General features: G+C 37.4%; 1 protein-coding gene and 2 pseudogenes across 2 annotated transcripts; all 3 read left to right on the plus strand.

The window, feature by feature from the left end:
* Positions 1 to 495: 495 nt before the first annotated feature.
* Positions 496 to 22813, plus strand: LOC122009889. Of its 2 annotated transcripts, XM_042566203.1 has the most exons (3): positions 496 to 823; positions 15590 to 15595; positions 22763 to 22813. In XM_042566203.1, the coding sequence occupies exons 1-3, from the start codon at positions 574 to 576 to the stop codon at positions 22786 to 22788; spliced, it is 282 nt and encodes a 93-aa protein (XP_042422137.1). In that variant the 5' UTR covers positions 496 to 573; the 3' UTR covers positions 22789 to 22813. The 2 variants fall into 2 exon arrangements, with proteins under 2 accessions (XP_042422137.1, XP_042422136.1); XM_042566202.1 differs by lacking the exons at positions 15590 to 15595; positions 22763 to 22813 and adding an exon at positions 4664 to 4862.
* A 41353-nt stretch (positions 22814 to 64166) lies between these two features.
* Positions 64167 to 64311, plus strand: LOC122013059 (annotated as a pseudogene).
* Position 64312: 1 nt separating this feature from the next.
* LOC122013074 lies at positions 64313 to 64489 on the plus strand (annotated as a pseudogene).
* Positions 64490 to 72089: the final 7600 nt, after the last annotated feature.

A 72089-nucleotide genomic window follows, 5' to 3' on the forward strand; every position in this document is an offset into this window, starting at 1 on the left:
ACCCCTCTCTGTGAACCTCCCCTCTGAACTCCTCTCCGTCAAGACCGTGGGAAAAATTTCCTCACCTTATTCCTTCACTTCTTCGTCAAATAGCAAATGTCCTAATCACCCCATTTTCTTTCTTAAACCCAGACACTTTAAAACCGCGACGGGCGACGACAGCAGCAGAGAGATGATTCCCATCCTCTCCTCTCTCTTCCGATTGCATTCTCTGGTTTAATTTGTCTCTCGCCCCCACGGGCGGGATCAACCGGTTATGACATGGTATTCTTGCAACATGGGTCGAGAGGTCGAAGGTCTGCGGCAGCAATTGCGATAACATCAATATCTGTCCGTGCTAAACACCTTCGACCGCCATGTCATCGCCGGGCCCGTATTCACCGTGATTTACTCCCTCTCATACTCGTGGGGCAGGGGTGAGGGGGCCGCTGGGCGGCGGGACCCGCCTTTTGCAACATGGTTTAATTTGTCTCTCTCATTCCACAAATCGATTACCAGATTTTTATTTTATTTTTTCCTTTGGGTCTTTGATTCTGAGTTAGGGTTTCCTACTCCTGCTAAGATTTGTTGTCTATGGCGGCTTCCAGTGGCGTTTCGACAACCCTTGTAGGGACGGGGCCTTTCCTTCGAAGCAGCTCTTCCACCAGGTCATTCTCCTTTCTGAGGAGTTCCAGTGCCTTTTATTGCATTGGCACGAGAGGACCTTGGCGGAAGCTGGCTCTCCAGATGAGCCCTCGTTCTGATGCCTTGGTGGATCTCATGGAGAAGCAATCCGTGGGAGCTAGTGCCTCGGTGCTCGAGCAGTTCAAGATCTCCGCCAATCGTAAGTAGCAATTCACTTCCCTTTGTCCTTTTTTATTCCCCCCATTTTTCACGTTAGAAATCTATGACTTAATTCTTCGAATGAAGATCTATCTGTCAAAGCTAGAAGTTTACTGGTAGGAAAACATTCTTTTGCCCCTTTGTCGTGGGTTGAACTTTATGCTGCTAGATGTGTGTAAACGATCTGGGTTTATCAGTTTTGGTAGTTGAGGAGTTTAGTCTGTTTGGATTTGTGAGATTAACAAATTTGTTTAAAAATGAAAGTAATACTTCCGAAGTTCCTAGTTTAGTCGCAATTCCTATCTACATTAACCCTATTCAGGAGTTAAAATAGGGATTTTGATGTTGATCTATTTTCAGTTCTTTATCTTCCTTTCTTAAGTTTAGTCTTCCCTACTTTCTAGAAATGCTGTCTGTTCCAATAGTATTATGGTTAATTACCTTAACCCCAAACAACCCTTAAGATAGAAATCCAAAACCTAAATCCATATAACCTAATTAACCTACACAACCTAATGATGAATAAATTATCAATAGGTATCAAGATCATACCTAATCATCTAACACATGATCATAAAAAAATATATCCAAATTCGAAACATGATCTAGAACATGTTCCAACCAAAATTCAATTCAAACCTAACCCTAATTCAATACATAGAGAACAACTCTTTCGCCTTACCTTAATTCTAATTGTTGTTGCTGTTGGATGGTTTACTGCCGAAACCAGAACGTTCACAAATAGAACGGAGCAGATCAAGCCTACTGTTGATGCTGGATTAAGGTGATTGTTACTGACGGGACTGAGGGATTCACCTCATGATCACAGAACCTATCTCACTCGATCAATCAGCTCAATCAATGAATCAAGCAGTGAATTTGTGACAGCTGCCAGTGATCGACGTCGCCTGATCAACAAACCACAGAGATGGAAATCAGATATTCGGTTTCGCTCCCAATGAGCACTTGGTGATCACGGCCAAGAATTTGTAGCCGGTGGCCAAGATTTCTCTCCGATGATGGCTCTAGAGCACAGATTAGAGAGGGTGAGGGCAAATGTAGAGAAGAACCCTAATCTAGCCAATACACAGATCCAGCGACACCTTACCTCCAAGATCACTTCTCGGTGGCATCGCCCGATCCAATCCGAGATGGATCGCACTGTGAACAGCACGATGAGAGCTAAGGGGAGGTCGATCGGTTGGGAGACGACGCGAATCAAGCCTTTGTCGTGCCCTAGGTACCATGCCGTCGACGTCCGTCGCCGAATCCACCGAACAACAACCCCTCAGCCGAAGATGACCTGAAGCCCGTTGGTTCCCGTCGAGCTCCGGTGACGTGCTCCTCCAACCTTGCCGTCGAGTCTTCCGCAAGAGAGAACGAGAGGAAGGGATCGGGATCGGGCAGAGGGAAACAGAGAAGAAGAAGAGTCTAGGAAGGGGATCGGGATCGGTTTTTGGGGATCACCGTTTGGGAAAAATAAATAAAAAGAAAACAAATTTATATAATAAAACATTTCCTCGCTTAACCGGGTATCCTAAACAGGCGTTAACCGAACCCGTTAATTTGTCCCCTCAAAACCCGTCGTACGATCTCCGAAAAATTCTCAAAAAAATTCTTAAAAATTTCGAAAAATTTTATATGGCTATTTCTCAAATAACCCTATTTATTTAAATTTTCTGATATCTCACACAGTTACTCATGCTTGGACTTTAGGAATACTTTTTGAAAATGACCTTAGTTAAAATTTTACAAGTTTTTCAAGTTAAGCATTTTTCAAAATAAGTTTAAGATTTAGTTAAGTATTATTCTCAAAAAAGAAAAACAAAACTTTTTTTCCCAAATTTTGACTAAGTCTCTATATTTCAAACTCTGCGTCTAAAGCAATTTTAAATATTTTTATGCTAAGTGTCTTTCAAATGCTTATTAAGTTTAGCTAAGTATTTTTTCAATTTTAACTAAGTTACTTTTCAAAGTCAAAAACTTCACTTAGCTAAAAGTTTTACAAAAAAATTAAGTGTTTAATCCTCTACTTAAAAGCTTTTATATTTCTTAAATTTTTTTCATTCTCTCTTTAAAAGCTAAGTGTTTATCTAACACCCTAGTTTTGAAAAAATAAGATTACTCTCAAAACTAACTAAGAAAATTCAAATTGTTTTGATATATGGCAAAGGGGGAGAGTATAGATCAATTCAAATTCAATTCAAAGAAAATTAAAGAAAAGAAAGTTTGAAATTTTTAAGATTTAAAGGGGAGTCCATTAAGGGGGAGCTGTATTTGTGCTTATCATATTTATGCTTGTGCTAAACTTTTGCTTATGCTAGTAACATCTTTATTATCTTTTTGCTTAATTTTGAATTTCAGTTGTCATAATAAAAAATGGGGAGATTGTTGGTGCGGGAAGCATCCGACGATCAAACCTTAGTTTTGATAATGGCAAAAGGGATTCAAAGTTAAGTTTAATTGTTATCTAATGTGCTTGAATGAGTTTGCAGGAAAGTCCTAACTACGGTTAGGCAGGTGGAAAATCCTAAGGGCGGTAATCTTAGGTCTTAGGGGGAGATAATCCTAGGTGGAGGAAAAACCCTAGGGGGTGGTAACCCTAGGTCCTAGGGGGTGGTAACCCTAGGTGGAGGAGAACTCCTAAGGGGAGTAACCTTAGGTCCTAAGGGGAGGTAACCCTGGTGGAGAAAACCCCTAGGGGTGGTAACCCTAGGTCCTAGGGGGTTGTAACCCTAGGCGAAAAGTCCAGTCGGTCTGGAGGATCATTCTAGCATCATGTATGCTCTCCTGAGTGGAGTAGGTGAGGACACGTTCCCCACGGAGGGACTCTAGGCGTCGGTTCGACCTAGGATTTTTGGTAGGAAATCCGAAGTCAGAACCAGACAGTCCGGAGACTGTCAAAGTATTTTGTTTATCATAATTATATGTGTTAACTTTGTTTTGCAGGATATGTTTATGTTTTTTGGACTAACATGTCTTGCAGGTATGAGAGAATAAGGTTTTCCCTTGGATGAACAGTGCTCGAGGCACCTCCATAGAGTTTGGAGGCGCCTCGGGTGCAAAGGAGTTGAAGTCTGTGCACAACAGAGCTGGAGGCGCCTCAAAGGATATGGAAGCACCTTGGACTGGCAATGGAGGCGCCTTCAAGTGGATCAGAGACGAAGAATTCAGCATTCATCCACGCGACTGACTTGGTAGGTTTGAGGCACCTTGGAAGGGCTTTGAGGCGCCTCAAGCAGGCTTTAAGGAGGGTTCGAGTAGTAGTTGTTTTCATCTATTAACAAGCAACATTTCTGCATCCAGCTGCTAACGAGAAAGTTCCAACAAAGCTACAGCAAGTTCACGACGACCCGACACTCCGATTTTGTCAATTTTCTTGTCGTCGGTATATTTTATTACTGTTAATTGTGCACTTAATTGTAATCCATTATTGTATCAAATTTGTGATATTATAGTTGTTGCCCACCGAAAGTGATCAACGATCGCGAGCCTTGGAGTAGGAGTCGCCCTAGGCTCCGAACCAAGTAACTCCTTGTGTCTTTCTGTATTGCATTTATTTTTTTGCTGTGTTACTCATTGTTTTGTGAATCCGAAATGCATGAAAGCCATGAGCACTATTCACCCCCCCTCTAGCGCGATCTCGATCCAACATATGGTACAACATATGAATATGGAAGCACATAAATGAACTAAACGGAGTATATTTTGGGATTTACCATATTGAATAGTAATTTAATTCATCATAATCTGGACGTAATGCATATTGAAATTTTCATTTTGTTTATAAGATGTGTTGGTTTATAAGATTTTCTTTTTGTTTGCTTATTTTTTGATATAGGTAGAAGAAGGAATTGGATTGAGAAGGATCTCCATGAGATTATCTTCTACTTTATCTTTTTCATGTTTTTGTATGAGATTGGAATTTGGATACTATGACATGTTTGTTGTAACTTTGTTGTAGTGTTTGGTTTAGGGTGTTAGTTGTAGTTGTATATTGTTGTAATTTGTATTGTTGGATGATGATGTTTGTTGTATTGTTAGTTTTATGTTCTTAGTTTAAGTTGTATATGGAACATGTTTTGATGATGTGCGTGTTGGTGCAATATCCTTTAGGTCAAGGTTGACATGGTTGACCAAGCTTGAGTCTTGGTTTGAGTTTCGATGTTTGACAATATATTGAGTTTAGATGATATGGACAATGCAGGTGCAATTGTTCATTTGGGGAGATTGTTGATACAATTCTCGCTTGGTCGAGGTTGACCAGTTGAGATGTGAAGGAAAGTCAAGTAGGTCAAGGTTGACCGGATACCTGACTGGGAAGTCCTTGTGAGTGAAGCCAGGCAGAAGAAAGTCCTAGTGAGTGAAGCTAGGCAGTGAAAGTCCTGGTGAGTGAAGCCAGGCAGTTGGGAAAGTCCTAGTGAGTGAAGTTAGGTAGAAGGAAAGTCCTGGTGAGTGAAGCCAGGTAGAAGAAAGTCCTGGTGAGTGAAGCCAGGTGAAAATCCTAGTGAGTGAAGCTAGGTGAAAGTCCTGGTGAGTGAAGCCAGGTGAAAATCCTAGTGAGTGAAGATAGGCAGAAGGAAAGTCCTGGTGAGTGAAGCCAGGCAGAAGAAAGTCCTGGTGAGTGAAGCCAGGTGAAAATCCTAGTGAGTGAAGCTAGGTGAAAGTCCTGATGAGTGAAGCCAGGCAGTTTGAAAGTCCTGGTGAGTGAAGCCAGGCAGTTGAAAAGTCCTAATGAGTGGAGCTAGGTGAAAGTCCTGGTAAGTAAAGCCAGGCAAGGGAAATTCAGATGGGTCAAGGTTGACCAGACATCTGATGAAAGTCCAAGTAGGTCAAAGGCATTGACCGGATACTTGGCAAGAGGAGAAAAGTCCAAGTGGGTCAAAGGGATTGACCAGACACTTGGTGAGAGAGTCCTAGCTGGTCAAGGGTAACCAGATGCTAGGTTTTATGTACCAACAAGTCATGGTTGACTGGATGTTGATTTAGGGGGCTTTGGACTTGGTTTGGGCGAAAACCAAGATCTGGATCGATCAGCCGATCGATTGGATATGCCCAATCGATCGGGTGAGTCCCCGCGACAAAGCTCCTCCCAATCGATCAGTGGATCGATTGGGGAGAAGCATCGCACGAACAGAACACCTCTGGATCGATCGGTCGATCGATCCAGAGCCCCCAAATCGATCAGTGGATCGATTGGGAGGCGCAACTTCGCGCGATAAGCCCTGGATCGATCAGCCGATCGATCCAAGCATTTTTCCAGAGCACAGAGGCGCTCTAGATCGATCAGCCGATCGATCCAAAGCCTCCCCGATCGATTGAGAGCAATCCAATCGATCGGGATTCGACCGTTGGCGTTGTTTATAGCTGCAGGCGTTCGAGCACTTCGGTAGAACTTCACCGATTCATCTCCAATCTTCACCAACGACTCCACAACATCTCTTGAGGTTTAGATCGCCAGTTCTTGAGGGATCTTGGAGAGACATCCAAGTCAAGAGGCGAGAATACAACAAGAAGGAGAAGCTAGGGTTATGGTTTTCAGTTGTAAAACCTGTAAGATTTCTTGTATTTGTTTTTCCCTTTGCTTTCTTCTTGTATTGAGAGATTGTAGGGCTTCTCCGCCTTTGGTAGTTACCATAAAGGAGTGTTATTCATAGTGGAGGGTGTGTGAGTGTGTGGATCCTTGGACTAGTCACCTCCAAAACCTCCTTTGGAGGTGGATACCAAGTAAATCTACTTGTTAGCGTTGTGTGTGTTGTTTCTTGTTTATTTCCGCTGCACATCTTTGAAGAAATAAGCAACGTCGACCACGAGAACGCGACGAGCTATTCACCCCCCCTCTAGCTACATTTTGGTCCAAACAGTACGTGTTTGAGTTATATTATTGATGTTTGTATTCATTTTGTTGTACACTAATATGTTAGTTGATTTTTGTTTTATATTTGTGTTTAGTTGTGTATTATATATATATATTGAATCTATTTGAAAAAAATTGTAATAGGAAAAATTATTGAAATTAGATGGGTCTAGATGTTTTTGTTTAATTTTGGGACGAATTTTTCAATGAAATTAGATTCGTCGGAAATATCGTATTTTATCGAAATACTGCAACGAATTTATATTTTTGTTGGAAAATTCCCACGAAAATATAAATTTATTGGAAATTTCCAACGAATCATTTTTTCGTTGGATATTTCCAACAAAACGAAGAATTCGTTGGAAATTTCCAACAAAAATATAAATTCGTTGGAAATTTCCAACGAATCATTTTTTCGTTGGAAATTTCCAACAACAGGAAGAATTCGTTGGAAATTTCCAACGAAATTACATATTCGTTGGAAATTTCCAACGAAAAAAATGATTCGTTGGAAATTTCCAACAAATTTTGATCTTCGTTGAAAATTTCCAACGAAAAAAATGATTCGTTGGAAATTTCCAACAAATTTTGATCTTTGTTAGAAATTTCCAACGAATCACTATTTCCAATGAAAATAATGATTTGTTGGAAATTTCCAACGAAGATCAAAATTTGTTGGAAATTTCCAACGAATAATGTTTTCATTGGAAATTCCCAATGAATATATATTTTCGTTGCGGAATTTGTATTTTGTAATTTTTACAATAAATAATCATCCATCGCAAATATGTTTGCAACGAATACATTTTTTCGTTGCTAATTTACGACAAATTTAGGTTTCGTCGTAGATTTTTTCTGCTGAGATTTACAACGAATATTTATTTTTGTTGCAAAATTTCCAACGAATTTTGCAACGGATATTGATTTCGTTGTAAAATTTCCAACGAATTTACAATTTTTCGTCGCAAATTTTTGGGACGATGTATTTGCAACGAATTTTTTTCGTCGCAATTTTCGTCTCAAATACAATTTCCAACAAATCTTTTTCTAAAATTTGTTGCAAAATTCGTCCCTAAGTGACAGTATTTTTGTGGTGTTGTCTTCCCTTGAAACTCTAGTACCGGTGGAGAAACAAAAGATGGGGAAAGTGTTCTTAGGTTCGGCGGTAATGAATATCACACATTGGGTTCTAGGTGAGTGTTTTTATATAAAGTGAAGGCGTTAATTTTGTTTAAATTCTATCAACTATGCCATATAAATCTTATTATATATATATACCAAGTCGTCAATTTGATATTGGATAAAATTTCCTATATATATCCATATCTATATCATATATACATAGTAATATTTAATTCACATATTAACATTTATTATACATAAGTTTTTTATATAATTTATATTACATATTACATATACATATTTATAAAATATATGTATGATACTATAGTTTACACTTTCCAACTATATAATTATTTTATATCATATAAATATTTTATTTCTATATTAATTAGATATCCATCTATGATACGTAATATTTTTAATTCATATTAGAATTTATTAATACTAAGTCATTAATTTTATATATATATATATATATATATATATATTTGATTCAATATTAAATTAATGACTAATATAAATGATATATGATATATATAAAGTAAATGTAATGGACGTGCACTTTTTAGAAAACTATAAAATATATATATATATATATATATAATACGACGGATTCAGAAATTCATGCATGAAGGACGATCGTCGAACCCCTCTCTGAATCTATATATATATAATATAATTCTCATATTAAATGTTTTAGTTATTATCTATAAGTTTCTTATATACATATTATATTACATAATACATTAAACGTTTATAATTTCTATATACATATATTATAATTCCTTATATACACGTTTTATATTATATATTTTATATTATACATAATATATTATTTATATTTTATTTTTACTACATGTTACATACATAATATTATATATATATATATATATATATATATATATATATATATATATATATATATATATATATATATATTCCTATTTATATTATATATAATTGATTAATCCATAATTATATGTTAACTTAATTAATTTAAATCTATCTATATTAATAAATTCTTAATTCAATTGAACGAACACTCTTAATTAATCATTGGTATGCGGATATTACATTCTTGGAGGCCACGGGTGCATCTACGAGGGCATCGACGGCATCTTCCGGCTTGAAGAGTTCCCATGGCTGGAGGACCTTGTCGACCACTTATACTGTTGGAGATCGGTGGCCAGGTAGAAAGGGGATTTGATAGATGATGCTCCCAAAATGATTACTTCACTACAAGTCTTAGTTGCGCAAGTAGAAATACAAATACTAAGACAATGAAAGTAATAAGAATACAAACACTAACACATTTCCTTTTACATGGTTCAGAGATTGTTTGCTCCTACTCCACAACTTATCTTTGAGGTGGGTAAACCTTCAATCCTTCGATGGATTAGTAACCGACAATCTCCAGCTAAAGTTTTCTCCTTCTCGGTGGAGCAAACCACTCACAAGGCTCTCTTCCTCTTTTATAAGATGAGACTTATGTTTAGGAGGAAGAGAATTAGCTTGGAAGCTTGAGGGAATTACTTGGAGCATTCTAGCAAGAATCAATAGCCTCCTCCATCCCTCAAAGCATCCTTAAATAAAGTGGAAAGAGTTGATCACAATACAACTAATTTCCTGCACACTAGTCGACTATCACTTCCATTAGTCAATTGGTGCTACGGTTGGATGTAGCCAACTGCTACTCTATAGAATATGGGATTCTACCAACGGTTGCCAAGGGTCACTTACTAGTCGACTGGTGAAAGTATCAATTAATTGGTAACTGTTGGTTGAGCAAACAGAATGCTTCTGTTCGCTCCTAGTTGACTGCTCAGTCGACTGCAACTTCCATCAATCGATTGGTCCCGATTACACACTCACACTCATTCTCTACGGAGTCACCCTTTGAAGCCCTCTTCCTCGGCCTTTGTCACTCAGATGCACTTGAGCTCGCGGCTCCTCTTCGTGTCATCCTTTGCATTGCCTTGAAGTCCGCTTCCTTCGGCTCCACTCCATTGCTCCTCGTCCGGCGGCCCCTCGGATGCCTTCCACATCATCCTTCACCATCTCAAGGACTCGAGCCCTAGGATGAACTTCCCAAACTTGGTCGCACTAAGCACCTCCTACATGACTCAAGCACATATCAAACCAATATGAAAGCCTAACTTAAACTCTTTGACACATATACATCAAAATCATGATCGTACCCAATCAAAATTAGGTCGATTGCTCCCACAATCTCTTTCTTTTTTATGTGTAAAAATATGTTTAAGTTAAGCATAAATAATACTTGAAAATTAAAAGCAAAATGTAAACATTGAAGCATAAATCCAAGCTCCCCCTTAACATATACTCTATCAACTTAATTTTTAAGTTTTTACCCAAATTAGAAGAAATACAAATTTCTAACTTAAGTCTTCCCAAATCTCCCCCTTTGACACCATCAAAAAGATTGCCACAAACAATCATACATTCTATGGTATCAATTTTGACTTAAAAATACCCAAAATCAACTTTTGAAAGTGCTGGAAAACAGCTACAGTCAACTGCTAACTATTGTAGTCGACTGGCACAAGGCCAATTTGAATTTTAATATTGTGAAGCTAATTTCATAAATGCAAAAAAATTCAAAAAATTTGAAAAATCATGAAATTTTAAAAAGATATTTCTTTTAACGTCCTCTAACTAGGAAAAATATATTTTCATGAAAATTCAAAATATTTTTGAAGTTTTGATAAAAACTCAAAAACCTTGAAAACATTCAATTTGTATATCAATTTGAAACTTAGTTTTAAATTCATATGTTTCAAATTAACTATACCATTGTAGATAAACATAGAACTATATTGAAAACATTTAAAATGTCCAACTATGATCTATGGACAATATGTCAATTAATTAAATATTTGCTTTCCCCATAGTTGATCTATAATCACTAAAAATTTGATATATTTCATAACCCATCAAAATACCATAAGCATAAGTGAATTATGAGTATCATCCTATCATCTCACATCTATGTTTAGAAATATAATGTAAGTCATTGTGAGATGAAATGAAGGTAACCTCTACTTAGCTTTCTTATCATAAATTTCTATCAAGGCTAAGTGTTTCCCTTTAAGTTTCAAGTCAACCATTTACAAAGGATTTGAATTAAATCTTTTATGGTTGACTATCCCAACAATCCTCTAACCCTTGAGGATTGATTTTGACATCTAATAGAAATTCTTTCTAATTGAGTTGACCAAATACTCCTTGGGAATATATTTTCTATCTATTGTCTTTGTCTTGGGTTGCCCCTAGTAATTAGACAATGATAAGACTTTTCATTATTGGATTCCTTATAACCTAAACCCTTTTTATTGAAACTTGCCCTTTGGCTTCTAATAATCATGCTTAGGGTATTTAAGCCAATTTTAAAATTTTTAAGAGCATTGGTATGGTATTCTACCTTTTCCCTTAAGTTCTTATTTTTTTTTTCTTCTAAACATGATACATTTAAACTAGAAGACGAAGCATTCATGTTATTATCCTTAAGAGTCATGGATTCTAGTCTTTCTTCAAGCATGTAAATATCATATTTCAAAGACTTGTTCTTTATTTTTGCCTTGAATAAATCTATATTTGTACTTGTAATAATTTTAACTAGAGTGCGAGTGGGTAGATTATATACCTCACTGAGAAGTCCGAGTTGGAAGATTGTCCTCTCCCTTCACTTGAGTTCCCTTCTTCTTCTTCACTTGAGCTCTTTCCTTCTTTATTTTTAGATGAAGTGGAGGCTATGTCATCAATTCCCATTAAGGCGAAATGGGAGACATGGTATTCTTCTTCTTCCGATGATAATGGATTATCCCATGTTGTCTTTAGGTTTTTGACCTTCTTCTTTTTTTTCTTTTGTTTTCTTCTTTTCTTCCTTCTTCTTTTCTTCCCTTTTCTTCAAGAGGGGGCATTGATCCCTCATGTGTCCTTCTTCTTGACAATTATAGAAAATGCCCCTTCTTGTCATACTCTTGCCTCTTGAACTTCTACTAATATGAGATTTATTAGTGGAAAAATTCTTAAATGCTCTTCTCATTTTTCTTACCATATACACCTCTTGATCATTATCTATTAAGGTGTTTGATTCTTCGGAGTCAGATGATGGTGAGGATGAAGACTTCTTCTTCTTACCCTTTTCCTTGTTTACCACAAGGGCTACTCCTCTTAATATATATGCTTCTCCATCCAACCCTTCAACTCAAGTTTCATGAAGCTCCATGGTTGAGAAGAATTTATCTAGAGAGAATTTCTCTAGATCCCTTGAGAAGTAGAATGAATCCACAATGGACATCTATGTTGTGGTTCTTGGGAAAGCATTGATGGCTTTCATTATGACATTTCAGTTGGAAAGTTTCTCACCTACACTTGTTAGTCCATTTAAAATTTCTTTAATTCTAGCATGAAGTATAGATACATTTTCTTCTTTTTCGAGTTTGATGTTGTTGAGTTATGTTCGAAAAAGATCTCTTCTTGCTAATTTTACTTCTGAGGTGCCTTCATGAAGATTCACTAGTTTTCCAATAAATCTTTAGCACTCGTGTAGTTTTCAATGCTAGTCACTTCTTGTTGGGGAAGCACATTTAGTAGGTGATGCATTACCTTTGAATTTGCTAAATGCTCTTCCCTTTGCTTCTTGGTCCATCTTGTTATGTCGATTGTCTCATTGTGTTCATCCTTAGGCACTTCAAAACCACTTCTCATGATTAGCATTATATCAGTCCCCAGGGCGTAGCACAGCTGGGAGCGCATGGTTTCGTGGTCGAAAGGTCCAGGGTTCGATCCTCGGGGTGTCATTGTCTGGGGTTAACGTCCCGGCAATGCGCTTTCAACTGTGTACCTACATTTACCTCTTTCCATATCCGTGGGACCGGCTCTGCTGATGTGGCGGTTTCACATGATTAGCATTATATCAAAATCGATATCAAAAAATACCTCCATTTTTTTCTTCCACCAAGAGAAGTCTCCTTCGAATATGGGTGGTTGGATGTGTGAGTCGGTCATTTTGTCAAAAGTGCTCTTCTCGGTGATTAGTCCATTGAAGGGCATTCTCGCTCTGATACCACTTGTTGGAGATCGGTGGTTGGCTAGAAGGGGGGGGGTTAGATAGACGGTGCTCTCAAAATGATTACTTCACTACAAGTCATTAGTTGTGCAAGCAGAAATACAAATACTAAGACAATAAAAGTAATAAGAATACAAACGCTAACTCATTTCATTTTATGTGGTTCAGAGATTGCTTGCTCCTACTCTACAGCTTGTCCTTGAGGTGGACGAACCCTCAATCATTCGGTGGATTAGTCCCCGACAATCTCTGGCTAAACCTTTATCCTTCTCGGTGGAGCAAATCTCTCATAAGGCTTTCTTCCTCTTTTACAAGATGAGACTTAGGTTTAGGAGGAAGCGAATTAGTTTGGAAGCTTGAGGAAATTACTTGGAGTATTCTAGCAAGAATTAATAACCTCCTCCATCCTTCAAAGCATCCTTAAATAAAGTGGAAAGTGTATATCACAATACAACTCATTTGCTACGCGCCAATTAACTGTTACTTCCATCAGTCGACTGGTGCTACCATTGGATGTAGCCAACGACTACTCAACAGAATCTGGGATTCTACCAACGGTCACCAACAATCACTTACAGTCGATTAGTGAAAGTACCAGTTAACTGGTAGCTACTGGCTGAGCGAACATAATGCTTCTGTTCACTTCTAGTCGACTGCTCAGTCGACTGAACCAGTCGATTGCTCAGTCGACTGCAACTTCCATCAGCCAACTGGTTCCAATTACATACTTACACTCATTCTCTCTTGAGTCATCTTTTGAAGCTCTCTTCCTCGGCCTTCGTCCCTCATATGCACTTGAGCTCATGGATCCTCTTTGTGCCATCTTTGCGTTGCTTTGAAGTCTGTTTCTTTCTGCTCCACTCGATTGCTCCCCGTCCGACGGTCCCTTGGATGCCTTCCACATCATCCATCACCGTCTTAAGGACTCAAGCCTTAGGATGAGCTTCCTAAACTTGGCTGCACCAAGCTCCTCTTGCATGACTCAAGCACATATCAAACCAATATAAAAGCCTAACTTAAACTCTTTGACATACATATCAAAATCATGATCATACCCGATCAAAACTAGGTCGATTGCTCCCACATATATGATGACGGGATTCTGATCGATGAGGGTCGAGGTGATGGTGGCGGTCGCGAGGTGGGTCTTGATGGTGATTGTGTCACCAAGTCACTACCCACGTTGTACTTGTACTTCTTGTCGTGGGTGTCAGTGGCGAGCATGGCGAAGGCATCGTTGTAACGCCCGAAAATTCTCAAAATTATTTTAGGAATATTCTATAATTTTTCTGGAATTTTAGAATATTTTTATGAAATTTTTAGAATAGCAGAAGTAGTAAAAATAAATAGAAAACGAAAATAGCTTACGCGGGAATTGAACCCGAGACCTATGGGTCCTATGACTTGTGGTGAACCATGGTAACCAAGTGAACTCAGCAGGGCCGTGCTGAAAGGAAAGGGGATCAATTAAATTTATATTTGAGATGAGCGGAAATACCCACTTAATATAAATAGGGAATTAATGGGTGAAGAGTTATTTTTTCTCTTTTAACGTGACTTGCTCCTCCTCACCCTAGTTTCCGCCGACCCTCTCCCTTCTCTTCCTCTCTCGGCGCCAACCACAAGAACAAGCAAGGGTTTGGTTCCAAGGGCAATTCCGGCGACGACTCCAACACGAGCGGTTCGTCGTGAAGAGCGTTCTTTCGGAAACCTAGCGCTTAGATTTGTAAGAATCTTCGCACAAGAGGTAAAAAACCCTTCACCTGCAGTATAAGTAGCTTTTCGTACGATTCTATGTTTTTAAATTAGTTATATGCAGACTTTTCGACGCATAGGATGTATTTAACCCTTCTCGCAGGTTTAGGGATTTAGTTGAGCACCTCTAGATGGGCCAGACACGTTTTCTCCTTTCAGTTGGAGATTCTAGACGTTGTCGGGTGCCTAGAGGTGGTCTCCCTAATAGAGAGGAGAGTTGGAGCACACTAAGTGTTCGATAAAATGCTTAGCTCAGTAAAATGCTACAGTAGACAATTTTTAATAGCTCAGTAAATGCAATAGAAGAATTTAAATAGTTTAGTTAGTCTTGCTACAGCTTATATGGGACTACGGTCCAATGGGTGGGCACCCACACTCGCCTCTAGGTTCAGATAACCTAGTAAAAGCAAGATAAATTAGTTAGCTATGATTCAGTATTTTATTTTCAGTAGGGGCACTGTACAGGATTAGATATCCATTGGGTTGGGCTCCCATAGTCGGTCCCCAGGTTTAGATAACCTAGTAAACCTTACTAAATTTGGAATTTGCAACCCCGGATTTAGTTAAGGATGCACGCATAGCATGTATAGTTGCCGGGCCCATTAGCAGTATGATTATGTATTTTAATCTATTATATTATAGTTTTTCAAAACTCACAAGGGTTAGTTATGATAGTTGAGTTTGAATTCAGTTCCAGCTTAGCTAAGTTCATGTTCAGTTCAGTTTCCTTTATTGATACTCATGATAGTTTATGATTAGCTTGTATGCCATGCTTTAGTGTTCATGTTCAGTGATTTCAGTATGCCATGTGTTAACAAGTTCATCATATGTTGGATAGCATGTTTTAAAAAGCATAAATGCATCGTATGCATGTTTTAGTGAGGTAGATGGTTTCTTACTAAGCGAAAGCTTATAGATACTTTCTTTTCCTTATACTGCAGATAAAGGTAAAGGAAAGATGGACTAGCGGAGGCTGGAGGACAATGCTACGAAGATGTGTGTGGGCAGGAACTTGGAATAAAAGATCTTAGGGATCTAACAAGCTTTATTTATGCATTAGAACTTTCAGCAAAATTAGTTAACTGTTAGAACCTTATTATTCTACACATAGTACATTTGCATGCCATGAATTAGTGAACCATGCGTGATATCATGTTTAAAATGTTAGCTAATACATGTTAAAAATGTTTCTAGCTGTTATAGACTTGATGTGTATGAGTTGGGCACGAAATAGTGCTGAAATCAGGGGGTCTGATTCGAAATCAGAAACCCAGATCGATCTACAGATCGATCAGAATTGGGTTGTGCCACTGGATCGGTCAGCTGACCGATCCAATCGCGAATAGAGAGTTTATGGATCGGTCAGCCGACCGATCCAGATGCGAACAGAGAAGTACAAAGCTCATTGATCGGTCAGCCGACCGATCAGTGTACTCCTGGATCGGTCGGTAGACCGATCCAGCCGCATACAGAAGCAATATAGCTTATGGATCGGTCAGCCGACCGATCCAGAGTTTTTCTCCGTGCTAGTATCAAGCTGGATCAATCACTGGATCGATCCGACAGCTCAATCGATTCATGGATTGATTGAAATGCCTGGTTACAGCTAGCAGGACATCCGAGAGGCATAGATTATCTTCCCTAGCATGTGTACAACTCCTAGGTACACCTAGAATATTAAGTTCAGATTTTACAGTAATCAGTTTAGTAAAATTTTAATCAATCCAGATTTCCGCAATAGTAATTTAGCATAGCATAATGTAGCGATCGGCCTCACAGCCTAGTCAGTAGAAGGTGGGTCGTTACAGAGTGGTATCAGAGCCAAGTTTCCATACTTCCTACACACACATCAGCATTGAACCTGCAGTATCCAAGTAAGAACATCTCTCACTTTCATTATGTTTCTTGTTTTCATGTTCAGATATAACTAAAGCATGCTTGTTTATGATAGTCGTTAACATGATAACAATAGTTACTCTATTATGCTTGTGTTAGTCATGTATGTCCTCTATGTCTCTAAAATGGCACGAGGACGCCCAGCTAGAAGGGCACCAGCTACTGAGCCCCAGCATAAGGCAAGCAGTTCAGTGCCTCCCCCAGACCTTACAGCACTAGTGGTTCAGTTACAGCAGCAGCTAGCTGAACAGTAATAGGAAATAGCCACCTTAAAGGCTAGTCAGCAGAACACCCCCACTGTCACCCCGGAGCCTAACTTAGCGACACCAGTAGTCTTAGAGGTTCCACCAGTCCAGCCTGTAGCGCCAGTAGCTCCAGCTGCAGGAACACAGAGAGAAGCCTATCTGATCCAGTGGCAGAGAGTCAAGCAGAGAATTTCTCAGGCACTAACGAACCATGGAATGCACAGGCCTGGTTCAAAACACTGGAGAGTACGATGGAGCTTCTGGACTGGCCAGAACATGAGAAGGTGAAGTGCGCCTCCTTCTGTCTGACAGGAGATGCACGTATGTGGTGGGAGAGAATTAGAGCGAAGCGCCCAGTAAACCAGATGACATGGGATGACTTCGAGAAGGAATTCTTTGAGGAATTCTTTCACATGCAGGTTACAAACCGTCACTACGACGAGTTCACTGAGTTTCGTCAGGGCAACCTTTCAGTGGAGGAAGCCGTGAAGAAATTCAACAGATTGGCTCGTCTATGCCCTGAACTAGTCAGCACAGAGAAAGAACGAGTCCGGTTGATGCTCAAGATGCTGAGGCCGGAAATAGCAATGAACGTGGCTGGCGGCGTTCATAGGCCGCAAACCACCGAAGAACTAGTCAGCAGTGCTCTGACCACCGAGCACTACCAGAACAGTATCAAGCAGCAGAAGCAAGTTCTCTCAGAGTCCAAGGGACATGGAGGCTCAGGTACTCAGAAACAACAGGGCCACAACTCCAACGGGAAAGGGAACTCCAGCAACAAGCGCAAACCAGAGAGTTACCCAAAGGGAGGACCAGCTAGTAAACAACCCAGTTATCCAAAGTGTGCTACTTGTGGGAAATTCCACCCTGGAATTTGTTGTAAGGGCACACGAGGATGCTTCGAATGCGGACAGGAAGGGCATATGGCCAAGCAGTGTCCGAACAAGGCCATTTTCCCTCCACCACAACCGATCCAGTACGAAGCCAACCCAGCACAGTTGCATCAGATGCAGGCCGTTTTAGAAGGTCCACACATCAGCCAGGGCAGACTAGAAGCCCCTCCAGCTATGACCAATGCGAGGATCTACTCACTCACCAGAGAGGACGTAGCAAATGCCTCGACAGTTGTCACAGGTCAGATTAGTATTTTACAGCAAAGTACAACTGTCTTATTCGATACTGGGGCAACCCATTCGTATATATCCAGGGCATTTGCAAAGAAATTAGCGATACCCCTAGAGGTACTCAGTAGTCAGTTTCTGACAACGCTACCGTCAGGAGAAATTATAGCATCCACGCACTGGCTCAGAGCCGTGCTAGTCATTATAGCAGACAGAGAACTCTTTTGTGATCTGATAGTGCTAAATATGACGGACTACGATGTCATCTTCGGAATGGACTTTTTGATCAGATACGGTGCCTCCATCGAGTGCCGTAAGCAGAAAGTCGTATTCCAACCTGAAGCAGAAGCACAGTTCGAGTTTATCGGAGAACCCAAGAGAAAAGCCAAGAAATTTCTCTCAGCTATGAAGGCACAGAAGTTAATGGATTCAGGAGGTACGAGATTTTTAGCACACGTAGTCGGGACAAGGACCGATAGCTAGCAGAGGTCCGAGTCGTATGTGACTACGAGCTACCAGACTTAGCACCAGACAGGGAGATAGAATTTGAGATAGAGCTCATTCCCAGACAAATCCTATTTCCAAAGCACCTTATCGCATGGCCCCAGCAGAACCGAAAGAACTTCATGAGCAATTACAGAGGCTGACAAGGGCTTCATCTGTCCTAGTCACTCACCATGGGGAGCACCTGTATTGTTCGTGAAGAAGAAAGACGGGAGCATGCGCCTGTGTATAGACTACCGGGCACTGAATCAAGTCACAATCAAGAACAGGTATCCTCTTCCCAGAATAGATAACCTGTTTGATCAGCTAAAGGGAGCATCAGTGTTCTCTAAAATAGACCTTAGATTAGGTTATCATCAGGTGAAGGTTAAAGAAGGGGACATACCCAAGACAACATTCAGGACTAGATACGGACATTACGAGTTCGTAGTCATGCCCTTTGGCGTGACAAATGCTCCAGCTACTTTCATGGACCTTATGAACAGGGTATTCAGAGAATATTTAGATAGGTTCGTTATCGTGTTCATCGATGACATCCTTATCTATTCCAGAACTCAGGAAGAACACGCAGAGCACCTGAAAACAGTATTGCAGACCCTTCAGCAGAATCAGCTGTACGCCAAGTTCACCAAATGTGAATTTTGGCTAGATCAGGTGTCCTTCCTGGGTCACATCATCTCAAAGGATGGTATCATGGTAGACCCCAGTAAGATAGAAGCTGTGAGCAACTGGAAAAGACCCAAGAACGCCAGTGAGATCAGAAGCTTTCTGGGATTAGCAGGTTACTACAGGAAATTCGTAGAGGACTTCTCCAGGATAGCCTCCCCACTGACAGCTTTCATCAGAAAGAACAGAAAATTTCAATGGATGGAGGACTGTGAGAATAGCTTCAGCGAGCTAAAAAGAAGATTGACCAGTGCACCTATTCTGACTCTACCAGAAAACACGGACAGCTTTGATATATATAGTGATGCCTCTAAGTTGGGACTAGGAGCAGTGCTGATGCAAGATGACAAGGTAATCGCCTATGCCTCCAGACAACTCAAGGAATATGAGAAGAATTACCCTACTCATGACCTTGAACTTGCAGCAGTAGTGTTCGCTCTCAAAATTTTGGAGACATTACTTGTATGGAGCTCAGTGCAGAGTGTATACAAATCATCAGAGTCTGAAGTACTTCTTCACTCAGAAGGATCTGAATATGCGACAGCGCAGATGGCTAGAGCTGGTCAAGGACTACGATATAGACATCCTCTACCACCCAGGGAAGGCAAATAGGGTAGCAGATGCACTTAGCAGAAAGTCCAGTGCTGCCCTATTATCTTTAGCAGCCATGTCACCGCCCCTACAGAAGGAGATCTCAGATTTCGGTCTCGAACTCATAGTCGGACAGCTCTCTACTATGACATTAGAGTCTACCTTGCTTGGTGACATCCAGACAGCTCAGGAGCAGGATCCTGAAATTCAAAAAATCAAGCAAGGTTTAGCAGCATCAGAGAGTGGAGAGTTCAGAATATCAGATAACGGGGTACTATATTTTGGTGACAGGTTATGTGTTCCAGATCAGGAGGAACTCAGAAGGAATATTTTAGATGAGGCTCACAAGACTCCCTACGCGATGCATCCTGGCTCCACCAAAATGTATCAGGACTTGAAGAAACATTTTTGGTGGCCTAGGATGAAGAGAGACATCGCGCGATATGTCACCACCTGCCTAACCTGTCAGAGGGTTAAGGCAGAACATCAGAGACCAGGAGGAGTTTTGCAGCCTATCCAGATTCCAGAATGGAAGTGGGAAGATATTTCCATGGACTTCATAGTGGATTACCCAGAACCACGAATGATTTTGATACCATCTGGGTAATAGTCGACAGATTGACTAAATCAGCCCACTTCTTAGCTATCAGGATATCCTACTCCATGGAACAGCTAGCTCAGTTGTATCTCAAGGAGATCATTAGATTACATGGAGTCCCACGAACCATTATTTCAGACAGAGACAGTAGGTTCACGTCACACTTCTGGGAGTGTGTACAAAATTAAAGTTCAGCACAGCTTTCCATCCTCAGACAGATGGACAGACGGAGCGAGTAAATCAGGTACTCGAAGATATGCTCCGAGCATGTGCCCTAGATTTCAAAGGAAGTTGGTGCAAATATCTGAGTCTAGCAGAATTTGCATACAACAACAGCTATCAGGCCACTGTCGGTATGGCACCTTACGAGGCTCTCTATGGGCGGAGGTGTAGATCTCCAATCTGCTGGTATGAGAGTGGTGAACAGAAAGAACTAGAACTTCAGACAGATCTAGTGGCAGATACCACAGCAGCTATACAGCAGATCCGCCAGAGGATAGAGACAGCTCAGAGCCGCTACACGGCGCAGACCTTTAGAGTTTTCAGTCGGGGATTCAGTGTTCCTCAGAGTAGCTCCCATGAAGGGAGTAATGCGTTTTGGGAAGAAGGGCAAGCTAAGTCCCAGATACGTGGGACCATACCTTATCAGCAGAAGAGTGGGCAAGGTAGCATATGAGTTAGAACTACCCCAGGAAATGTCAGCTGTCCACAACGTATTTCATGTCTCTATGCTGAAAAAGCATATCCCAGATGCCACCCAGGTGATTGAGCCCCAGTCGGTACAAATCCGCGAGGACCTCAGCTATGACAGTCGACCTATTCAGATAATAGACCGAGCAGTTAAGAAATTGCGGAACAAGGAAGTACCATTAGTCAAAGTTAGTGGGCACAGTCACACAGCAGAAGAGGCAACCTGGGAGACAGAAGTCAGCATGAGACAGAAGTACCCAGAGTTATTCTAAGTTCGAGGACAAACTTTTTATAAAGTATGGGGGATTGTAACGCCCGAAAATTCTTAAAATTATTTTAGGAATATTCTATGATTTTTCTGGAATTTTAGAATATTTTTATGAAATTTTTAGAATAGCAGAAGTAGCAAAAATAAATAGAAAACGAAAATAGCTTACGCGGGAATTGAACCCGAGACCTATGGGTCATATGACTTGTGGTGAACCATGGTAACCAAGTGAACCCAGCAGGGCCGTGCTGAAAGGAAAGGGGATCAATTAAATTTATATTTGAGATGGGCGGAAATACCCACTTAATATAAATAGGGAATTAATGGGTGAAGAGTTATTTTTTCTCTTTTAACGTGACTTGCTCCTCCTCACCCTAGTTTCCGCCGACCCTCTCCCTTCTCTTCCTCTCTCGGCGCCAACCACAAGAACAAGCAAGGGTTTGGTTCCAAGGGCAATTCCGGCGACGACTCCAACACGAGGACGTTCCCCTCCGCGAGAAGAGCACGTGGACGCGAGCGGTTCGTCGTGAAGAGCGTTCTTTCGGAAAACCTAGCGCTTAGATTTGTAAGAATCTTCGCACAAGAGGTAAGAAACCCCTCACCTGCAGTATAAGTAGCTTTTCGTACGATTCTATATTTTTAAATTAGTTATATGCAGACTTTTCGACGCATAGGATGTATTTAACCCTTCTCGCAGGTTTAGGGATTTAGTTGAGCACCTCTAGATGGGCCAGACACGTTTTCTCCTTTCAGTTGGAGATTCTAGACGTTGTCGGGTGCCTAGAGGTGGTCTCCCTAATAGAGAGGAGAGTTGGAGCACACTAAGTGTTCGATAAAATGCTTAGCTCAGTAAAATGCTACAGTAGACAATTTTTAATAGCTCAGTAAATGCAATAAAAGTATTTAAATAGTTTAGTTAGTCTTGCTACAGCTTATATGGGACTACGGTCCAATGGGTGGGCACCCACAGTCGCCTCTAGGTTCAGATAACCTAGTAAAAGCAAGATAAATTAGTTAGCTATGATTCAGTATTTTATTTTCAGTAGGGGCACTGTACAGGATTAGATATCCATTGGGCTGGGCTCCCATAGTCGGTCCCCAGGTTTAGATAACCTAGTAAACCTTACTAAATTTGGGATTTGCAACCCCGGGTTTAGTTAAGGATGCGCGCATAACATGTACAGTTGCCGGGCCCATTAGCAGTATGATTATGTATTTTAATCTATTATATTATAGTTTTTCAAAACTCACAAGGGTTAGTTATGATAGTTGAGTTTGAATTCAGTTCCAGCTTAGCTCAGTTCATGTTCAGTTCAGTTTCATTTATTGATACTCATGATAGTTTATGATTAGCTTGTATGCCATGCTTTAGTGTTCATGTTCAGTGATTTCAGTATGCCATGTGTTAACAAGTTCATCATATGTTGGATAGCATGTTTTAAAAAGCATAAATGCATCGTATGCATGTTTTAGTGAGGTAGATGGTTTCTTACTAAGCGAAAGCTTATAGATACTTTCTTTTCCTTATACTGCAGATAAAGGTAAAGGAAAGATGGACTAGCGGAGGCTGGAGGACAATGCTACGAAGATGTGTGTGGGCAGGAACTTGGAATAAAAGATCTTAGGGATCTAACAAGCTTTATTTATGCATTAGAACTTTCAGCAAAATTAGTTAACTGTTAGAACCTTATTATTCTACACATAGTACATTTGCATGCCATGAATTAGTGAACCATGCGTGATATCATGTTTAAAATGTTAGCTAATACATGTTAAAAATGTTTCTAGCTGTTATAGAATTGATGTGTATGAGTTGGGCACGAAATAGTCGAATCGTGGGTTCGATTCAAATCGAACCCGGATCGATCTACGATCGATCGAATTGTCCCTTTGGATCGGTCACCGTGACCAATCCATGTGAAACAGAGTTAGCGTCTGTTATGGATCGGTCGGCACCGATTCGATGCGAACAGATCGGCCACCGACCGATCGCTGAGCCATCGATCGGTCACCGACCGATCGACTCGGATCGGCTCGGTGAGACCGATCCACCGCATACGTATAATATAGCTTATGGATCGGTCACCGACCGATCCATGTGTTCTTCCCAGCATTGTCGGATCGATCACTGGATCGATTCGACAGCCCAATCGATTCATGGATCGATTGAAATGCCTGGTTACAGCTAGCAGGACATCCGAGAGGCATAGATTATCTTCCCTAGCATGTGTACAACTCCTAGGTACACCTAGAATATTAAGTTCAGATTTTACAGTAATCAGTTTAGTAAAATTTTAATCAATCCAAATTTCTGCAATAGTAATTTAGCACAGCATAATGTAGCGATCGGCCTCACAGCCTAGTCAGTAGAAGGCGGGTCGTTACAATCGTTGTTGGTCTTGAGGAGCTGCTGCGAGTAGTAGAAAGGTGTGCCGTGTTAGAGGAGGTGGGAGGCTTTGCCCGGGGCGGTGAGGTTCTTATATTTGTCGGCGAAGGCTCTGACCGCGGCATCGATGGGGTAGATGACGATGAGGCTGACAACGAGGTTGGACTCGATGGATTTGAGAATGTCCGGCATGGCGAGGAGTAGATTGACAAATTCTCTGCAACCCTTGCGCGACATGAGGTCAGTGAGATTGACTGTGGCCAGAGGCGCAACAGGGGCCTTCGCCTCAGGGGAGGATATGATCGAGCTCACCTGGAGGATCGAGAGATTGTAGGGCATCTCCTTTATGGATTTGACGAAGGCGACTAGCGGCGCGCCGCTAACGCCCTCAGAGAAAAAGGTGACCCTTCCCTTGCTATGCTCGGTGATGTTGATGAAGCCGCTATCCAAATGGCGCGTCCGGAGTTCTCGAAGACGGATGAGGCGAGGGTGGACATGGGTGAGTCAATCGTATCATATTTACGGAGAAATTAATAATAGGGATATTATTTGGAGCAAAAATAAAAGAGAAGAAATATAAATAGAAATGAAAATATTTAAGGGACATACAGTGAGAAAAATTGAAAATAAGAAGGACATGATAATGTATTTCAGTTTTTTGTCCTCAAAAACCATGTCTGGTAGTTTTTGCTCCACTTGTACAAGCGTTTGATTAGGTTATTTTCCCTCCATTGTGTTCTTACCGTCCTAACTACTTAAAATGAATTCTCATATAGGCGGAAAAAGTCACCAAACATGACACAAGAAGGATACAAATAATCATAAGCTGATATGAATATATATGAAATTTTAACTGAGCCAAGAGGTAATTAATTCTCATTAATGTTTTCTTATCTTCCCATATATGGTGGTATATATATATATATATATATATATATATATATATACCAAACTCGCTCTTGTTTTCCCGCTGCTACCCCACGATCTCCGACCCACAATCGCGATGACGTCATCCTGATTCCAGCTGGTGTGCTTCCACAATATGATTACGCTGATAACTACCATAATTAGAATTTGCTCAAAACGAAACCGAAACGCGTCGCCGTAACGCTCGCGCACCCAGGATTCCATCCTGGTTCAATCTTACGTCACTGCCACCACGTCAACCCAACTTCCCTGTGATCTAATCCCCAACCGTGGACCCACGCACATGAAATTTAACCAAAATCGGTAAGTTGACGTGTTCCTATAATGCGGGTGCGTTAAGCAGCGTTGTATATTAGGAAGGTTTTTTTGTCCTAGACAATTATAGAAAAGGGGAAAAGTTATTTGGTATTTAAAATTTTCTTTTTAATAATCTGGATCCATACCATCCAACTTCTTATAAACGCGCTCATCTTTTTCCCATCCCTATCACTACCACTCTCTCTCTCTCTCCGCCTCCGTTTCCGTTTTTGGTAAGGGAAAAAAGGAGGAGAGTCAAGTAATGGCGTCATAAGAAAACAAGAGAGGGAAATAAAAGCGATGTTGAGCTCGTGTAGTAGGGCGGCGCTTGCTTTTCTAGGGCTCTCCGAAACCAACGTCGACGATGGGCGGCGCAATGATCCTCGCGGATGCCGGCTTGTTCCCCATGAGAATCGCGATGGGCTCCATGTGCTCGTTGGCGATCTGTCGCAGCCGCCGAATGTGCTCGTTTGCTCCGCCGTCGGGAAGCCTCCGCGGGAGAGGGTGGACGCGGGATCCCGCGGACTCCACGACCTCGTCTACGTCGAAGGGCTGCGCATGTGCACTGAAGATCTTGGATCGGAGAGCGGCTACAGGAGGATGGAAGCGGAGGAGGAGGAGGAGTCGAGGAGCAGCACTCTACCATGGCGAGGGTTGAAGGAGGCAAGGAAGCAACTGCTGCCGCGTCCCCAGATTCCGCCGCCGCTTCTGTGGCTGGCTGACGGGAGGTCCTGGTTTTTAAGAGCGACGAGGGAAGGTGGGCGTATCCGGATGACAGAGGTGTTGATCGAGCAACCGTTGGAGGCTCTTCGCGCCACCCGCGAGGGCGGACGCCTCCGACTGGATCTCGTAATCCTAACCAAAGGCGAGGAGAATAACTTCGACGGCGGTGAACTGGCCGATGAAGGGCCAACCGAAACAACAGAAATCGTAAATGATGTGGCCGAAGAAGAAGATCTAGAAGGAGGCGATGACGTCGAAGAAGAACAAACTCCAACGGAGAATACGATCATCGAAAAGCTTGAGCCAGAGGTAAGATCACCGGCAGCAAAGGTGGTGATTCCGACGGCGAGGACCGGCGAGGACCGGAGGTGTCAGGATGGGGTGAGCGGTAACGGTGTCTCGACGTGGTGGAGTCACCACAACGTGATGACAACCTGAGCCGCGCAGGTGACGTCGCACGTGCTCGGGGCGTCACTTTCTCGTCCTCACGTCTTTTACCCATTCTCACTGTTTCTGGAATAACGGCTCGGTTTTCCAAAAGTGCAGGTCTCGAGGAGGCGAATAATAATGACGGTCGCAGTTGCAAGTTAAAGGTTCAAAAGGAATATATATGAAATTTCAGAAATTTTTTAATAAATTTTGTCACAATATTCTGTTTGTGATTGTTTTTTTTTTCAATATCTTAAATAAGACAGCTTGCTTGACTGTGCTTCTTTCTTTGTCATAAATTTCCCTTGACGACGGTCTTTAGATTTGCAAAATTGTTTGAATTTGATCATTAATTTATGAATGACATCAGTAGTGAGAACTTTGAGTGGTAAGTCTAACTCTGCTAGTTTTAGTCATTAGAAGATGGAATTAGCTACATTGTTGTCGAATTGCCCTGATGCAATGAGAATAAGGAAAACACTTGTGTTGCGATACTCAGCTAAACCTCAAAGAGATGACTTTGGAGGATGTCTTTGGATAGAGGAAGAAGCGTTTCCTACATTTTTCTTTCCTTAACTAAATGCCATTTGAGCCAGACCATTTGGTCCGGAGGAGAAGAATGAGCCTCCTGCTCATCAATTTGCCAACCAGAAAACCAATTGAGCAGGATTAAGCACTCTGGAAAAGAGATTGCTTTTGTTTCTCCTTCAAAATGTACTTGAAAACTGAAAAAGCTGATGCCAGTATGCAAGGAGTTAACTGATTAGATTCCTTGCTTTTTAAAATATTTGTTCCTGATTGAATTTCATTTAATAAAGTTTAATATATTTTTCAATTAATGTAAGGCAAAGTTGCAATATTCAAGCTTGTAATTATATATTTTTCATGAATTTATTAGGGGACATAGCCTATCAACTTATAAAACCTAAAAGCAGGGCTTTTTTTAACTTAATAACGTCCTACTTCATTAAAAAGGTACTCCACTTCTTTGTACATTTATCATTCTACCCCTAATATACTATTTGTCCAGATTTCGTTAGTTTCCAGATTCACATTAAACCCTAAATTTTGATTGACGGGGTGTGCAAGAAAAAAAATCTAATACGTTTAGGGTATGATTGGTTGAAGGTTATTATTAATAACCTCAGTTATCTATTTAAGGTTATGTTATTTAATCTTATTTGATTCGAGTAATGAATGATTCTCAAGTAATGGTATATGTCTGTCACGTTAGTAAATAGGGGATATAATTCGGAATATAATAACCTTAGAAGTGTGAGGTTTTACATTATTTTAGGGTTAATTAAAAAAAATTAATAATTTTTTTTTCATAAAATGAGTATTCCAATGATTGAATCAAACAACATTAATTTATATTTTATTCTTCGTAGCGTTGGTTATGCAATTACATAACTAAAGTTATATACTATTAACTTGAATCAGCCACCACGTATTGACGTAGTTGGTTAGATTTTGGGGATCAATTCTCAACGAGTGCAAAATGTCTCGTTGGATATCTGGCTTCCCCTATACAAAGGGTTACTATAGTATGACAAAATGTCCTCGTGATTTACATATTTGTATTTTATCGTAAGGTCAGTAATACTGGGCCGTTTGGGATGAACGATGTCATCTTTTCTTCCAATGATAACTTGAATCAAACACACCCTTAAAATTTTGTGATTTTCGAAAAAAAATCCAGACATTTCAACTCTCATTTGAAATCCCTTTTTTACCTTTCACCGTCTTCACCGATCAACACTACTGCACCGTCTCACCTGCCACCTATCAAACATACAAGAAAAAACCTCAATACATTTGGAGCTTTGTGCTTTTCAACAAAAAAAAACTCAAACATTTTGAATTCTGCTCCTTCAAAATCCCTACTGGTTTAGGGTTTAGCGAACTGGTCTAGAAACTAATGAAACCTAGATGAATAGTTTATTATGAATAGAATGATAAATACGTAAGGAAATGGGGTCCTTTCGATAATAAATTAAATCAAAGCCAAATATCGGTGTGATGATTCATTATAAAAGAGCATCTTTTTAATTTTTCCCCCACTTAAATATGTTTTATTTATGTATTTGATTTGGTGGTCAGTTATAAATTAATCCTGTAATTTATTTTCTTTTATATAATTTAATGAGAGACGTCTAAGATGACAATAATCATCTTATACTCTAATTTTCATATTCAACTTATTAGTAGGTCATTAGATTTTTATTATCAAACTTATTGAATAGTTAATTTATGTATATAATTATGTCACGTGATTATGTATTCTTATCTGCTCGTTATTTTTTGTTTTTATAGTTGATGATATTTATGATTTTTTTTTAATTTTGCCTTTCATAATTTAGATTATTACATTTTATTCTATCATATTAAAAATGACAAAAAAGTACTCGTTTTTCATTTATCATCTAAATAACGTCCCATCCCATTTCGCCCCATTTTTATTAACAAAAACACTTGTATTTTTACTGCTATTAAAAACAAAAAAAAAAGTCCTTATCATTACACTATAGCCCGAGGCCATTTTTAGTGCTATTATAGGAGCTACTAACAATAGTTACAATAATATTTAAAAAATGATCTAAACATTATAGCACATTGTAATATTATAATAGATACGATGACATAATTACTAAAAAATTATAGCCATTATAATATAATATTGATTGATCAGAGATATTGTAATAGTTTCATTTCATAACTACCAAAATACAGTGTTTCCCGTAGTAATTAATTCATAAAAGGGGAATCCTTTGATAAGTTCAATAAAAAAAAACCAAACATAGAATATTAATCAAATCATATTTAATAAAGTTCAAAATGCCAAAATGTCTGAAGTTTTACTCTCTTTTTTAAAAAAAAAACCATTTTTACTACTTTTTATGCTTTTTTAAAAAGTTTTTAAGATGCCCTAAATTTTATTACTTGTAAAATGCTCTTAATTTTTAATATGGCCAAAAGACCACAAATTGCAGGCCTCTCACTCTTCTAACAATGATTGTTTTTTTTTAATCTGTAGTATGTCTTCGGCACAGTGAGATATTTGAATATGTCTTTGTTATATTTTGACCATCTACACTAATAATTAATAATTATTCATAATTTATTTTTTTCATATTGGCCTAGAGACAATTGACAGGAGCACTGAGATGAGCAAATCATCTTTTGTCACATTTTTTTATCTGTACCAGAGAGCTAAGTGTCCCATCGAATCGATACGATGATTAAGACATATGGTGTTATCATATTAAGTAATGGGGTTAAAACTCGGGACATCCGATTATGCCTTCCCCATGGCTTGACCACTGCACTAATGACTAATCACTTTTTGCCACATTTTTTTACCAGTACTAGAGCTAAGTGTTCTATCAGGACGGTGCGATGATTAAGACATGAGGTGTTATCGCAATATGTCATGGGGTTGAAATTTGGTGCACCCGAGTATGCCTTCCCCATGGTTTAACTACTGCATTAATGGCTAATAGTCATCCACGATTTACCTTCTCCGTATTGGTCTAGGGATGAGTTGACGAGGGCGCTGGGGCGAACGAATCACCTTTTTTGCTGCATTTTTTTACGAGTACCAGTTATCCAACCCTTCGGGTCGATTAATCTTGGAGATAACCAATTCAGTTCCCCCGAAGTTTTCTATCAGTTATCAAGATAAATCTGAAAGTTCTCGTAGTGGGCGACTTAGGAACCCAATATCCCTAATTTGTTATTCCATTAGAGAAAAATGCTCTGTAGTGTGTCGTACCTTGGAGGTTCCATAAATACTCTGTTGCAGCACCATAGCCAGAGAGGCGATTACCTGAGTTTCTTCTTCCTTGTGAAATCACCTATTCCGTCATCACCAATGTCTGAAACTAAGTTCATTTTCACGTATGGATGCCCATTATTCATCTTCTTGCTCATGAAACCACACTCTTTTCAAAATCTCTTGCAAACCCCCATCATCTCATCTTTTTTCTTTCTATCACCCGCTCCTTATGACACTACAAAAATAATCAGGTTTACCGACGGAATATACCGACAGAATAATATTCCGTCGATAATCTCTGACGGAAGCTAATTTCCATCAGTAATCTCCGACGGAATCTAATTTCCGTCGGTAATCTCAAATATTACCGACGGAATTAATATTCCGTCGGTAAAATTATAATATTACCGACGGAATTAAAATTCCGTCGGTAATATTTTTCGACGGAATTAAATTTCCGTCGATACAATGATGGGAACTATTTATTAACGGGGAAAATCAGGATTACCGACGGAATATAATGTCCGTCGGTAATTACCGACGGAATCTAATTTCCGTCGGTAATCCTGAAATAAAAACAAAAATATCAGGATTACCGACGGAATTTAAATTCCGTCGGTAATCCTGAAAATAAAATTAGGACACCGGCCCTTCTCCTCTCGTGCACTCGATTTCCTCCTCTCCTGCGATTCCGGCGCAATCTCTCCTCTTCGGCGATTCCGGCGCGATCTCTCCTTTTCGACGATTCCGGCGTGATCTCTCCTCTCCGATGATCTTCAGGTAAGTTCTCTCCTCTCCTCTCCATTTTTCTCCTCTCCGCCAGTCGCTACCACACGGCTGGCGGCTTTGCTGGGCGCAAGCCACACGCTAATGGTTGTGCCGGCCGCTGATGGTTGTGCCGGCCGCAAACAACCGACAACTGTGCCGGTCAGCTGCTAGCAAGCGATCGTCCAGCTGCTGTGCGGAGTGCTTGCAAGTGAACGGTAGCTGTGTCGAGCGCTTGCAAGCGGCCGACGGCTGTGCAGGCCGGTGGCTGTGTTGGCTGCCAGCAAGTGGTTTCTACTACAATTTTTTCCTCTATTGTGTAGGGACACAAAATAAATGGGGAATATTATATGAATATATGGAGTAATTGATGGAGGAGACAACAGATGACTTGGTATTTTATATAACTTGCTAGCTAGCCAACCAATACAGATTGACTCAAGCTAGCTAGTTAAATTGATCCAATTGTTAGTATTGATCCAATCTTTTAAACTAATTAAACGGGGGTTCAAAAAATTCAAAATTTTAGTTTGTGTACCTTTGTTAATAACGATTATAAGGTTGCCCCTCATGACTAGAGATTTTAGCTGGGATGGGTAGGGTCTTTATATATATGAAAATTGTTTGAAGATGTCTTCAACACATTGGCTAGGAATGTACCATCTACATGATTGATATAAAATGATAATCTTGTCAGTGTTAAACCAAATTCTAATAAGATTTAATCCAACTTATGTACTTTTGGAAAATATAGTATGTATTAGGTATTCATGGGTGGTTTTTAATTTCTTAGTGTCGTCTCTTTAACCCAAAAATTATTAATTAATTAATTAATCAGTTTAATTTCCTTATAGATAATGAAAATTGTGGTTCAAATTAAGTTGGGTTAATTTGTGCAAACATTATATATATATGCGATCGAAGAGATGATCGACCACATAAATTATTAGTACTAATAGTTTGTTTTTGTGTTTTTTTACTTGTGAATGACATAGTTCACTCAAATGCTTTTGGTGCAGCATGATCCACAAAATTCGCACTTCACACTTCATTAATTAAGATGTGTGAACCAACACATCTTCCCCTATACGGGGACTTACATGGTAGTTAGATGAGGCTATGTAGTTGATTGTGAATTCTAATTTTTGTTACACTTTGTTCAATTAATATGATGTTGTATTGACTCATGAACTAAGTATCAATCAGCTATTGAACCTCAACTTCAAAATCCTTTATGACCTCGGTTATTTGATTTTATTTAATTCATTACCACATCTTCTAATGCAGCCAAAATCCAAACTAGGTACTATACCAATATAACATCCAATATAGTTAGCTATAAGCTGACACTATCCTCTAAAACAATTTTAGATTCAAAAGCTACATGATTGTTCCGTTGGGAGAAGGATAAGATGAAAATATTCTTACAAAGAGATGAAGGTGGAACGAAGCGAAAGAGGTACAACATTGAATATGCAACAAATTTTGCAGATGTGATAGCAAAGCGCTCACATCTGCAAAATTTGTTGTATATTCAATGTTGTACCTCTTTTGCTTCGTTCCACCTTCATCTCTTTGTAAGAATATTTTCATCTTATCCTTCTCCCAACGGAACAATCTAGTAGCTTTTGAATCTAAAATTGTTCCAGAGGATAGTGTCAGTTTATAACTAACTAAATATGTTCATCAATTTCCAAGACTTCTAAATCATATGAAGGTCCAAGAGCCAGGGCTCGTCCTAGTTCTTCTTCTACAAGAGACTCAAGACCCACAGGACTCTGATTAGGTTTGTATAACTATAACTTACCTTTTTTTATTTATCACTTATAAAACATGTAAAGTATATTTATTCTATTTTGATATTAATTATAATCTGCTCACCTCTAAAATATGATATTAATTGTATTACATTTTCTCAGGAACAATTCATCAGCATCAGTAGATATCCAAAATATGATCTAGGTATCTTTTTTCGTTGACATGTAAAATTAGTTAAACATTATACTTTTTTAGTGCATTGCTCTCATTTCTTTTCTTGCATATTTAACGAGTACCATTGTAATGATTTCTAGAGGAAGTCTTTACAGAGTTTTGGAGGGATCATCCTTTTGTAAGTAGTTTTTCCTACTTAGTTTTAATTATTAACCTTTTGTTTGTTTGTGTATTTTTGAAAGATCTAATTATGAATAGTTGAGGCATGCATCATTCTTTTTTAGGTTTCAACATTTCATTATAGTATTACAAAATTATATTTATTATGTTATGATATTTTAATCTGCACATTTCTAAATATTATATTATTGTATGTTTCAGGAGTTCCTATTGACATATTGACCATCATCGTCGTGGTCATCGTCATTGTCATCATCATATGCTCATTTATATCCCGGTATCAAAATTAGCTATATATAAATCACTACAAAAATTTTATCTTATTCATAAATAATCATATTCTATTGCATTTTACTTTCTGCAGGATTTTCTATTGTATGCAGATGTATAATTTGGAGTATTTTCTATCATGATATGTATTTAAATATCTGATTCTATAAATTTGGATTTATATATGGAAATTTGGATAGTTTAGTTTGTTTCTATTATTGTGATTTGTTTAGATTTTATTTGTTTTAGATGATTGTGATTGTTTTTATTTGTATTACTTTGTGTTGTATGGATGTTATAGTTTATTTATGTTTGTATGAATTGTATGAATTATTAGGATATATGAAATGTGTTTGTAGGTGTGAAAGTAATTGTTTGTATGTGTTTGTATGGATGTGATTGTTTGTATGTGTTTGTATATATGAAATGTCATTGTCTGTGATGATTTAGTGTATATATGGATTGTAAATAAGGTACAAAAAGAAATATAAAGTTTTTCTTGTAATTTTTTTTTTATTTTACCGACGGAATAAGTATTCCGTTGGCAATTATCGTAATGGTTTATCGACGGAAACGCTATTTCCGTCGGTATATACAAAATTATTTACCGACGGAAATATAAATTCCGTCGGTAAACACCAACGGAAACATTGTTTCCGTCGGTAACCACAACTACTGGAAGCACTATTTCTGGCATGATTTACCGACGAAAATATAAATTCCGTCGGTAATTACCGACGGAATATAAATTCCGTCGGTATATCTGTTTCCGACAAATTATCTTCCGACAACTAATTTTCCGTCGTAATTCCGTCACTAAACAACTATACCGATGGAATTACGACGGAAAATTCGTTCGCTAAGCCCGGTTTTTTTGTAGTGTGATCTTTTTCCTCATGCATGAAATTGTTTGCTCCTCCATGTAAAATTTGGGCAAGTGTTTCGCCACTAGAATAGGAGACAAGAGATGTGACGCAAAAGGAGTGGCGAGTTGCAAGCGATCATAAAGGAGCAGGTAGTTTCATGAAGAAGAAAAAGATGAGAAAGCAAACATTCACGAAGAAGAACAAGTGGACAAATTCAGGAGAAAGAAAGGATCGGCAACTATTTAGTGAACAAAAGGTGGACAATTTCACGAGAAAACAGATGAGAATTTGGTGGGAAAGAAAATGAACGATCAACCTTTAGTGAGAAAAGAGCTAAGTCATAGGAAAATAAAAATATGGACGAGCATACTCGAATGTGCAAAATTAAAAATTTACAGATACTCCTAATTACTATCATTTCCATCCAAATTGTCACGTGCATGGCACATGATCTAATTCTTAACCTCTTCATTATCAAATAAAAAATGTGAGATTTTTAAAACAACATTATAAACTTGAAGTTATTTTAAAAATATTAAAATATTGGGCCATTTAAAAGAGCAGCCAAATTCTATAGGTGTTTTGACCATATGATTTGAAAAAAAGTAACAAAAATCTAGGGATGTGTTCAAATCCTATTAGTATGATGGGAAGAGTATATCTCCACATGGCTAGCAGGAGATGCATGAGAGAATAAATAATTTTAACACTAGATAAGTATATTTTTAAAATCAGATAATTTTAATGTTTTGATGTTTATACGATATTGTGTAATATGTTTCGATAATATATTGATGAGTATAATTTAGACCGAAATGTCAACTAGTTAAGGTTGAATAAATAATATTAAATGAAATTTAAATGAGTTAAAGTTTATCAGATATTTGATAAAGATATAAAGTTCAACAGGACTTGATAAAGGAGAAGTTTAACAAGTGTTGATAGTGAAGTATGGCAGATCAAGAGTAGGAAGAATTGAATGTTTGATAAGTGATGAAAGTACTGATGAAGTCCTAGAGGAGGAATGACATTTAGGAAAGTGAAAATCTTAACGAGTGAAAGTTGATCGGAGGTTGAGTAATTGAAAGTCCCAATGAGTTAATCTAAAGTTAGCCAAATGAAAGTTCAGGTAGGTCAATGGTGATTGACACTGAGCAAATGATCATTGGAGAGATTAATGGTCATCAAATAAGAAAAGTCTTAGTAAATTAAGGTTAACTTATACTACACAAATAAAGACTTTTGAAGACATAAGGTTAGATTTGGCTAAAGATGAAGTATCAATCGACTAATGTATAGCTTCAATTAATTGGTCGTCTAGTTGGTTAGGCAAATGTATAGCTTCAATTAATTGATGGTCTAGTTGGTTAGGCAATCGCCTTAAGCTAGAATGTTAATGAACAAAATATTTTTATTAGAGAGTTAGCTGACTAGGCAGTTAACTGATGCATGATCAAGCAACGTAACTTAGCGAGATCAATCAACTAGTACTATTATAAGAATTTAGGAAACATGTAATAGATAAGTTATGTTTTAAGTTAAGTCAACTGGATGGCATTTGAGTAAAGCCAAGTCAATCAACTACTTAGTTGACTCATATTCTTAAATTCAAACTATTATAATTGTTAAATAGGATATTGCTTAAAGATCTCAACATATGACTAATAAGGTCTAAACAGTCAACTAATGACACCATCTGTCACATCCTGGGTGTAAGTTTTGCTCATCAGGCGATATCCTACTTAGTGACAATGTAATAAAAGAAAATAAAAGCTATATAAACATTACAACTAAGAAGTTTCATTACTTTCTATATTCATATAAATATTTTTTTTACAGGTATAAGAAAATTGTATAGATAAAACATCTGATGAATAAACTATATAAAATACAATGAAATGAAAATCAAACAAGAAATTAAGAGGTAAAGATTTCTAAGCAACTCTATGCATAAGCTAAAACAATTATAATATCAAAAGGGTGTCCGTGCCTACTAAATTGAAAGTCAAGGAAAATAGATAGTAAATACAAATTGTTAAATGAGTAATCAGGAAAAATATATATAAATCTAATCTTGCTTAGGAGATCAAAAAATTAAAATAAATCATAATTTCATATTACAACTTCAAATTGTTCTTTTCTTTGACTTGTACATATCTAGATATATAAATATATCTATACGAATCTATTATTTCTAGTTTGATTCTTTGTCAATATTTAGATTCACAACCATCCACTACAAAAAAAATAATAATTTAGGGAAGAAAGTTTGGGACGAATAATTTTCGTCCCAAAATCGCAACAAGTTTGGTGACAAAAAAAAGTTCGACCCAAATTAGAAACAAAACCTGCAACAAAACATTTTCGCCGCAAATTCCCAACGAAAGTATTTTCGTCTCAAAATTCGTCCCAGATTCTGGGACGAATTCTGGATTCATCCCAGATTTTGGAACAAATAAAGGATTCGTCCCAAAATCTGGGACGAATATAGAATTCGTCCCAGATTAAAAATTTTTAAAAAATATTAAAAAAATATTAGGGACGAATCCATGGATTCGTCCCCAATTCTTGGACGAATTCTGGATTTGTCTCCAATTCTGGGACGAATTCAAGATTCGTCCCAAATTCTGGGATGAATTCAGGATTCGTCCCAGAATCAATTTTTTTTTTAAAAAAAATAATCGGAAGCCTTAAATATGAACCTAGAGATATCAGAATATCATGATACAAGTTTTTATGTATTCATATCATTCTCCTGATCGTAAAAATATTCTCATCCATAATTTTGACCGAATATATTGAGTGTAGTAAATTTTTTAACCTTGAATTATGTTGTAATTCGGGGTAAAAAATCATGACACTAAATATATTTGGTTGAAATTATGGATGAAGATATCAGAATATCATGATACAAGTTTTTATGTATTCATATCATTCTCCTGATCGTAAAAATATTCTCATCCATAATTTTGACCGAATATATTGAGTGTAGTAAATTTTTTAACCTTGAATTATGTTGTAATTCGGGGTAAAAAATCATGACACTAAATATATTTGGTTGAAATTATGGATGAAGATATTTTTAAGATCACTAAAAAAATTAGGAATCCATAGAAACTTGTTTCATGAAATTTCGACATCCCTAGGTCAATTTTTAGGGCTCTGAATGATTTTTTATATATTTTTTATTTTTTAAAATCTTGAATGAATTTCTGGATTTGTCCCAAAATCTGGAACTAGGACGAATCCAGGAATTCGTCCCCAAATCTGGGATGAATCTTATTCATCCCAAATTTAAAAAAATTAAAAAGAAAAAGAAAAATCATTCGGAGAGCCTAAAAATTGACCTAGAGATGTTGGAAATTCATGAAACAAGTTTCTATGGATTCCTAATTTTATCCTCATCATAAAAATATCCTAATCGCGATTTCTAACCTAATATATTTAGTTTCATGATTTTTTTTACCCTAAATTATGTCATATTCATGTTTAAAAAATCATGAAATTAAATATATTAGGTTAAAAATCAGGATTAGGATATTTTTATAATGAGGATAAAATTAGGAATCCAAAGAAACTTGTTTCATGAAATTCTGACATCTCTAGGTCAATTTTTTGTGCCTCCGAATGTGATCTAATTCATGTTAAAAAAAATCACTACACTCAATATATTTTTGGACCCTGTGGTAGTTTTGATGTGATCAACCAAGTTAGTTAGGTCCTGCTGTGTTTGATCCCTGTGTCTGAGTGTGCAGGAGCTTAGGAGCACAGGAAGTCGAGCGGAAGACACAGCTAGCGAGAAAGACGGCACGGGAAGGGAGCCGACGGGCTCGGTGTGTCCGAAGGACGAGAGAGCTGCGGAAGAGTACTCCGGTGGGCGTGAAGAGCGTGCGCGGCGTTCGAGGGATGTTAAGTCGGGACGGAAGGCTGCTCGAGGAAGGCCGAAAATTGGGTTCGAGTGAGCCCTATTTCGGTTGGCCATAATCACCCAAAAGATCGGAGCATCGGAAGTAGCAACAAGCTGGAAACGAAGTCAAAGGAGCTGAGCTGCCAGCTTGGAGGCGCCTTCAACCAGTCAAAGTGACCGTTCTGCGCACGGATAAAGTTTTATCCATGACTCCCATGGAGGCGCCTTGGACCCTCGTTGGAGGCGCCTTGGAGTCTCGGGATAGAATTTATAGGACCTATATAAAGGCCCCTGGAGCTAGGAATTCAAAAGAACTCAAGCAATCAACTGTATACTCATTCCTAGCAATAGTTCTAAGCTTCCAAAGTGTAAAAGACTTCTCCGCCTTCAGCAAAGGAGATTCTTCTACTGAGCTTTTTCTTACTGCCCTGGATTAACAACCTCCTTGGTTGTAACCAGGTTAAATCCTGTCTTCTATTTAATTTCTATTTCCTTGCTTGGTTTAATTTTATTTCTGCCTTTACTTTATTTACTATTGCATTAATTGAGTTGAAATCCGAGGAGGGTAATTTATTTTTATTTTCAGCAATTCACCCCCCTCTTGCCGGCCTCCGCTGCACCAACAAGTGGTATCAGAGCCGGACCGCCTCAGAAGGACTAACCGCTGACTGAAGCACGAACATCTAGATGATGGCCGGAGCCAATGACTACCCACCTGCATTCGAGGGGGAGTTTGCTTCATGGAAGCAAAAAATCGAGGTCTACCTTAAGTCTGATTTTGGTATTTATTTAATAATGAAATCTGGTTATGAAGCACCAAAGAAAGTAAACGGAGAAGAGCTCGAGAAATACCTTTGGAACGAGAAGCAACGTGATGAGTCGATGGCAAATGCGCGGGCTGAATTTCATCTTCTAACCACAATACCAAATGAAGATCTCGACAAAATCGGAGAGTACAATAGCGCAAAAGAACTTTGGGAAAAGTTCTTAAAGATCTATGAAGAGTCCGAATCCAAGGTAAATGCCATAACAGCCCCAACAGCCGAATTCCATCCTGAAGCCACAGAAAGCTCATCCCAGATGAGCATCGATGAAGGGGAAGAAACTTCGGAAGAAAGCAACTCGACAGAGGGAGAATCAACAGCTGACAAGGTAAGTCAGGTATGGTCTCCACCTTCTGAACAATTAATTACATTAATCGAGGAGGTACTTGAAAATTTTTGTGAATTAAAAATTAAATCTTCGAAAGAATTTTCTAGATAAGAAAAAATTTTGTCGAACGAATCTTTCCAATTAAAAACACCGTCGAAATATTTTTTACCAATTATTTTGTTGAAAGAATTTCTGAAACTAAAAACATTGCCAAAAGATTCTTGTGAGTTACAAAATAATTTGTCGAACGAATTATCAAAAGATCTTTTATCAATTATTTTGTTAAAACAATTTTTCGCATACTTAATATTGTTTTCCTTAAATCTAAAAAATTATGATAAACTAAAGTGGAAATTTAGATATCATAATAAGGTTAGAGAAATGACAATAACTTGAGAATGAATTTTGTTTTAATAATAATAAAAAAAAATTTAATTTTCGCCTAAGTTAAAAGCCTTTTCTATAATTCTAAAAAGTAATTTAACTTAGATTTTTTTAAAAAATATTTTTCTGAAAAATTCAAAAATTCATTTTACTAAAATTTTTTAACTTAAAATTTTTTTTATGGAAACTTTTTGACTTGCAAAATTTTACCTAGGAAAATTTTTCAAAATTTCATTCTTATTTGGAATATTTTTGAATCATTTATTTTACCTAACATATTGTTGGATAATTCTCTCTATTTTTATTAACCCCGTTTTTGCTGTGATCAAAGGGGGAGAGAAAAGTATAAGTTTAAGGGGGAGTTAGAAAAATTTAAAATTTCTGTTATTAATTTTATAAAAAGTGTTACAATTTTACTAATTGCAAAAATTATGCTTAACTTGTTAGTTTAGTAATTTTTTTTTTAAATTACTCTTTATGTCTATTTTAAACCCTAACTTGAACTTGGGTTGATGCACATCAAAAAGGGGGAGATTGTTGGACCCCGTGGTAGTTTTGATGTGATCAACCAAGTTAGTTAGGGCCTGCTGTGTTTGATCCCTGTGTCTGAGTGTGCAGGAGCTTAGGAGCACAGGAAGTTGAGCGGAAGACACAGCTAGCGAGAAGGACGGCACGGGAAGGGAGCCGACGGGCTCGGTGCGTCCGAAGGACGAGAGAGCTGCGGAAGAGTACTCCGGTGGGCGTGAAGAGCGTGCGCGGCGTTCGAGGGACGTTAAGCCGGGACGGAAGACTGCTCGAGGAAGGTCAGAAATTGGGTTCGGGTGAGCCCTATTTCGGTTGGCCACAATCACCCAAAAGATCGGAGCATCGGAAGTCGCAACAAGCTGGAAACGAAGTCAAAGGAGCTGAGCTGCCAACTTGGAGGCGCCTCCAACCTGACTGGAGGCGCCTCCAGCTTGAAGGCACCTTCAACCAGGTTGAAGGCGCCTTCAGCCAGGCTGGAGGCGCCTTCAACCAGTCAAAGTGACCGTTCTGCGCACGGATAAAGTTTTATCCGTGACTCCCATGGAGGCGCCTTGGACCCTCGTTGGAGGCGCCTTGGAGCCTCGGGATAGAATTTCTAGGACCTATATAAAGGCCCCTGGAGCTAGGAATTCAAAAGAACTCAAGCAATCAACTGTATACTCATTCCTAGCAATAGTTCTAAGCTTCCAAAGTGTAAAAGGCTTCTCCGCCTTCAGCAAAGGAGATTCTTCTACTGAGCTTTTTCTTACTGCCCTGGATTAACAACCTCCTTGGTTGTAACCAGGTTAAATTCTGTCTTCTACTTAATTTCTATTTCCTTGCTTGGTTTAATTTTATTTTCGCCTTTACTTTATTTACTATTGCATTAATTGAGTTGAAATCCGAGGAGAGTAGTTTTATTTTTGTTTTCAGTAATTCACCCCCCTCTTGCCGGCCTCCGTTGCACCAACATATATTAGGTTAAAATTCAGGATTACGATATTTTTATGATGACAAGAAAAATAAGAACGTATAGAAACTTTTTTCATGAAATTTTGATGTCTCTATTTCCATATTTAGTGAAACATAGATAATTTACTATTAATTAAGTATGCTAACGTTTAACACATATTTGAATATGTGCCTAAAACTTAAAATATATACCAATTAATGTCAGAATTTTATGAAACAAGAGTCCATGAGTGTTGTATCATTCTCCTGATCGTAAAAATATCCTCATCCATAATTTTGACCGAATATATTGAGTGTAGTGATTTTTTTAACCTTCAATTAGGTGTAATTCGGGTTAAAAAACCATGACAGTAAATATATTAGATTAAAATTATGGATAAAGATATTTTTAAGATCATTAGAAAATTAGGAATCCATAGAAACTTGTTTCATGAAATTTCGACATCACTTGGTCAATTTTTAGGCCATTCGAATGTTTTTTATTTTTTATTTTTTTAAATCTGGAATGAATTTAAGAATTTGTCCCCAAATCTAGGATGAATCCAAGATTCATCTCAGATGTTAAAAAAATAAAAAAAAGAAAATCATTCAGAGAGCCTAAAAATTGACCTAGAGATGTCGGAAATTCATGAAACAAGTTTCTATAGATTTCTAATTTTAACCTCATCATAAAAATATCCTAATCCCAATTTTTAACCTAATATATTTAGTTTCATGATTTTTTGAACCCAAATTAGGTCATATTCGTGTTAAAAAAAATCACGAAACTAAATATATTAGGTTAAAAATCGGGATTAGGATATTTTTATAATCACTAGAAAATTAAGAATCCATAGAAACTCATTTGCTGAGTTTAGGAATGATAGAACTTTTTTAGTCCCCATCGGAGATTCATAAGTACTATAAAATATATATATATTTTTTATCTATCTTAATTATGTAACATCGTTTGTTTGTAATTTAATGCAGTTTTGAAAATCCTGTACATGTTGTTCACGAAGTTAATAAAATCGTGAATAACCATTGGGGAGGAGAATCGATGACATATTCAAGCACTCCACCGGCCACAAAACGACTATGGTGGAGCAAGTTCAAAGTATATTTTCTTGAGTTTAATTCAAATTTAAAGTGCATAAATCATAAATTATTTTTTTTCCAACATAGCGGTTAAATAACTGGGACCCGAATGATGAAATGGAGATCTACAGAATATTTAAAAAGAAATGTGGTGATCACATCAGACATGTGTTAAGTCACGCCAAAAGTTGGGGAAAAAAGCCAAACTTCATCACCGAAGAAAATTGGGAGAGGATCACCAATTTTTGGGCAATGGAGGAGAGTAAGCAAAGGAGTAACTTGAATAGAATGAATCAATCTCACAATTCTGGTGACTCATCTACTATATATGCGAGAGGCTTCATTAACATAGATGAGCATAGACGAAGATTGATAATTTTTTAACTCTTGGAATAATTTTTTATCCATATCAAATTATTTTATTATTTGTAATCATGTTTTTTCAGACCAAAGAGATGGGGAAGGAGCCTTCTTTCATTGATACTTTCTCCCGCACTTTTAGAAAAAAAGATAAGACTTGGAGTGGGGCGAGATCAAAAGTAGTAAATGTTGGAATTTTTATTAATTTGATCTTAATATATGATTTAGATTTTATTAGTTAAGTACCTTTGCTATCTTAATATTATATGTGATTCTATTATATCTAATCAATATCTTATGTGTTTTAAAAAATAGGAAAAACATGATGAACTCGAGCTAGCCCAAACATGCTCACAAGTTGGTGCTGATACTCAGGGGTCTGAGGATTCTGTTGGTAATAATTTGAGTTTATGATTGGAGGTCAGTGGAGGACCAAAAGGGAGAAGGATATTGGGGATGAGTTCCTTGAGCAGAACCTAAAGAATAGATGGACAATCTTCCTCCTTATCATCACTTACGACCCAAGTAAATAACTTGACTGAAGAGGTTAGCAATTTGAAGGAAATATTATCGCAAAGAGACCAAGAAAGGGTGCAAAAAGACCTAGAAAGGGCGCAAATGGAGCAAGATATGAGAGAGTTGCGCCGACAACAAGATTTTATCATGTGACACCTTCAGTTGAGCTCCGCTCTAAGTCAGATTCTTCCACATAACGATGATGATGATGGCGACGATGATAACGATGATGGTGGTGATGGTTGTTCATGATTTTAATTATGTATAATGATTATTTGTCTCATAGTTAGTGTTTTAAACATTAATCCATGACTTGTTAACTTTTCTAATTTTTATTTTAATTAATATTGTAATTTATTTTTAACAGGGTTGGTGAAGCGAAATTTATGTCGGAGAAAAATGTAAGTATTAAGTAACATTTTATACTTTTAATTTTAGTTATTTATTTATTTTTTTATCAGTTGCATTTGCAAAGTTAAATAAGGGTATCATTCTTTTTATAAATTTATTGAAATTTGATACTACTGCATTATTAGTTCAAATTCCGAATTATGATTAGAATTTGCCTAGCAACCAAGTAACCATAAGTATTAAAAGACTAGTATCAACTAATTGATCTTGACTAGTTTGTGTTCATTTGAGACATTTTTCATATGATAGGAATTTTAAGAATACATCTCATGCTCTCTATGTCAGATGGAAATAACATATTTGTAGCTATTGTTTGATATGGTGATTTTTTTATATCATAACAATTTGATATGGTAAAATAGATTGTATCATATTTAAGATACTTGTAGTTAGCTTCAAGGTACTGCAAAGAATCTGCAAGCAAACTAATTATGAACATATTAGAATTTAAGTAATTATCTTTCTGGTTACAAATGATCTAGTATATTTGTTTGTTTTTTTATACAGGAAAAAAATATTTGATGGGGAAGAAAGCTTTTGTGGTACAAGAAGATGAGTTGATGTAATTTAGATTTTTTTAAAAAATATTTAAATCCTTGTTTAACTTCTTAGATTGTTGGACTTGTATAACTTTTGGAGTGTTGAACTTGTATAATATTTTGGAGTAGCTTGAAGAAAAAAAAAACTTCTATATCTTGTTAAGACCTTTGAATTTATTGTATCAAATCAATTTGATTTGATTTCAATTATTAATAGATGTACGTGAAATAGGATGTGATATTGTTAATTAGGATGTGATGTATGTGAAATAGGATGTGATATTGTTAATTAGGACGTGTTGAATGTATATGATTATTTAAATTTGTTGTATTATGTATGTATGGATTGAATTGCAGAAGTAAATTATTGCTGGGAAATTTTTTGGGATTTAGGAACGAATTTGGCAACCAAAAAAATTTGTCGCTAAATTATCATAACTATTGTACAACGATAATTTCATAACAAAATAATTTTCATTCCAAATTTCATCCTAGAATTTGGGACGAAAACTTATTTATTTAGGAACAAATTTGGCAACGAAAACAATTTGTCGCCAAATTATTGTAATTATAATTTTGCAACAAAATAATTTTTATTCCAAATTCCATCCCAAATTCTGGGACGAATCTGTGGATCCACAGATTCGTCCCAGAATTTGGGACGAAATTTGGAACAAAAATTATTTTGTTGCAAATTAAATTCGATTTTCGTTGCCAAATTTGTCACAAATTTTGCAATAAAAAAATATTCGTTGCAAAGGTTTTAGAATTTGGCAATGAAAATATAATTCGTTGCAAAATTTTGTAGCCAAATTAGGGACAAACTTCGCAACCAAAAAATAATTCGTCACCTAATTCATCCCGAAATTCGTTGCTAAATTTACAACAAAACATATATTTGTTCCAAAATGATTTACAATTTGGCGACAAATTTGGGGACGAAAATATTATTCGTCGCCAATTTTGTCCCCAAATTTGTTGCCAAATTTGTAACGAAAATTTTTCGTTCCAAAGTTGGCAACAAGATTTTTGGGACGAAATTTTTTTCTTCCCAAAATTAGTCCCAAATTTTTTGGGATGAAATGTTTTTATAAATTCGTACTAGAATTCGTCCCAGAATATAGTATTTTCTTAGTGATCGTTTTCAAATAATGATATCTTTTATTACCAATTAAGATATTTTTTATTTATTAGTATTTAATCCGCATGTATACATGACATCAATAATATAAACATGGACATGTATACATGTGTTGGTCCTGGTAAATCCATTATGTATAAAATGTCCACAAAAAAAAAAAGTCAAATCGTGACTTTACTAAATAGTCAAGGAAAAAAAAAGGTTTATCCAATTTATGATACCTTCCTAATTGAATTAAATCTTAATATGGATATAACTATATAGAATAATTATACTTACTTTTTTATCCAAATTTATCCAAAAGAAAAAACTTTAGAATTGTATATTTTGAAATTCTCGCGATAAATAAAATTTATTATTATAATTAGCTTAAATAAAAGAATAATTCTCAAAAATAAATAAATATCAGTATGAATAAATGTCACTAATGATACAAGTATGTTAAGTCATCTATTAGCAAATTCACAAAGAAATGAATCACTAATTTCTATCCTCAAAGTGTAATAATATCATACATCATTTGATGTACAAACTAAAAGCCCTCATCGGTGGAATACGATAATATAGTGTCAACTACAACAATATATGCTTATTTAATGTGCAGATGAAAATTATATAAACATGAAGCTACAAACAAGTATTAATATCTAAAACATCAAGTAGCATGGAAGATAAATAATATAAAGAAAAATATCAACGGAAGAATAATTTAAAATATTTATTTATAATTGTTTAAACAATTATTCCCTTCTTAATTCTTATGTAAAGAATTTTCATGTGAATATGAAGTAATATCAATTATTTACTCTTCAATAAAAGACCAGCTTAGTGCATGAAGCTCTTACAAATATAGAATCATAAGGAAATGTTTATTATAAGGCTCCCCTTTAATTATTTATTCTTCAATCGTTTAATTATTTTAAAACTCATTTCACTATTTTAAATATTATTTTATTTTTTTAAATAGTTATATAAGCATATATAATCCATTTTATCTATTTATTTATACACAATTGAAGTCAACTCACCTCTATATACAACAAAAAACTTCAAGTGCATGCCGATAGGTCAATGAGCTCCACTCAAATTCATATCTACAAGTACAATATAAAAATGACTGAGAACTTAAGATAAATATCTAATAAGCTAACAACACATAAAAAATCTAAAAATTTGTTAAAATTAGAATAATGGATCAAATCTTGATCCTACTACTTTGAGAAGATCTCAATTCCTACGTGAGACCTCTATTACTATCCAATCACAAAACAATTTAATAAAAGAGAATAAAAGCTATATAAACAGGACAACTAAGAAATTTCATAACCTTCTATACAAGTATAAGAAAACTGTATAGATGAAACATCTTATTAATAAACTAAAATACAACGAAATGAAAATCAAACTAGGAATTAGCAAGTCAAGATCTCTAAGCAACTCTATATATTAGATGAAACCAATTATAATATCAAAAGAGTGTCTCTGTCTGTAAAACTGGAGGTCAAAAGTAGACGGTAAAAACAAATTTATAAGTAAGTAATTAGGATAGATATATATGAATCTAATATTGTTAGGAGATCAAAGAACTAAAACAGGTCACAATTTCCCATTACAAAAATTATTCTTTAAGTTTTTTTAGCTTATACATATCTGGATATATAAATATATTTAAAAGCATTTATTATTTTTTATCACACCCCGGGAGAGTCCCTGCCAGAGGAAAATCCAATAACATCTCCCCTGTACCGGTGACAATCAGAAAGATAAATACATCACAAACAAAATACATCAACTCACACGGCTGGAATATATATATATATATATATATATATATATATATATATATATATATATATATATATATATATATATATTTACAACCACGTAGTTATATACTCAACTTACTCAGTTGGAACAAAATAATCACAACCACGCAGTTATATATATATATATAATAGTTCAGATGGCTGTACTAAGAACACAACAGAAAAATAAAAGGAAAGCCCATACAAACCAAAACAACATAATGTGTGTCGGTACGACTTAAACACATATACAACACCAAAAATAATAAAATAGCCACATGGCTAAACACCAATATAAAGCTAAATCAATAAAGAATGTATAAAAGAAATTAAGAGCGAGGTAAACCATCTTTTGATGTGATGTGGGACTAGCAGTCAGGATACTCCAAGCGGCACGACATATCTATGTGATAACCTGAAAACAATATGAAAAATAAAGGGTAGTGAGTTCAACAACTTAGCGGGTATTAAGCGGACATGCATAGTAACCAATAATAATTATGGAGTACAGCCTCCTGATCAATAACAGGAAATGCAAAATTGAGCAACAAAAGAAGAATTGTACTCACCTAACCTCCTATCCTGACATAAGGGTTGTCAGACCAAATACATCATATCTCCTGTATGCATGTCAAACATATGCATCCACAAAAATACAACATTCAAAATATAACAATCAAAAGCAATAAATGCAATCCATGCATATGATGCAAATGACATGGTCATCCCTGACGTCAGTCAGCCATCTCACACACGATGGTGAGACCGAATGGGTAGGGCTATAACAACTATGCACTCTGCCATTACTACTCCTGAGTGATTGAGTGGACAGGATGTTGTCAGAGTCCACATATCCTCATACCCCAAACATAGTGGGGGAGCTGAAGCTCTCATCTCCCTGTGTCATAGTCACGAGGAGAGATCCCTGCCTGCTACCACGCCGTAGTCATCACTACCCATGAGCGGACCAACAGAGTCTGACAGAGCAAACTGCACACACACCCTACCTGAAATACCACTTAGCCCTGAGTGGTTGTGTGTATATAGGTCATGTAACTAGCAATGTGCTCAACAACAATGTAGCCGACAATCGCTCAACATGCAATCATGCAAGATGATGCATGACACTAAGCATGTAAATCCTGAAAATACCAACCTCCTTATAATGTGTACCAAAAAGGAACCCAAGTCTATAACAATGATCTAGGTACACATGCCAGATGGTAAACCTAGGTACACATGCCAAGTAGTAAACCTAGGTACACATGACAAGTAATAAACAAGGTACACATGCTAAGTATAAACTAGTAGCTAGACCTGTATCCGGTAATGCACTGTATGTCACTACATAATTACATAATGCAAGAAACAGAAGGACATAATCCTAAATGCATAATAGGTAAAATTATAGGCATACTACGGGTATCAAGTAGTGACATACCAAGCAGATATAAGCATAACTATTACTACTAGTTATAACTCACTAAGGATATCAGAATGATAATATCAAAAAGATAAGTCAAAAGAACCCGCCTAAAAAATGGAGATCGTATCCGAAATAGATCCCACGTTGAGACACTTATCTTGAATCAAAGTCCTGTAACAACGTGCATATAATTAATCCAATAGCTAAATCCAAATTTCTATTAAACCAAGAAACCTTAATTCATTCATTGATCTCGGTAACTTAAATAAATCGGATCCAACCCGAAGCCTAGATTGAATGTAAAATACTGAAAATAGGAGAATATTAATAAGGGAATTTTTTGGATATTTTTCGGGAATTTTTCGGAGCTCGTACGGACGAGTTAACGGGGATAAAAGCGGGGCCCCGGGAAAGCCTGTTTAGGCTACCCATTTAAGCGAGGAAATGTTATTTTCTTAATTCCTTTTTTATTTTATTTTCTTTATTTTATTCTCCCCAAAACCGTTGACGCTGAGGTTTCTTTCCCCTTCTCTTCGCTACTCTTCTTCTTCCTTCCCCGAGTCGAACTCCTCTTCTGCCCTAGCCACATCGCGCCGCACCACTTCTAATCCTCCCCTTTTACTCTCTGCTCCCGAACGCCGGCAGCCGGTTAATTGCCCTGCCCTAGCTTGGATTGCGAGCCCTCTCCGCCGTTGAGATCAGGAACGCGCCGGCGATGCTCAAGCCACTGCCGGTTTTCCCTCTTCTCTGCACCCTATCTCCGATCACCTCACATTATAGCCGAACCCTCCTTTTTCCCTCATCTCTCGCGACGCCGGCCTTCTCCACGCCGAGCTCTGCATGGAGCCACCGCCGACTGAGCCCCATCCCGGTCCTCTCCTCCGCGCGGGCTGCGCCCCTTGCTCCTCTGCCCTAGAACTCGAGCTGCTGCTGTCGACCGAGATTGTTTCTGCCCTAACGCCAGTTGCCACCACCTCTGTGCCTGCCGACGCCGCTGCCCTAGTGCTCTCTGCCTTGATCAAATCCATGGTGAGATTAAGTTTGGTTGGAAATTCTGTGGGTTCAAGAATTTGGATTAATTGCTGTTTTGGTTTGTTCGATTTGTTCCAGCAGCAACCTATTTGTGCTGGTAGCCACAATTCTGGTGTGGATCAACAAGAACGGCTACAAGTTGGGTAAGGAAAATTAGGTGTTGCTGATTTTATGATGTCCTCATCTTAATTGGATAGTGGGAAAGAATTCTAATGGGATTTGCTGTGGTTTCCTTGATCTAGCAATTTATTTTGTTGTTAGCGGTGACAAGTCGATCTCCAGTTGTGCTGTTGACAGAAGCTTTAGAGTTGTGCAGATTTAAATTGGGTAAGATACTTAATTGAGTTTGTTTGGATAGGTTTGATTCATTATATAGTTGGTGGTTCATGTGTAGTTAGGTCGACTTGTGGTTAAGTTAGGAATGGAACCCTAAGCTTTGGATTAGGGATAGTTAACTGTGATTAACTATTTAATTAGGGTTCCTGGAGAAAAATAATTTGGTTTAGCTATTTTGCTTATAATTAAATTTAGCTAAACTATACAGTTTATTACAGGACTTTGATTCGAGACGAGTATCTCGATTGTCAGATTGGACCATTTCAATTGGAGGTGGGTGCTTTTGACTTATGTCATTTGATATGCATAGTAATGAATTTAACAAATAGCAAAGATTATGTTTCTTATTTGTTTCGGTTAGTCACTACCCGATACCTGTTACATGTTTGGTTGTTTGTTTGTTTTGCATCTCATGTTATTACTTACCTGATTACACATTCTTAGGGGTAGTGATATAACCATATTTCACCATGTTCAGGACCTAGGTGTGATACCCTATCTGATCTGTGAACTCTTGATATGATTTATTGATTATGGTGCACATCATATATGTATATAGATTGATTCAGTATATTACCATGCTTAGTGTCATGCACCATTCGCATGATTGCATGTTCTGTGATAGGATTGCTCCATTAATTATCGAGCACATCACCAGTTTCATCACTGTTCGGTGCTCCGTTGTGACGCTTATGGATAGTGTGACGCAGCGTGGTAGCACGTTAGTTTGCGCTTCCGGTGCTCCGTTGGTCCGCTCATGGGTAGTGTGACGCAGCGTGTAGCACGTTAGGGACCCCTCCCCGTCATCATATACCAGGAGATGAGAGCATTGCGCTCCCCCATTTATGATTTGGGGTAGGAGTATGTGTGTACTCCGACAGCATCCCGTCCTCTCGGTCACTCATCAGGAGTAGTGATGCAGAGTGCACGGTCGTCACAGCCCTACCCACTCGGTCCCACTTTTGTTGTGAGTTGGCTGACTGGCGTCAGGGGTGACCATGGCATTGGCATCATATGCATGATGCATTTATTGCTTGTGTTTGTGTTTGCTGTATTTATATGCTGCATATTGTTTGGGTGCCTATGATTGACATGCATACCGGATTTCTATACCTCTCGAACTGTTTGTCCTTATACCCAGGTCCTGGTTAGTATGATTTTCTCCTGTTTACTTCAGTTGCATTTTATCCTTCTTGTATCAGGAGACTGTACGCATGATTAGTGCTAGATGTTAATTCCTTACTATGTATATCAGTTGTACCTGCTGAGCGTTGGACTCACCCCGCCTCCATTGTTGATATTTTTCAGGTTGATGCTGTCAGGAGAGAGTTCCAGTTGCTAGTCCCCTGCAGACCACGAAAATGCTGGATGATCTTTTAGTTTTATTTTTTTGACTATGTCCGACCTATTTTGGTTTTGATACTATGAATTTTTGATACTATGGATCTGGTATGAATGTATGTGTCGATGGTTTTGGTGTTTGGATATGTTTTACTACATGCCTGCCTGGACGACAGAAGAGGTAAGTTGATCTTATTGTCGGATTTGAGCTTTACGAGTGTAGTTGAGTAGGGTTGTTTTTGAGTCCTATTTCTGTTTCAGTTTGTTATCTATTAAACTGCGTGGAATGTCTATGGGTTATATTTTATTTCTGTTATTATTCCAGCCGCATGTGGCTGAAGTATATGAGATGTAGAAAGTTTCAGATTGTCCGCTGTACAGGGGAGATGCTGCCGAAATTTCTTCGGATAGGGACTCCTCCGGGGCGTGACATTGAATCCAACATATAACCTCAATCGTTTTGAAACCACATGATCAACTATCGTTAACCATACCAACATTAATTCAGATTAAGCTAAAATAGGAATCCAATTCCAACAACTTACCTTATTACAAGTCTTCTTCTGTTGATGCACCGCTAGGAAGATCAGCTGCTGGAAATTGCTAATTGAAGGTTTACTATTGCCCACCCTTCTCCTCCTAATTTAACAGTCAAAAATTCTAAACAGAATTAAGATAGAGCAACAATGCTTAGGTTAAGAATTTGGTTACCTTTAGTTTCTTGTTCTCCGATGAGTAGCGGCTACTCATGGCGACTAGTGGAACCGTCGAAACTGGTTGTCACGCCCCAGGGGGAGTCCCTGTCCGAAGAAATTTTGACAGCATTTTCCCTGTACGGGTGACAATCTGAGGCAATTCTACATACAAAATATACATCAGCTACAAGCGGCTGGAATATACACACAACCACGTAGTTTATATCATCAGCCCACTCGGCTGGAACAACATAGACAACCACGCAGTTATATATATATTTAACAGCCTACTTGGCTGTACTAAAATCAAAAACACAGCGGAAAAGATCAGCACATACAACCCAAAACGAAAACTGCTAGCCGCTAGGCTTACACCACACAACCAAAACAACACTCCGGACCCAAAACCGGAACACAAAGCTAAGTACACAAATACATATACCAAAAATAACAATAAACAAAGGCAGAGACAGGTCTTCTGATGTGACGTGGGGACCGACAAGTAGGATACTCCAAGCGACTCCATAAACAACCTGGTACCTGAAAAAGATAGTGTCCACGGGGGTGAGTTCAACAACTCAGCAGATACCTAGTTGACATGTATAGTAAACTATAACAAATAGTAATAACTATGGAGTACAGTCTCCTGAAGAAAAGAAGGTAATGCATAATAGAAAAGGCTGAAGAGTACTGTACTCACCAGGGCCACCTATCAGAATAATCAAGTCGTCAGACCGGAAGTGTCATAAATCCTGTATGCATGTCAAACATATGCATCCATCCAAATGCAGCATATAGTGCAGCAAACACAAGCAGTAAATGCATAAATGCGTATGATGCCAATGATGCGTCCTGGTCACCCCTGACGCCAGTCAGTCATCTCACACACAATGGTGAGATTGAGTGGGTAGGGCTGTGACAACCGTGCACTCTACCATCACTACACCTGATGAGTGACTGAGTGGACGGGATGCTGTCGGAGTACTCCTGTCCTCTGACCCCAAATCATAAATGGGGGAGCTCAATGCTCTCATCTCCCGGTACACGATGACGGGGAGGTATCTCTGCCGGCTACCACGCTGAGTCACCTGACCAACGGAGCCAAACAGAGTCCACCGTCTGTCGGCTACCACGCTGCTACACTAAATACCAGAGCGGAACTGTCTGCCGGCTACCACGCTGAGTCACCTGACCAACGGAGCCAAACAGCAGAACCGCCACACACCTGCCTGATATACCACTAATCCATGAGTGGTGATGTGTGCAGTACATGTAACTGGCGATGTGCTCAACCATAGTGGAGCTGACAATTGCGCAACATGCAATCATGATGCATGACACTAAGCATATCAATAAACTGATCAGCATAACCATATCCATATATATAAAATGAGTACCGTAATATCGATGGTCAAATACGAAGATCTAAAGTACACAGGTCAGATAGGATATCAAAAACCTAGGTCCTGAACATAACAAGCATGGTATGTCACTACCTCTCTGAGCATATATATATATAATCATGTGGGTACTAGCATAAAATGCATATCAGGTGAGCAAACAAGCATGTAACAGGTATCCGGTAGTGACGTACCGAAACAAGGACGAACATAATTATTACTAAAGGCTATAACCTACTAGACATATCAACATGACATATCAAAAAGATAAGTCAAGGTACCCGCCTCCGATAAGAGGATCGTATCCGGTCTAATCCGATGTCAAGATGCTCGTCTCTCGTCAAAGTCACGTGTCACCAATATATATACATTTTTATTTAGCTACAACTCAAACGAATAGCTAAATAAAAATCCTTAAGAACAATTTAGGGAAAAACCCTAATCGATATAAACATTAACCCTAGCTAAATTTAATCCTTTGATCAACTAGGATTAGTTTCCTCAACCTGGATCATTCAATTATACAATTTAATTTAAATCTAAACCTAACTTCACTTGAACCACCAACTATATAATGAATCAAACTTATCCAAACAAACTCACCCAAATGTATCATGAGCATACACTTTACCTTATCCTCAGTCGTTCTTGAGCAAAAAAAACTGCTGGATGGGGGGTTTTGCTGCACAGTTAGGGTTGTTGGCTGCTAGAAACAAAACAAGCAACCTAAATCAGTAAATTCCCTTCCAAATCAGGTTCCCAAACTAAACTAAGATAGGTCATCAAAGCTTGTATCAAGACTTCATTACCCAATTGACCTCCTCCTCCGGTTGTAACCCACTGTTGCTGGCAACAGCGTCACCTGCAGTGGTCGACTAGTGACCACAATCCACGGCGTTGATAAGAGCAGAAATGGGGAAAAACTAGGGCACGGCTTGGTCCTCTCTAATGACCAACAATCGGCGCTGAGGCAGAGGAGTGGCACCCGACGGTGCTAGGGCACAGGCAGGAGTGGTCGGTGCCGAGTTGGCTAGGGCATGCGTGATCTTTGGGCGTCGGCGTTCCTGATCTCAGCAGTGGAGAGGGCTCGGCTGCCGCCGCTAGGGCAGAGGGGGAAGAGAAGAGGTGGAAATCCTTCGGCTCCCCCTTCACTGCGGAGGCTAGGGCTCGGGGTGGCCGGCACTAGGTCGGTCCTGGTGGCTGGTGGAGGTGGACCGGCCGGTGGCACAGCGGGTGGCAACGCCGTTGGGTGGAGAAGGCGCGGCGAGATCGGGAAAGGGAAGGGCAGTGGCGTCGAGTGTGCGGCTCGGGAGGTAGAGAAGGGGGGTTCGACCGAAGGTTAAAGTCGCAAGAGAAGAGGAAAACCGCCGCCTGCGGTTAGGGCAAGGGAGAAAAGAAGGCGCGGGAAGAAGAGGGGCGCGGGCGAGGGCACGGGGAAGATGCCGTCGGGTGAGGCTGGGCACGCGGGTTCGACGAGAGAGAAAAGAAAAAGAAGAAATTAAAAAGAAAAGGAAAAATCAACTTTTCCTCACTTAAACGGGGTAACTCAAACAGGCTTTCCCGGGACCCAGTTTCCATCCCTGTAAACTCGTCCATACGAGCTCCGAAAAATTTCCAGAAAATTTCTAAAAATTCCAAAAAATTTCCTTATTAATATTCACCTATTTTCGGTATTTTACACTGGTGGTCAACAAATCTGTGCAAGCCGCTCACAAAGGCAACAACCGATTATGCTATGATCTACCCTCCAATACAAGGGTTGCGATGGCTCAAGAGGAGATAAAGGCATCAACAACGGTCTACTGGAGGGAAAGGGTGACATCGACAGTTAGCGAGGTGGCAGTCGGCTTTGGGTTGCGAAGACGGATTGTGGGTTCGTGGTGGTCGGCAGCGGCGCACAGGGAGATCAGAAGGGGGTCGGTGTGAGGTGGAGAAGGATGGAAGGGCAACGATGCAAGGGAGAGGGATATGTTTTGTACTCGTGGGAGAAGAGGAAACGAGGGCGGCATTGCGGCGATGCATCGGAGCTAGGGCACGGGAAGAGTAGATGTGGCGATGGAAGGGCACTGCGACTCTCGCAACTGCTAACAGCATCCCACGACAGCAGCAGCTGCTGCGTAGTCGGCTTGTCCCACGCGAGTGGGAGACGATGGTGGCGGTGAACGATGATGAAGAGATCTGGAGGAAGAGAGCTTGGGGTGGGTCGGCGTCACAAGAGGGAGAGGGAGAGGAAGGGATCGGGAGGAGAGGAAGAGATTGGGGGAAGAGGAAAGGGTCGAGCGGTGAGGATGGCTAGGGCATGGGACTAGGTTTATAAGATTTGAATTTAGGTTTAGGAAAAATCAAAACCTAAGTTTATTCCTCAATCAACTCCCATTTTTGGGTATTCCAAACTGACTTTTCACAAGCCTAAAAATTCACCCACTTAAACTCGTCATACGAGCTCCGAAAAAATCCTAGAAAATTTTTAAAAACTCCAATAAGATTATTCGTCTATTAAACTTTATTATTTAATTATTATTTGGGTACCATATTTTATATTTTTAGTTTGATTATTTATCAATCTTTAGATTATTACCATCATTTCTAAATTATGATCGTCCTTTTATTACCAATTAAGATAATTTTCAATTATTTTTATTTAATCCACGTGTATAAATGACATCAATGTTATAAATGTCAACATGTATAAATGTTACTAATGATACAAGTCTAGTAAGCCATCTATTAGCAAATCCACAAATGCCATATTTAATTAGGAGGACAGATTTAAGTATTGAGAAAAGTTTTCTGCACGAAAAGTTTTTCATTGTTTATTTAATGAAAGAGGATGGATTAATCATCCCTTTCTCTATTTATGTATGCTAAAATCATGTACAAGCACTATAAGGAAAATGAATTTTAAAGACACACATAAATGCTTTTATAGTATATTTTTGATGATATTTAAGTTTTAGTAATATCACTTAAAAATATCCTATAAAGTAATATCATTTTAGACCCTCCTCATATTCTTGACATTTTATTATTTATGTCATTATACTTATACAATATCAATGCTAACTGTATAATATGAATGCTAACTTCAAAAGTATGACAATATTAGATATATAAGGACATCCTAAAATGTAAAAAAAAATAATCATATTTTAAGAATATTTATAAATGCCACCTAAACTTATTTACTTTAACATTTATAAATGTCTTATATTCTAATTTGTAAGATCATTTTAAAATGTCATCTTAATTTAATATATAAATAATGCCATTATAATAAATTTTAAAGACAATGTCACTAATATTTATTTAAAATATATAACCTGAATTCAATATTTATATTTATTTATAATATTTATATATTATATTTATATATAAAATGTCACTAATGTTTCATTTGTTTCAAAACTTATACTTTAATACTTCAAAATAATAATAAACTTCTTTTGGGCCCGGCATTGTACCACTTTGCGCGCATTCTTAATAAGAATCGAGGTAGCTAATCCCGAAACTACTAAGATACTTCTAGGCCTTGTGCCTAGGGGCAACTTGGAGCCCATCCCTTGGACCTTGTGTCCGGTACATGCCCTTTAAAAAGTAAAATACTTTCTTTATATCTTCTTTATACTTGCCCTTACTTGGCATTTAAGCAAACACCTTGTGTGCGCTTTTGATATTCAATATTCTGGAATTGAAATCAAGTCTAAACCTTAGTCTTTCTTGCTTATAGTTCTTAAAGATAGAAACTCATGCTTATGTAATAGCAAAAAAACTAATAATTGCATGCTCAAGATATTCTAATAGCAAAAGAGACTAGAAAGTATCACCGTGCACATCTAATGGCAAAGGGAACTGATCATGCTTAATTATTAGCAAATGGAAAATTGCTCATGCTTTACTATCAGCAAACAAAAACTAAACAGCAAGAGAATAATCTAAACAGCATAGGAAAAATCTAAACGACATGCTAAACCCATTCAAATTCCTTCTCCTCTTCTTTAACAAACTCATGATAGCAAAGGTAGATTAACCAACAAAAGAGAATTATCATTGATAACCTAGATTCAAATCTGTTCTTCATGCTTACTGCCTAAAACAACAAAAGACCGAAACTAGAATCTGCTGAAGTTTTAAACCTATGCAAAGCTTGGTATGGCAGCAAAGGAAATTACATCTAACTTATCAGCCATCTTAATTCATAGTTTAGGAAGAACAAATCAAGAATCAACTAAATTAGTTATTGGTATAATCAGTGACCAAGTTTAGCATATATCAATCAAACAATGTAATATTTTCAATACTTCTTTCATTTGTTATAGAAATTGTAGTTAATTCCTCATCATGATCAATAATATCAGTTCTACAATAAGATCAGAAGGTTAATGATATCAAGATGATGGAAGGTTAGTATATTAGAAAGGCATCCCTGTCATGGTCAAGAGCTCCAACTAGCCTATCCACATGGATATAAAATTTTGCATTAGCTTCAGAGTTCTGAATATACAATACTAATTACAAGGCTTGGAAGGAATTCTAATCCACCCGCTTGAACTGAACTAACCCTTCCCTTTCTTTCTTTAAGGATCACGACAGCAAGCAAAAACAACAAAAGCTCCATGAAACATGCTCCGAAATCAACACAAGAACTAACATAAATCCAAAACCACTCCTACAACAACTCAGTGAAACAAAATCACCCAGTCCGAATGAATCTACCAAAATCAAACTACAAATCCCGAAAGCAAACAAAGAAGAATCAAAGCTCGCGGAACTACTCCTACTGCAGGTGAGAAGCAACTCACCGAGCGTTCTTGGACTTACAACCGACGGAGACGACCTCTAGGGCTTCGGAGATGTGGCTGTTTCGGCTCTTCTTTGTGCCCGCGCGCTCTCCTTGCCGAGAGTAACTCGAACTTGTGAAGAATCCGCGGAGAAGGGAGCTCGCCGGCCGCCGGAAAACCAACCCTAGCCGCCGCTGCGTTTCCGCCTGAGAGGAGCGCCGTCGCGTGAAGGAGAAGAATTTTGAGAGAAGTTGTTTGATTTTCCGAAAAGAAACCTAAATTCCTTTTCTTATACTAGGGTTTAAATCGAAACTATACCTTAAATAAATTTATTCCCATATTTAGTTAACAAAACGAGCTTAGCTCGATTGGTCGGGCCGGTTGTGCTTGGGTCCGAGGAGCTGGGTTCGAAACCTAGCTTCTACAACCTTTTTATTTATTTATTTATTTTTAACTTTCTCCTCTCGGTAAAAATACTAAACGGACTCCAAAATTTGCATAAAAATACTCTAAAAATTCCTAAAAATCTCTAGAATATTTTAAAAGTATTTCCAAATATTTTTATGGACTTTTAGAACTTGAAATAGGGAAAATTGGGTCGTTACAATTCCCCATACCTTATAAAAAGTTCGTCCTCGAACTTAGAATAGCTCTGGATACTTCTGTCTCATACTGTCCTCCCGCTCCCAAGTGACTTCCTCGTGCTTCTGGTTCTGCCAGATAACTTTCACTAGTGGCACTTCTTTATTTCTTAGTCTCTTGACCGCTCTGTCCACTATCTGTGTAGGTCTGCTCTCATAACTAAGATCCTCTTGGATCTGCACTGACTGAGGCTGAATCACTTGGCTCAGGTCATGGAGACACTTCTTTAGCATGGAGACATGAAATACATTGTGTATTACTGACATATCTTGTGGTAAATCCAACTTGTAAGCTACTTTCCCAATCCTTTCTGTGATCAGGTAAGGTCCTACATAACGAGGACTTAATTTGCCCTTCTTGCCAAATCTCATCACTCCCTTCATAGGAGCGACCTTGAGAAAGACTGAATCCCCTACTTGGAATTCAAGTGGCTTACGACGTGTGTCGATAACTCTTACATCTACTCCGGTCTCATTCTCGTCGATCTTGAATAGCCCCGAGTAGTCTCATCTATCGCTCTGTATGCCCGTTCCACTTCCATCTCTCTTCTTTCACCGCTTCTTGCCAGAATGGGTGATCTGCACTTCTGCCATACAACGCCTCATATGGTGCCATCTTGATTGTTGGCCCGATAGCTATTGTTGTAGGCAAACTCAACCATACTTGCACCAACTGCCTTTAAAATCTAGTGCACAAGCTCTGAGCATATCTTCTAGAATCTGATTGACTCGCTCTGTCTGTCCATCAGTCTGTGGATGGAAAGCTGTGCTGTACTTGAGTTTGGTGCCTAGTGCATTCTGAACACACTCCCAAAAGTGAGAGGTGAAGCGCCCATCTCTATCAGACACAATAGATTTGGGAACTCCATGAAGTCTGATCACTTCCTTAACATATAACTGTGCCAACTGCTCTATAGAGTGGGACACCTTGATGGCTAGAAAATGAGCAGACTTGGTCAATCTGTCCACTATCACCCATATCGCATCATATCCATTTATGGTTCTTGGGAGACCTGTTATGAAGTCCATGGATATGTCTTCCCACTTCCACTCTGGTATAGGAAGAGGCTGTAGCATCCCTCCTGGTCTCTGATGTTCTGCTTTGACTCTCTGGCATGTCAGGCAGGTACTGACATATTTAGCTACATCTCTTTTGAGTCCAGACCACCAGAACCTCTGTTTCAAATCTTGATACATCTTGGTGGAACCAGGATGCATAGAGTACGGTGTACTGTGAGCTTCTTCTAAAATTTTCTTTCTCAGCTCTTCATCATTGGGAACACAAAGGCGACTTCCCTGATAAAGAATTCCACTGTTTGATACTCGAAATTCAGAATTTTCTTCTTCTCGTATCCCTTGTTTGATCTTTTGGATATCTGGATGTTCACCTTACTTCTTCTGTATATCCTCAAGCAGGGTTGACTCTAGGGTCAATGCAGAGAGTTGCCCATAAATAATTTCCATTCTAAAATCTGACAACTCCTTCTGTAGTGGCAGGGCTAATGATGACAAGGACATCAATGATGCACTGGCTTTTCTGCTTAGTGCATCTGCCACTTTATTAGCTTTACCTGGATGGTAGATGATTTCACAGTCATAATCTTTGACCAACTCTAGAACACCTACGCTGTCTCATGTTTAAGTCCTTCTGAGTGAAGAAGTACTTAAGACTCTGGTGGTCTGTGAAGATTCTGCACTGGACTCCATACAGGTAATGTCGCCAGAGTTTCAGTGCAAAGACCACAGCTGCCAGCTCAAGATCATGAGTGGGATAGTTCTTCTCGTAGTCTTTGAGTTGTCTGGAAGCATAAGCTATAAGATCATAAGCTCTGATACCAACTGTAACGACCACCCTTCTTACTACTACTACTACTCTCTAAGAGTGACCGTTACTTATCTACTACTCTACTTAACCGGTTTATTAAAAATCTCTAGGAAAACCCTACCGAAAAATTTCGGCAAAATCTCCCCTGTACCGGTGACCATTTCCCATAATACAAGCATAATATACTCAGCCACAGGCGGCTGGAACATATATCTTCACAACCACGCAGTATAATATCACAAACAAAAGAAAGAAACTACCCTATCAATAGCAAACATCAATATCACTCCATCAATAGAACCCAACTACAAACGCGGAATAAACTTAAATACAATATTGACTCATAATAGCATTAAAAGAAAACTAAAGAACTCTAAACAGAAATGTCTTAATAATTCCTTAGCAAACTCTTGATCTCCCCATAGTCCAGCCATCACACACCTTCATCACCACCACCTTGTCGCCTTCCTTGCTAAATCTTTTCCTTTCCTTTATCTGCAGTAGGAGGAAGTGCAGTCTATAAGCATAAAGCTTAGTGAGCGCTATCTACTTACAAAAACTCGATATGCATGTATATAAATAAAAAACATGCTAAAACTGAATGCTAACATATAAAACTACTCATGCTCATATATAACAAAGGAATCATGCTAACTGAAATACTAAACATGTGTAGCTCATCATGCTCATAAACCAATAAAAGAAGCATACTAAACATGTAAAGCTACTAAACATGTAAAACTACTAAACATGTAAAGCTAAACAGGCTCATAAGAATAAAACTATAACAGCATGCTGAAGGCAAATAAAACTAAACATGCTGAATAATCTAGTAGCAAGAAACAAATAAAACTATTACTGCATGCTTCAAATAACAAGAAACTAAACTTTCTAATTCTAAACATATTTGAAGCTTGTTTCATTTGTTTCAAAACTTATACTTTAATACTTCAAAATAATAATAAACTTCTTTTGGGCCCGGCATTGTACCACTTTGCGAGCATTCTTAATAAGAATCGAGGTAGCTAATCCCGAAACTACTAAGATACTTCTAGGCCTTGTGCCTAGGGGCAACTTGGAGCCCATCCCTTGGACCTTGTGTCCGGTACATGCCCTTTAAAAAGTAAAATACTTTCTTTATAGCTTCTTTATACTTGCCCTTACTTGGCATTTAAGCAAACACCTTGTGTGCGCTTTTGATATTCAATATTCTGGAATTGAAATCAAGTCTAAACCTTAGTCTTTCTTGCTTATAGTTCTTAAAGATAGAAACTCATGCTTATGTAATAGCAAAGAAACTAATAATTGCATGCTCAAGATATTCTAATAGCAAAAGAGACTAGAAAGTATCACCGTGCACATCTAATGGCAAAGGGAACTGATCATGCTTAATTATTAGCAAATGGAAAATTGCTCATGCTTTACTATCAGCAAACGAAAACTAAACAGCAAGAGAATAATCTAAACAGCATAGGAAAAATCTAAACGACATGCTAAACCCATTCAAATTCCTTCTCCTCTTCTTTAACAAACTCATGATAGCAAAGGTAGATTAACCAACAAAAGAGAATTATCATTGATAACCTAGATTCAAATCTGTTCTTCATGCTTACTGCCTAAAACAACAAAAGACCGAAACTAGAATCTGCTGAAGTTTTAAACCTATGCAAAGCTTGGTATGGCAGCAAAGGAAATTACATCTAACTTATCAGCCATCTTAATTCATAGTTTAGGAAGAACAAATCAAGAATCAACTAAATTAGTTATTGGTATAATCAATGACCAAGTTTAGCATATATCAATCAAACAATGTAATATTTTCAATACTTCTTTCATTTGTTATAGAAATTGTAGTTAATTCCTCATCATGATCAATAATATCAGTTCTACAATAAGATCAGAAGGTCAATGATATCAAGATGATGGAAGGTTAGTATATTAGAAAGGCATCCCTGTCATGGTCAAGAGCTCCAACTAGCCTATCCACATGGATATAAAATTTTGCATTAGCTTCAGAGTTCTGAATATACAATACTAATTACAAGGCTTGGAAGGAATTCTAATCCACCCGCTTGAACTGAACTAACCCTTCCCTTTCTTTCTTTAAGGATCACGACAGCAAGCAAAAACAACAAAAGCTCCATGAAACATGCTCCGAAATCAACACAAGAACTAACATAAATCCAAAACCACTCCTACAACAACTCAGTGAAACAAAATCACCCAGTCCGAATGAATCTACCAAAATCAAACTACAAATCCCGAAAGCAAACAAAGAAGAATCAAAGCTCGCGGAACTACTCCTACTGCAGGTGAGAAGCAACTTACCGAGCGTTCTTGGACTTACAACCGACGGAGACGACCTCTAGGGCTTCGGAGATGTGGCTGTTTCGGCTCTTCTTTGTGCCCGCGCGCTCTCCTTGCCGAGAGTAACTCGAACTTGTGAAGAATCCGCGGAGAAGGGAGCTCGCCGGCCGCCGGAAAACCAACCCTAGCCGCCGCTGCGTTTCCGCCCGAGAGGAGCGCCGTCGCGTGAAGGAGAAGAATTTTGAGAGAAGTTGTTTGATTTTCCGAAAAGAAACCTAAATTCCTTTTCTTATACTAGGGTTTAAATTGAAACTATACCTTAAATAAATTTATTCCCATATTTAGTTAACAAAACGAGCTTAGCTCGATTGGTCTGGCCGGTTGTGCTTGGGTCCGAGGAGCTGGGTTCGAAACCTAGCTTCTACAACCTTTTTATTTATTTATTTATTTTTAACTTTCTCCTCTCGGTAAAAATACTAAACGGACTCCAAAATTTGCATAAAAATACTCTAAAAATTCCTAAAAATCTCTAGAATATTTTAAAAGTATTTCCAAATATTTTTATGGACTTTTAGAACTTGAAATAGGGAAAATTGGGTCGTTACAAATGCAATACTAATGATAAGTCTTTTACATCCAAAATTAAATACACACTACACTCAAAATATTAAATTTTAGAACTAATAAAGTCTTGTAAAATAATTAAAATATAAAGTTAACAATAAGAATAATTACCAATTTGTGTTAGCATTGATTATTTTATGGACAATCTGTCGAGATAAGTTTCATGATTCACAGGGAACCACTTGGGGAATTGATCTAGCATCCAAGAATAGCAAACTATATGTAGCATCCAAAATCACTTATTTAATTAAAGAAATTTATTGAGTTAAATTGTAATTTAATTAGAATTCAGATTTATTTAATTAAGGGAATTTATTAGATTAATTATAATTTAATTAGAATTCAGATCTATTTAACTTATTAGATTTATTAGATTAATTATATTTTAATTATAATTTATTTAATTAAGAAAATTTATTTGATTATTTCAGATTTAATTAAGAATTTATTTATTTTAAATAGATGTAGTTAGTTAGATTTAATTAATTAAGTTAGCTTATATTTATGGAATTTGAATATAAATATATAGAATTTAATTAAAAACTAAATGTGTATATAAAAATTTATATAATCCATGTATATAAAATTTTATATAAATTTATATGACTTAGTAAATATATAAAAATTTATATAACCCAATATATAATAAATTTTTATTATGGGACAATACTTAGAAATTAAAACTATTTTCTATAGGTCAAGTACATCTAGAAGTATATAAAATTATAAAAATATTAGAGTCTACCATACTAAAAAAAATAAAAGTAGGGGCAATACTTAAAAATTAAAATTATTTTATTAAGAATATGTCCCCTTTATTAGCTAATTTTAGTAAAGCTCAAAATAAAACTACGTTAATATTCAATTTTCTTTTCATATCGAAAATAATTTTAAGGTTTATTAGTACTTTTTATAAACACATCAATTAGGACTCTATAGTTCAAGACTCAGCTGTGGTATATTATTGAAAAATTTTCTTATTAATCAATCAGTGATTTAGAGTTCAAGACTCAGCTACAGCGTATTATTGGAAAATTTTCTCATTAATCAATCAGAAATCTAGAGCTCGAGACTTAGCTGTGGTGGATTATTGAGAGTTTTCTCATTAATAAATTAGAAATCTAAAGTTCTCTTTAGTCCCACATCTTATAATTGGCAATATCGTGAGCAGAGAAACTTCTTTAAATACATTCGGTTGGCGATGTTAGAAAGTATATTTTTTTTGACTTTTTGGCTAAGATCAAGTATGATATTAAATTAATTTTTTATAAGAGGGGAGTCTATTATAGTAGCTTGATACTGGGATTCTCAGGTGTCACCCAAGCATTACATTATTATATGGGTCTGACGCACCCTTACCCAATTTATGGGCAGCCTTTTGCTTAAGATTAAGTGTAGTATTTATTCTTATCAGATTAATATCTGATATAAAGAATTAAATTAATATTTTTATGATGGAGAGTACATTATCCGCATGGGTTCATATATTATTTTACACAGTCAAAGCCACTTATAGCTTTGGTGGGGCAACTGCCCCAACTCAATTTTTTAGTAACCCTAGAAGTATATAAAATTATAACAATATTTGAGTCTTGTCCTACTAAAAAAAATAAAAGTTGAGGCAATACTTAAAAACTAAATCTATTTTCTATTGGTCAAGTACCTTGATACCAACTTGTAACACCCCACCCTCCTCACTACTGGTCTGTGAGGGCGGAGGGCTACTGGACTACTAACTTTACTTAACTATCCTTGTTCACATGTTGATAGAAATTCCTAAAACTCTCGGAGAACTCACAACATACAATTAACTAGCAGCGGAAGACTAAATGACTCATCTAATACATTCTACTCAACTCTTTGTTAATAAATTCTTATGCTAAATCCCAAGGCTTCTATAGTCCAGGCATCACACATCCATCTGCACCTCCTTGTCGCATTCCTTTGCTATAACTTTTCCTTTCCTCTTTAAGTATATAAAATTATAAAAATATTAGAGTCCACTAAAAAAAATAAAAGTAGTGGCAATACTTAAAAAATAAAACTATTTTATAAAAAATCTATCCCCTTTACTAACTAATTTTGGATAAGCCCAAAATGAAATTATGTTAATGTTCTTTTTTCTTTTTATGCCGAAAATAATTTCAAGGTTTATTAGTAATTTCAACAAACACATCAATCAGGGATCTAGAATTCAAGACTCAGTTGCGATATATTATTAGGAATTATTCTCATTAATCAATCAGTGATTTAGAGTTTGAGACTCAGCTGTGGCGTATTATTGGGAATTTTCTCATTAATTAAATAGGGATCTAGAGTTTGAGACTCAACTGTAGCGTATTATTAAGAATTTTCTCATTAATCAATTAGAAATCAAGAGTTTTTTTTTAGTTTCACATCTTATAATTGGAAACACTCCGAGCAGAGAAGCTTCTATTAATACCTTTGGGTGGTGATGTTTGAAAGCATACTTTTCTTGATTTGTTGGCTAAGATCAAGTATTAAATTAATTTTTTTTATAAGAGAGAGAGTCTATTACAGTAGCTTCCTGCTGGGATATTTGGGCATCACCCTAACATTACATTATTATATGGGTCTAGTGCACCCTTACCCAATTTATAGTTGGTATTTTAGCTAAGATTAAGTGCGGTATTGGTTTTTATCGGTTTAATATATGATATAAAAAATTAAATTAACTAGTCTAGTTCCTGCACGCGTTCATATATTATTTTACACACACAACCAAGGACGGAGCCATGTATAGCTTTGGTGGGGCAACAGTCCCACCTCAATTTTTTCTAAGTACTCCTAGAAGTATATAAAATTATAAAAATATTAAAGTCTTGCCCCACTAAAAAAATAAAAGTAGGGGCAATACTTAAAAATTAAAACTATTTTCTATTTCCCTCAGATCTCTCCCTGCATTACCCCATCTGGTATAAGGGGCCTAGCTCACACAATGTGTGTGCACAATCTCTAGTATGAATATAAATTTTTATGACTTAGTATAATAAAATTTATATGACTTAGTAGATAAAATTTAGACAAAGTCCTAAGCTCTATCTCTTTAAAACCCAATTGCTTATTTAAGAATAATTTAGATTTAATTATGAATTTATTAATCAATTATATTAAGAAGATAGTAGGATATAAATATGTATAAAATTATTAGAGACTTATAAAATTTTATATCTAATCAATATAGAAGTCAAGTATTAAATTTATATTGTGTACATAAAATTAAATAAAGGATTAATATAGCTATATACATAATGTGTATAACATATAAAATATATAAGACTTAGCATTTATAAAATCTATCTAGTATGAAAATTTACATGATTTAGTCTATAAGATTTAGAACAAGTCCTAATACCCTCACCTTTTATAAAACCCTCACATAAAACTCGATCGGATCTTTTTGATTTCCGCCGACCCTAAGCCCCTCACCCTCACCAAGTTCCACTGGTTCCATAGCTCCAAGGGAAGACAAGAAGTGGGAGTAATAGCTAAAGATTCAAAGGCATGTTCCCTACCTTGTTAATGCTCTAGTTAGTCTCTATAGTTTGTGAATTTCGGGTACCATGGTTTGATGTTCTTGGTTATCTTTGGGAGCATGATACTCTCTCTTTAAGTTCTTTTCCTAAGCTTCAAATGGTTTACACGAATAGGGGATTTCAGATTTCTTGAAGGGATAGTTTCCTCACTAAATTTTAAAGGTTGCTCATCATTCTTCTACTTTACAAGTTTGTGCATGTTCTTTGTCTTCGATATGCTTTAAATCTATCTTATAACATGTAAAATTAAGGGACCTGTATGGAGAATATTTTTGGGGAATTCATTCGTATTTAATGTCATTTAATTTCTAGTGAAAATGTTAGGTTCCTTCATACTTCATGAAATTGGAACATTGTTTGTTGTTTTAACATCTCATGTAAAATACAGTACCCAAATAATAATTAAATAATAAGATTATTTGAGAAATAATCTTATTAGATTTTTTAAGAATTTTTAGAAATTCTATGGAATTTAAACGGAGCCCGTATGACATGTTTAAGGGGATGAATTTATAGGCTAAGAGAAAGCCTGTTTGGAATAACCATTTAAGTGAGAGTTGATTGGAGAATTAACTTAGGGTTTAATTAAATTTAACCTAAGTATATAATATGTCATGCCCTATGTTTTGGCCGAGCCCTTTCTTCTTGAGTCCTCATCTCTGCCCTCCTCTTCGACTCCACTGCCCGACGCCACACTGCTCGACTGACGATGCGCCACTGCCGGTGACCTTGCCATCCTGGAAGAGGCTATGTTGGGTTGCTATTGCTGATCTTCTCTCTTCGGGTCATGGATAGAAGCTGAGCATCCGAGTCTTGCTGTTGGTTGTGCCCTAACTTCTCGATGTTGATGACTGATGATGGTGTGAACATCACCGACGGTTCCTGTTCGACCTTGAGCAAGGAGCCCTTGGATCTCTCGATCACCGTCGACTATTGCCCCTTTCTTCTCGATATGATCTCATTGAGGGTGCGACTGATCAGCACCAATAACCACCTGATCTCTCCTTTCTCCACCTGATTGCATCACCCTCTTCACTAGGACAACTTAGCAGTAACCAGTGTTGCACTCACCCGGGGCAGCCACCACTCTTGTCCCCAATTGGTTGCTGGTCATTGTCCAGAGGCTACCTAATACCTGCTTCGACCACTCTTTGGCCACAAGATCCAGTGTCGGATCTCTCTTCTCCATCCGACAAGAAGCCGAACACTAGCTGGGCATCACGCTATGGTCTCTACTATTCTGACAAGACCAAGAGTTTAATTGAAGGTAAGATCTCTAGTTTAAGAGGATTATTGATTATTAATTAGCTTTAATTTCTAATGTAGAGTATTTATTGTGGGATTGGGATGATTGGATTTGGTAGATCCATTTCCGCGTTGTTTAAGGCATTAGATTGATTGAGAAACAGATTTAATAGATGATTAATGGATTGGTTTATGCATAGATCTAATGCAATTTAATTGTGGAAGAATTATGAATATTCTAATATAGTTGTGATGGTTTATGGGTTGAGACTAGTCGGTTCTATTGAGATGAATTATGTATGCTTGGTGCATGATAGATTGCAGTTAATGGGATTATGATTGGGAAGATTTTAAAGGATTCATGGATTAGATTAATTGAAGTTGATCATTAAATTAAGATTAATTAATGATCGGTTGGATTAGGGGTTTCCCTATCTGTTTGAGCCTTGAAGTCTAGCTAATTATTGTAGATGTGACTAGCTAAATTCTACATCACGTGATTGTAGGACTTTGATTCGAGACGGACATTTCGACATGGGATTGTTTAACATGATCGACAGATAAAGTCGGGTACTTCCTGCTTTATTTCTTTAGTTCTTTGACCATAGTGCATGAACTATATCTTTGGATAATTGCTGTATTTACCTTGACTCTACTCATATTTTTCCTGTGCTTGATGCCTATCCACTCGATCTTTGAGCTACTCATTTATATGTCTATATAGTCTCACATTGCTATCTATGATACTTAGCAGATACTAGATACCGTGCTTACTTGCTTTGACGATTGTTTATTCATGTATCTTATTGAGCATGCGGGTTTCATGTAGCATACCTGATTGCTGTTTATATATATATGATAACTGTTACATTTTACGCATCATGTCATTGCATGCATGCCAGTGACCATGTCTCCCTTGTAGTTGAGAGGGTTGTTGGCCATGGTTGCATGCTCGGCCACTCATGGGTAGTGGTAACTGGAGCAGATGTCGCTTGTCCTGTCGTACCCCCACTCACTCACTCAGGGGTAGTGATAGCTGCAGTTGTTGGCAGCAGGGACCCCCATCACAGACGTAGCTAGTTAGCTACTATGCAACTGTCCTCTCGGCCACTCGAGAGTAGTGGTAGCTGGAGTGGTGTATAGTCTGTCACTAACCCGACCTCTTGACCATACAGTGGTCATGGTATAGAGGGGTGGGCGGGAGTGACCATCCGTGCATATGTTGTTATTGTTATACTTACTTATGTTGTTGGCTATTTACTTATGCAGTTCTCTTGTTATATTCATGTGAAATGCTTATATATGTTGAGTTATATACCTGTTGTTTATATTTAGACACTGACTTACTTATTAGTAATATATATATATATATATACCTCACATGTTATCCTTGTAGTTATAAGTAGTAGTACTATAGCAGATCTATACTATTCTTGACCTTACTAGCCTAGGATATAGTTTCAGGTATGGGTATTTATTATGATATCACTGTAGTATCTGCTATTTTTCCTACGAGACTGTATACCTTTGTATCTCTAGCTCTTTATTATGTTCATACACTATCTGTCTATTACCTGCTGAATCTTAGTACTCACCATCCCGTAAACTGATTTATTTCTCCAAGTAGCAGGTAAAGGATTTTTGGAGTCACCTGGAGATCCTGTCCGCTAGTCCCATGTCACATCAACCGACTTCTATCGTTATTTCTTTCACTCACATTATTGGTTTTGTATTTGTATTTGTATTATGTACCTTCTGTATGGTTTTCTGGACTTGTGGTGTCCTTTATTTTGGTTATGAACTTGTTGTGTCAAGTCGGGTTGACTCACAGTTAGTTGTATTATTTTTATGTTTTGCTTATATCTTCCGCCATGTTTTTAGTACAACCGTGTGGGCTACTTACTATACAACCGTGTGATTATGTTCTTTTTGTTCCAGCCGTGTGATCTATGTATATAACTGCATGGTTGTATTTTATATCCAACCGTGTGGGCTATTGTTAGCTTGTGAGTAGCCTTGGGAAATCTATATTGGTTTCATTTGTCATTGCTATAGGGGAGGTGTTGCCCGATTTTCGTTGGACAACCTTACTCTTGGGGCGTGACATCTCAGGTAGTTTCTTTATTCTTTTGATGCATATAATGCCCCTTAAAATTAGAGAACTCATGGTTATTATATGGGTAACATTTAGGATAATTAAATATGAATTTAATGTCATTTAATTGCTGGTAAAAATGTTAGGTTCCTTCATACTTCATGAAATCAGAACATTATTTGTTGTTTTAACATTTCATGTAGTTTCTTTATTCTTTTAATACATATCATGACTCTTAAAATTAGAGAACTCATGGTTACTATACGGATAATATTTAGATGAATTGAATATGAATTTAATATCATTTAATTGCTGGTGAAAATGTTAGGTTCCTTCCCTACTTCATGAAATTGGAACATTGTTTGCTGTTTTAACATTTCATGTAGTTTCTTTATTCTTTAGATGCATATAATGACCCTAAAATTAGAGAACTTATGGTTACTATATGGAGAACATTTAGGTGGATTAAATAAGAATTTAATGTCATTTAATTGCTGGTGAAAATGTTAGGTTCCTTCATATTTTATGAAATCAGAACATTGCTTGTTGTTTTAACATTTCATATAATTTATTTATTTTTTTGATGCATATAATGACCCTTAAAATTAGAGAACCCATGGTTACTGTATGGATAACATTTAGGTGAATTAAATATGAATTTAATGTCATTTAATTGTTGGTTAAAATGTTAGGTTCCTTCATACTTCACGAAATCGGAACATTGTTTGTTGTTTTAACATTTCATGTAGTCTCTTCATTCTTTTGATGCATATAATGACTCTTAAAATTAGAGAACTCAGGGTTACTATATGGAGAACATTTAGGTGAATTAAATCTAAATTTAATGTCATTAATCCTTTGTGCTTCATTAAATCAGATCCTTATTTGTAGGTTTAACATTTTATGTAGTTTCTTTATTTTATTGATGCATACAATGACTCTTAAAATTATGGAAATCATGGTTACTGTATAGAGAACATTTTAGGATGTCTCATCAGAATATAAGGTCCCTCTAATACTATAAAAATATGTGGGGGTCTTCATATTCTTTGTAGTAAGGCCATTGAATGATGTTATTGGTATGCTAGTTGTTTAATATCACATGTCATAGCTTAAATTTCAATTTGTATCATGATAAATGTTAAGAAATCAATAACCTTATTAACTCATTTATGGGATGCAAGTTAATCATGTCTTTTCTTTACAATCATGTTTAGGTCCTTATATTGACTTTCTGTTAGAAGTGACACTTTCCTTGGTGCTCTAGGGGGGTTGTATAATTTGTAGGTTTCATATTTAATAGCTCCTCATGCTCTTTTATATTTAAGAAGGTGATACCATGCTAGCTCCTATAAATTTGTAAGTTTCAGAATTTGCTTAGTGTGTTTGTGCTTACTTTTGCTTCACATCATGATAGTTTAGTAGGCTATAGGTATGATATGAATTTGCATGCTTACGTTTAAGTTTATGATTATGCCATGTCTAAGTTGCTATGCATGCTCATGCTATGTTGATGCACAAGTCTATGCTTAAGCTTATGATATGAATTTGCATGCTTACATTTAGGTTTACGATTATACTATGTCTAAGTTACAATGCATGCTGATCATTCTACATTGATGCACAAGTCTATTCTTAGGCTTATGTTATGAATTTTCACTCTTGTGCTTAAGTTTATATTCATGATCTACTTATGCCTGATTATGATACCTTAAGGTGTTAGAGGTAAATTACGGAATTCTAGGTTTAGGTATATGTTTATGTTTCTTCCTACATCTTATCATGATAACATTTATAGGTTACATGTTAAGTTTATGAATCATTAGAATTAAACATGCTATGAAGATAATGATAGTAATGATAAAGATTTAATGTGGATATTGTGAGGAAAAAGACCCTATAGGGAGTCTATTTATGAGAAAAGGCCCTAGAGGGGGCCTAATATCAGATAAGTTGATTGTAACAAAGTCATAATGATAATGATAAAGATTTAATGAGGATACCATGAGAGAAAAGGCCCCAGAGGGTGTTGGTTGCTATTCGGAATACCGTCCTAGTTCCCCTGTACAAAAATTTGTACAAGCATATAACAATCCTAGCTACCCATGTGCTCTACTGAAGTTAAATTTGGATTGCAAACGATGCTTAACATTATTAATCCAAATTGTCCTTCAGAAGTTAAACTTGGATTGGAAACGATACTTAACATTTTTACTCCAAGTTTAATCGATGTGATCTT

The sequence above is a fragment of the Zingiber officinale genome, chromosome 8A, assembly GCF_018446385.1.
Source record: "Zingiber officinale cultivar Zhangliang chromosome 8A, Zo_v1.1, whole genome shotgun sequence".
NCBI classification, from domain to species: domain Eukaryota; kingdom Viridiplantae; phylum Streptophyta; class Magnoliopsida; order Zingiberales; family Zingiberaceae; genus Zingiber; species Zingiber officinale.

What these genes read in the sequence shown, in the direction of transcription:
- LOC122009889 (XM_042566202.1), top strand. Translation starts at nt 574, where the DNA reads ATGGCGGCTTCCAGTGGCGTTTCGACAACCCTTGTAGGGACGGGGCCT. An exon ending in GTTCAAGATCTCCGCCAATC is followed by an intron (nt 824 to 4,663) that starts GTAAGTAGCAAT and finishes TTTTTGATATAG; the next exon opens with GTAGAAGAAGGAATTGGATT.